The sequence below is a fragment of the Salvelinus sp. IW2-2015 genome, linkage group LG1 (assembly GCF_002910315.2).
Source record: "Salvelinus sp. IW2-2015 linkage group LG1, ASM291031v2, whole genome shotgun sequence".
In the NCBI taxonomy this organism is placed as follows: Eukaryota; Metazoa; Chordata; class Actinopteri; order Salmoniformes; family Salmonidae; genus Salvelinus; species Salvelinus sp. IW2-2015.
In genome coordinates, this window is record NC_036838.1 from 54,519,472 (window position 1) to 54,591,560 (window position 72,089).

A 72,089-nucleotide genomic window follows, 5' to 3' on the forward strand; every position below is an offset into this window, starting at 1 on the left:
GGGAGATCTATCCCTACCTCTGAATTCAGCTGGAGCTCCAACGCGGTTCCTGAAGTCCGTATCAGACTCAAATCTTTTCCTTGGATTCAATGGAGGAGCACCCCTCCTGTCAAAGTCCATCATTCCCCTGTCTCGATCTCGGTCTCGTGGAGGCATGTCCATATTAAACCCATCAATGTCATCCATGCCCATCGGGGGCCTGTCCCTATCACGCATGTCTCTGAACCCCTCATTTCTACCCATAGGCTCCATGGGAAATCCTCCTCGCCTTCCATCCATGTCTGGATTGTTGAAGCCTGGCATATCCTTGCGGAACATATCCCTGTCTCTCATGTCCATAAATCTGTCATTTGGCTCTCGTAGATCTCGTGGAGGCATGCCTCTCCCTCCCATGCCTCTCCCCCTCACATCTCTCCCTCCCATTCCTCTCCCTCCCATGCCTGGCCCAGGCCCCATGAAACTACCACCAGCAGCTGCATTAAGCAGCTTGTCCCTGATTGACATTTCATACTGCCTTCTGAGGCTGAAGTCTGGTTCTTCTCCAGGTCTCCCCAGGAAATCCCTAGGTGGTTCTCCTCTCCCTCCTATGTCATGTGGTTCCATATCACGGTCCCTCATATCAGACTGGCCCCTCATATCAGGTGGACAGTCCATTCTCCTCATGTCCATAGGAGGCCCATGATCCTGTGGTCCCCTGGGACCCATGTTCATTCCGTCTCTACCCCTGAAATCAGGCATAGGGCCATCTCGGCCCCCAAACATTTCTCCACGATTGTCCCCACTGGAACAAAAAAGTCAGAATTCATACTTTGGGCTCTAAACATTTACAAACATTTTAAAATTAAGTAGCTCTCAAATCAAGTAACCACCATAAGAATGTAAAAACATTAACTTTCTCTTGCAAAATAGTTTTTCTATTTGCATACTGCCATTCCCACCATCTGCTTACCGAAAGGGTGGGCCCCCTTGTGGTCCTCTCCTGGGTCCGTCCCACATCATTTTCATATAACCAACTTATCTGACAGAGCAAAAATATGTCATGTTAAATCCCAGACAGTAATTTACCTCCAATGCATTTTTTCCTTCACAGTATAAATACCCCTTCTATAGGGAGATTGATAAGCATCTGAGAAAATTAAAGTAAACAAAAACAGTGTAGCTACTACAAAGCGAGATGGTATTGATACCATAGTCTGCATCAACCACCATCTTTATTTAGCCTCGTATGTTGTGCCAATGAATGGAGTCGTTAGCAAACTAGATATGTGACATTGGTATTAAGTTATGGCTAATACTTGTGTTACTAACGTTAGCTAGCTAAATTGAGTAAGATAGTAGCTAGCTCCATTCAGTCAATATTTACTACACCATTTGTTGATCAGTTGAAACTAGCTAGTTTACTGTCTGGCTAGCTATCAAGTATGTTGATGAAAAACAAGCAAGGTAGACGATGGCGTGCATTGCCAGTTAATGACGACGTTTCATCTAGCTAACTAACGTTATCCGTGCTGGCAACCATGTCTAGCTAGCTACAGTAACGACAACGTTTAACTGCCTCCATCGGCTTTGTATTCCAAGCCACGAGCGAGCTAATATACTGGCAGGTACCCATCTGTTTTCAAAGAATACGCGGTATGTTTTTATTTCACGCCAGATGTTGATATGAGCGTTACATAATCATATTTCATAAATTTCTACGTATTTTTCATAGGGGAGACTCACCTTGATATTTCTTCTGAGAAACAATCGGGGAATAAATGGAGACCGGAAATTTTAAGGAACCGATATTTCCGGGGAGGGTAACTTTTAAGTGGGAATAGTAGTCCTCTGACAGTGTGGGAACTACAGTATCCACTGACGGCAGCAAGTATACTATGGAACGCTGTTTGACGCGTCAAATAACACTATTTGACACGTTAAATAAGCTTTTAATTTTACACGTCAAATAACACCGTTTAATTGTAGAATGTTGTGTTGGACCGTAACTTCTGGTATTAGCTAGGTAGCCACTTGTTGTTAGCCTATTGAAATTGAACTTCAGTTCATGGAAATAAATAGCTAGCCAGCTACTAAACCCTGTTGCCCAAAGCTAACGTTATAAACAGCCAGCTAGCTTCATGACGCTCGAACGGACCGGGTTATGTGTTATGAAGCTAGCCACAATACCGATTAGGCACAAAATTGGAATTTGCTGTTTGCCTTCAAAATAAAAGTACGTATTTGAAAGTGATGCAGAAGGTTACAATTGGTGGAATCATGRCATATTTAGACTAGATAATGTCAAACAAGGTTGGAATATGAAGCAATGAAATGGGGTATCAGTCTACTCGGTGACACCCACAGAACACAACTGTGAAGAGTTTACYCAAATATTAGCGTTGTAGCTCTTATCGCGGGACTGTGACTGTGTGAAAGCACCTCCCCAGTCAGCCTATTGTGTGTATTGACATTCATATTGCACTGTACAGCTTTACCTAAGGAMTGGGGATCAATGAAATGGGGTATCAGTCTACCCAATACCCAATATATTTTTTCCCAACGTCCTCAGAGTTATCAGACTCCAAAACATCCACGCGGTATTGTTATTCCTCTGGAATAGTGTTCAATACACATAGGTTGACAATAAATGTGGCTCAATTCACAGTTATTTCTGAGTCCCACAATAAGAGCTACGACACCAATGTTCTCCGGGTGTCACTGAGTAGACTGATACCCCATGTCATTGATCCACAATCCATAGGTAAGGCTAGTGGTTACAGCGTTGGGCCAGTAACCGAATGGTTGTTAGATAGAATCCCCGAGCTACTAAGGTAAAACAACTGTCGTTCTGCCCCTTAACAAGGCAGTTAAACCACTGTTCCTAGTCCGTCATTGTAAATAAGAATTTGTTCTTAACTGACTTGCCTGGTTAAATATATATATATATATATATATATATATATATATATATATATATATATATATATATATATATATATATATATATATATATATATATATATATATATATATATATAGCTAGCCAGCTATATATATATATATATATATTATAAATTAAAATGCTCTACAGTGAAATAAGTATGCCCCTAATGCAATTCTAAAGTCTAATACATCCAGTGTGATTTAAACCGATCTTTGTCAAATTAACAAATTATTGTCTTTTGTTGATTTTATATAACATTTCAACCTCATTTAGCATGATATATTCAATGTCATAATTCTACTATTTGTATTAATTTGCATCACTGTCAATGACACTTTTATTTGAAGGCTAACCGCAAAGTCCACAAGTGTGGCTAATCCTTATTGTGGCTATCTTCACATAGATGGGTCCGACCACCATTGATCAAATAAGAATGGTCTTATAAATTAGGGTTATTTTAGATGATGACACCAAGCTAGATAGTTAGCTAGCTAACTATAGCTACTGAAACAGATTGTCGTTTTGCTATGTTTTTGGGGAAGAACATTGTTTGCATCATGAGCTAGCTAGCTTTTTTTATGACCAGCACTGTAGGTGCGCGAGACAAGTTTACCAGCATCATAGCATACGTATCGATGAATACGTATCGATGAATTTCTCCTTTGCCAAGATAATCCATCCACCTGACTGGTGTGGCATATGAACAAGTTGATTAAACAGCATGACACAGGTGCACCTTGTGCTGGGGACAGTAAAAGGCCACTCTAAAATGTGCAGTTTTGTCACACAACACAAAGCCACAAGTTTTGAGTGTGCAATTGGCATGCTGACTGCAGGAATGTCCACCGGAGCTGTTGCCAGATAATTTAATGTTCATTTGTCTACCATAAGCTGCCGCCAATGTCGTTTTAGAGATTTTAGCAGTATGTCCAACTGGCCTCACAACCGCAGACCACGTGTACGGCGTTGTGTGTACGAGTGGTTTGCTGATGTCAACGTTGTGAACAGAATTAACCATATTGGCGGTGGGGTTATGGTGTGGGCGGGCATAAGCTATGGACAACGAACACAATTGCATTTTATCGATGGCAATTTGAATGCACAGAAATACTGTGACGAGATCCTGAGGCCCATTGTTTTGCCATTCTGTACATAATTCCTGGAAGTTGAAAATGTCCCAGTTCTTCCATGGCCTGCATACTCACTAGACATTTCACCCACTGAGCCTGTAAGGCACAGGTGTCAAACTCATTCCACGGGGGGCCGAGTGTCTGCGGGTTTTCGCTCCTCCCTTGTACTTGATTGATGAATTAACATCACTAATTAGTTAGGAACTCCCCACACCTGGTTGTCTAGGGCTTTATTGAAAGGAAAAACCAAAAACCTGCAGACACTAGGCCCTCCGTGGAATGAGTTTGACACCCCTGCTGTAAGGGATGCTCTGGATCGACGTGTACGACAGCGTGTTCCAGTTCCCACCAATATCAGGCTCCCGAGTGATGCAGCGGTCTAAGGCATTGCATCGGAGTGCAAGAGGCGTTACTACAGACCCTGGTTTGATCCTGGGCTGTATCACAACCAGCTGTGATCGGGAGTCCCATAGGGCGCCGCACAATTGGCCCAGTGTCGTTTGGCAAGGGTAGGTCATCATTGTAAATAGGGTTTGGCTGGGGTAGGCCATCATTGAAAATTAGAATTTGTTCTTAACTGACTTGCCTGGTTAAATAAAAAAATATCCAGCAACTTCATACAGTCGTTGAAGAGTAGACAACATTCCACAGGCCACAATAAACAGCCTGATCAACTCTATGTGATGGAGAGGTGTCACGCTGCATGAGGCAAATGGTGGTCACACCAGCTACTGGTTTTCTGATCCATGCCCCTACCTTTTTTCTTAATTAAGGTATCTGTGACCAACAGATGCATATCTGTATTCCCAGTCGTGAAATCCATACATTAGGGCCTAATGAATTCATTTTAATTGACTGAATTGTTTATATGAACTGTAACTCAGTAAAATCTTTGAAATTGTTGCATGTTGAGTGTATATATTTGTTCAGTATAAATAAATACATCCACACATAAAAAAAGCTAAAATACTGACTCAAATGTGTGTTTTTAATTATGTATGTTTTATCTAATTATTCAAATTTTCATTAATTTTATTCATTTATATATTTATTCCTGTATTTCTTTATCCCATATGGAAATGAGGGGGTGTCAAACGTCCATGGCTGGTATCTAACACACCATTGGTTGATCAATATCACGCCTCGACTGCATGACACCAAAGCAATTCAGAAGTCTAATACATCCACAGTGCGATTTCAGCTAATTTGTATTTATTGGTCAAGTAAATCATCATTGACTTCTGTTGATTGACTACAAATAGTCGAATCATGCCATATTTGGACTAGAAAATGCTTAACAAGTTTGGAATGTTGTTATATAAATTGAACAAAACACAATTATTTAATTTTACCAAAAAATAACAATCCGTTGAAATCGCACTGTGAATGTATTGAATGCATTGTACAGCCTTGGCTATGGTCGTAGCTCTTATTGCAGGACTTTAACTGTGTTGAAATCAAGTCATTATTCAGCCTATTGTGTATAATGACCATTCATATCGCAATGCACAGCCTTACCTATGGATCTTGGGTCCATGAAATGGGGTATCAATCCAGAATCCAACTGTGAAGAGTTTAGAGAAATATTAGCATCATAGCGCAGGACTTTCACACCACTGTGAAATGAGTAACATTTTATAACCTATATTTAACTAGGAAAGTCAGTTAAGAACAAATTCTTATTTACAATGGCACCCTACCCTGGTCAAACACTAACAACACTGGGCCAATTGTGCACTGCCCTATGTGACTCCCAATCACAGCCAGTTGTGATATAGCCTGGAATCAAACTAGGGTCTGTAGTGACACCTCTAGCACTGAGATGCGGTGCCTTAGATCGCTGCGCCACTCGGCAGCCCCATTAGCTCACCAGTCAACGTACTGTGTATTGAACGTTCATATTGCAATGTACAGCCTTACCTATGGATCTTGGGTCCATGAAATTGGGTATCAGCATACTCAGTGACACCAGAGAACACAACTGTGAAGCAGTAGTAACACATATTGTAGGACCTTGGCTGTGGGAAATCCCCTCACCAGTCAGTCTATTGAGTGTATTAGACATTCATATTGCAATGTGCAATGCCATACCCCGTTTAATGGACCCAAGATCCATAGATATCAGCCTACTCAGTGACACCCACAGAATACAACTGTGAAGAGCTTACACAAATATTAAGGTCATAACTGTTATTGCAGGACTTTGACACCACTGTGAAATGACACTACTGTGAAATGAGCAACATTAGCTCACCAGTCAATAGGCTGAATATTGAGGTGATTTCCCACAGTCAAAGTCCTACAGTAAGAGCTACGATGCTAATATGTGTGTAAACTCTTCAAAGTTGTGTTCTGTGGGTGTCACTGAATAGGCTGATATACCATTTCATTGATCCACAGTCCATAGGTAAGGCTGTACAGTGAAATATATGTATGCCCCCAATGCAGTTATAGAATCAAATACATCCACAGTGCGATTTCAACTGATTTGTCCTTTGTCAAATTAACTTATTATTGTCTTTTGTTGAATTTATATAACAACATTCCTGATCCTTTTCCTACCCTTAACCTAAGTCTCCTAACCTGCCACAATAATTAACCTAACCTGCTGCATAAATTCTCCTAACCTGCTATGAAAAAGTCAGTTCTGGTTGTAGCTGTACTCCCTCTAGTCAGAACCAAGAAGCAGTCCTCCATTTGTAGTGGGACAGTAACATTTCTAAAAATGTTTTTAGATCTTTTTTATACTTAAATTTGTATTTTTAGTTCACATAATATAATGTAAAAGTATGTATTAATGTGTCTGCAATAGAATACATGAGGAAAAAATAATTGTATACATTAATAAATTATTTTCTACAGCTTCCAAAATATTTTTTTTTACAATGGAGTACCAAGATGGAGGTGCTGTTGCTTAATAGAGAATGATAGAGGCCTCTAGTGGCCAAAGGGCCCTTCCAGCATGGACAGAGCCATTGATGGTTTCCACCATTTTAATGTAGTCAACTGGGTGGGACTTCCTACTTCATTGGCTGAACCCTCCTGGTGACCCTGCTGTCCAACTGGGGCCTCAGGAGGGATCAGCTAATCATGAAGAAGAACATTTATTCATTCAAAATGGAGATAGCATGGACAGCGCCATTGAGGCTGTTACAGACGCTATAATGGCACAGATAGAGATACGTCCTCCATCTATCTCTATGGGTGGCTTCAAAACTGCGCTCCCATCAGTCATCTAGTGTATATATAAATTATTGGTCAAAACCATAAACATAAATGCTAGAATTGATAAATATATCAGTGCGCTGGAAAACAGCTTAAATCAACTTTACTCAAAAAACGATGCGCTAGATAAACTCAAGAAATGTTAACTTTTCTTTGATAAARTCGCTCGGCAAAGGTGTTCGAACGACGCAAGCTCTCGAGCGAGAGCAGCGTAGGTAATGTTATTTGGCGCCATTTGACATTAGTTGCTGTTCCTTTCATACTAATCGGATGCTTGCAAGCAAGGATGAAATTTAAGGGTTTTGCGCACTTGCCAGGTGGGCTTTTGGAGACAGCAATTTCTACGAGGCCGGTAACATTCAGGTTGAAAATCTGTGCCATGGGATGTTTAAAAATATACAATTTCACTGGCCTGGCAGGCTAYTTTTGCACTTTTTCTAATAGCCCAGTCAGAATAGTAGCCTTAGGCTAGCTTATTTCCATCTCTGCTCGCAAGTTTCTGTAACAATCTAGATAGCTAGCCAACCAAAACTATTTTACCCTGTGGAGAATGGGGCACTTGGATGAAGTGGAGCAGGAGGCCAGAAAAATATCTAATTKTACGAGTAAATGGAAACTAAAAAACAGACTCGTCGTTGTTACCAGCAACTTGGCAATTTACAGCCAGGCTAACCCACCAGCCTTAGCATATCATGTTTTGTGACAAACCTCAACCTGTTACCTTAGATAGCTAATGTAACAACAAAACACCACAGATGAATATGATTATATTAACACATGGAAAACGGCTTAAATTGGTTAGGGGCTCGTAAGTAAGCATTTCACTGTAAGGTCTACACCAGTTGTATTCGCCGCATGTGACTAATACAATTTGATATATCATATAACTTATGTTATATATTAACTTAGTTATAAGTCTCAAAATTAAGTATATCAAACGTTAGTCAACTTTCTCAGTGCATCCAGTAAAGACAATCACATAACTCGCTTGCTAGCTAGCTAGAATTCACTTTTTGTGTGTGTAATTTCAGCATCCCCGATGCAGGATTTGATGGAATGAAATGAGGATGATATGTTGGTATACATTGTGCATCAAAAATATAACTTGTGAATCACCATTCATTTTATTATAGATTTCAGTCAAGGAATACAGAAACAAAATATGAGGGACGTTACTGAAAATACAAGAAAATGTAGTCGCTAAATAAATACATAATAATAGCATACTTATAATAGCATACATTAATCTTGTAGCATACTTTTAAATGTGTGAGGCTTGATAAAATCATTGCTTTGTTTTGTCACATACTTGTGTGGTGGCTCCCATGATATGAATAAGTGAATTAAGAATATATTTTTCAGCTTTACAGGTATTCATGGGAAAAGAGGAAAAAACAATAATGTGTCAAGTGTATAATCTGCAAATGACAAATATTTTCTACTGTCCCATACCTCCATAGGAACCAATTTTTTAAACAATGACGAATGTCATCATGAAAAGCAGTACGGTTAAATTAGCTGGTTATGGCATATGGGGGAAAAAACTCATACTGATCAGTCACAATTAAAGTAATTCAAAAAAGTCTGTTTTATACAGCATTACCAATATTTCTCAATTCATAGATTTACATAATACTTTGGCAACCCTTCAGCTCAGCTAAAAGATGCTTAAAACATAGATACCACACCGTGTAACAGGCTTGACACTACCTTAAACTAATTACATACAAAATGAGCTACTATTRGCAAAATCTTAATAAAGGCCTGTACATTATTTTATTGGGACCATGAATCAACCAGACAGACTTTCTCACAGGTTTCTTTCGTCTTTTCATAAACTGGAGTATGAAGACAATATATGCAGTTATTAGTTGCTTTGAGGATCATTTCTCACTAACATATCGACTAGGGTACAGTAGCAAACAGATTTAGAAATGGCCTCTCTAAGAGATGGAACCAAGGAGGCAGGACATTACAAACATGTACTGTAGGTGTCTAAGAACTGCACTAAAGGCGTGATTCAGATTCAGACAGATACATTTCTAGAATTGAGATTTCCATGAAATTAAAAGTAATTAATTGAAGAGAAAGTTTGAGACCGAGACATTTCCTAGACCTGCTCAAAACAATTAGTATTCCTCACACACTTTGAACCATTTTCAAAAGGATGAGTATCCTTAAAACTGGAGGGGAAAATAGTGAGAGAAAACAATGCTTAAGATAGACAGACCATCTCAAACAATCACAGATATAACAGACCGAGTGAGATGTTGCTGCACTAATGCTGCAAGGGGGAGTGTGGGGCGGAGTGTTATTAACAGGGTGTGTGTGGTGGGGTTGTACTGGTGCTGCTCTGTCTAGCCATTCTGATCGTKCTGTGTTTGTGGGGGTGTTTGGAGGGGCACTGCGGCGTCCCCGTTACACCGTTGCAGGGGATCTGCCTCTTGCTCATCAGGAGTGATGATGGCGTGTGAATTCTGTGAGTCAGGGACCTGGAGGGTGACCGTGGCCCCTGTGCTGACAGGGGTGCCCTCAGGAGCATCAGCTGAGTGTACTGGAGTGTTGCTGGAGGTGACAGGGCATGTAGAGCCCCCTGGAACCGGGCTGGAGGCCCCTGAGTCCCTCTGTTCTGGAGCTCGAAGCATCTTCATCATTGTTGTGACCCGTACAGCTTTCTGTGGAAGAACAAGACCATAGAAAGATATTTTTAGAACGCTATCATCTAAGTGAAGAATCTGTGCAGTGAATGAATAGAACTTCATATGTACAACATTCATACATTATGCAGGGCAGCCAAGTTAAACAATGATTGTAAAATGTACCAAAAAATGTTTGTTTGACAGAAAGGAAGAATACCTTCCACTTGGCTTTGGCAAAGTTCTTTTCAATTTGCCCACACACTCCATCCCTGATGTTCTTATCGGACGCTGCATTCCCAGAAATCCTGAAACAAGGGACAGGTAAACAGAAAACCAATCAAAACACATACACACACTGTACACTTAAGACAAAAATTGTTATGTATTTTAATCTTGGATCGATCCATACCATTCATGGTTGATGGCCTCCTGTGCAGTCAGTCTTTGATCCTGCTCCACTTCCATCAGACTTGCCACCAGGCTTTTTGCTGTACAACAAATAAAAACATTTAATAAAATGTTATTTGTCACATGCGCTGAATACAACAAGTGTAGAACTTACTGTGATATGCTTACTTACAAGACCTTAACTAACAATGGAGTTAAGAAAAATATTTACTAAATAAACTAAAGTAAAAAAATAAAAGAGTAACAATAACGAGGCTATATACAGAGGGTACCGGTATCGAGTCACTGTGCGGGGGTACAGGTTAGTCGAGGTATTTGTATACATCTTCTCTTTCTTCTGGTGCAACAGAAGTAGACACGCCTAAAAACCTTCCTTTTCCCATCTACTGGTTCCTAAATGTGCTACGTAGTACTGCATTTTGATTTGATCTCGAATTATAGTGTTTTATACCTGAGTCAGAGATATCATCCCAGTACGGTGAGTCAAACTCATAGTCTCCTGACAGAATCTTGCGGAAAAGATTCTTGTCGTGATTATCATAGTCGTCATCTTCCATTTCGTCATAGAAAGGGGGGTTTCCAGACAGGCTGGAGAAAGAGAAAACAAGACAGAGTTGATAGRCACCTGAGATGGACGATAACATGAGTACTGTATGGGCAAGACACTGTAAACTCTAGTGAACTGAGGTGATAGAGAACACTCACAGAATATACACAATGACCCCGATGGCCCAGCAGTCCACTGGCCTTCCATACCTCTGACGTCCCACCACCTCAGGAGCTGCAGTAAGACACACACAATCCAATATTCATGAATAGAAAATTGGAATGCTCAGGAGGTAGCAACATAGTATATAGCTCTAAAGTTGTCCAAACACCATTACTGTCATGTCAAACCCATTTGCCCCCATACGTCTATGATCTGCCCCCTTCCCTAACAACTCACCAAGGTACTCTGGCGTTCCACAGGGGTCCTTGATGAGTCCGTTCTCCAGCTTGGCCAGGTGGAAGTCACTGATCACTATTTTGGAGTGCTTCAGGCGATTGAAGTACACCAAGTTCTCCAGCTGTGTGAGACAAAACAAAGTGTACTTCTGAATAGATCTTTTTGGTATGCAGAAAGAATGACAAAAATATACATAATTGGCAGGTTGGACAATTACTCAGGGTGCCATATAATTCATGTTCTTTTAATGCAGAGGGCAAAGTAGCTACATTTCTTATTTCTAATGCTGTCACCCGAGTGAGTGGCCTATGGTGTAATAACCTCTATGAAACACCAGATGGGGGCAGTGTGCRGAGTGTGCAGTATACCTTGAGGTTCCTGTGGACGATTCTCTGGGAGTGCAGATAGGCCACGGCTTCCAACACCTGTCTGACAACGTTGCTGGTGTCCCTCTCTGAGTAGTAGCCTTGGTCTAAGATCCAGTCAAAGACCTCTCTGCCTGTAGCTCTGCAGATAACAACATCCAGAGAAAACCACTGTCATGTGTCATATTTCTAAATTGGCCTCTTGCAAAATTCAACTCTCAGATGAGTTTACTAAAATGAGATTCTCCAGGAGAATATGTAAAATAGACATTTCACACAGGGGTTGAGAAAGGGAAGTATGCATTGGCAAGTCTGCAGGACATAGGTACACTCCCTAATGGTGTAATCATTGGAACGGAACCATGATGACTTCAAGAGAACAAATAAAAAGCCCTAACCAATGTCACTCAATAACCTCCAATAACACTCACAGCTCCAGGAAGAGGAAGTACTCCTTCCTAGTTTCAAAGACATCAACCAGCTGGAGGATGTTATGATGTTTAACCCTGTGAAAGAGGGAGGGAGACACAGGTGTAAACAGAGAAAAACAAAGTCATATAATGAGCAATTTTAAACCAAGATTAACTAGGTATCATTAAGACATAACATTTGATCAAATTTATTAGTAGTTTAATGATTTAATAACCATTAGAGAATTGGACCTTTTCCCATTCAAGTTAAATTCAGATTATGAAATGCCTACTCATGCATTGAATAAAATCAGTATAGACAAAAATGGACATTACTTGTGATATTGTATGAGTGACTTGATGATATTTTGATCTGTATGGAAAGTGGACCATTTTCAATTCCTGTGAAATTTGGATGAATTAATTAAATCTAGAGATCGGTCTCCTTACAGCAGTAAACTAATGTGTGCTAATAAGACATTTTATTTGGTCTTTCAAGGAATTTTGATTGGCATATTCTATTCAAAAATGTAAGTTAATGTCTAAATTAATTTAATCACCTAAGTATTTTAATTACATTTGAATATATATTTTTTTCAATTACAGATTGGGGTCTGTGGCTCTCATTACAGATCCTACTCCATGCTTATTTCAGACTAGACTGCTAAAGAGATATTGCGTTACTGTAACTAGAAAAGGTACATTTCCTTTGCTTGCTTCAGAGTTTATGGTAGTCGAAGAACTTTCCATTGTTAAAGGCTAATGGAGAATTCAATCTGAACAGGAGTGGTGTTATGGGAACGTAATGGGGATGTTATGGGAACAGTATGTGTAACTTCAGTAATTAGTAACAGTTATTAAGTCATTTCTGTTAACTACCTCTATGGTGTTTTTTCCATTTCAATTGCATAAATGTGAAATTTTAACACAAAATGATTAATGCATTTTGTATTCCTTCCATTCTGCTAGCAAACGGGCAATCTTTGGTCCCGCTATGCGGGTTGGATGTGGCAGGGCTTGCAAACCATTACAGACTACAAAGGGAAGCACAGCCGAGAGCTGCCCAGTGACACGAGCCTACTAGACGAGCTAAACTACTTCTATGCTCGCTTCGAGGCAAATAACACTGAAACACGCATGAGAGCACCAGCTGTTCCGGATGACTGTGTGATCACGCTCTACGCAGTCGATGTGATTAAGACCTTTAAACAGGTKAACATTCACAAGGCCGCAGGGCCAGATGGATTACCAGGACGTGTACTGCGAGCATTGACTGACCAACTGGCAAGTGTCTTCACTGACATTTTCAACCTCTCCCTGTCCGAGTCTGTAATACCAACATGTTTTAAGCAGACCACAATAGTCCCTGTGCCCAAGAACACTAAGGTAACCTGCCTAAATGACTACCGACCCGTAGCACTCACGTCTATAGCAATGAAGTGCTTTGAAAGGCTGGTCATGGCTCACATCAACATCATTATCCCAGAAACCCTAGACCCACTCCAATTTGCATACCGCCCTAACAGATCAACAGATGCTGCAATCTCTATTGCACTCCACACTGCCCTTTCCCACCTGGACAAAAGGAACACCTACAGTGGGGAGAACAAGTATTTGATACACTGCCGATATTGCAGGTTTTCCTACTTACAAAGCATGTAGAGGTCTGTAATTTTTATCATAGGTACACTTCAACTGTGAGAGACGGAATCTAAAACAAAAATCCAGAAAATCTCATTGTATGATTTTTAAGTAATCAATTAGCATTTTATTGCATGACATAAGTATTTGATCACCTATCAACCAGTAAGAATTCCGGCTCTCACAGACCTGTTAGTTTTTCTTTAAGAAGCCCTTCCTGTTCTCCACTCATTACCTGTATTAACTGCACCTGTTTGAACTCGTTACCTGTATAAAAGACACCTGTCACACACTCAATCAAACAGACTCCAACCTCTCCACAATGGCCAAGACCAGAGAGCTGTGTAAGGACATCAGGGATAAAATTGTAGACCTGCACAAGGCTGGGATGGGCTACAGGACAATAGGCAAGCAGCTTGGTGAGAAGGAACAACTGTTGGCGCAATTATTAGAAAATGGAAGAAGTTCAAGAATGACGGTCAATCACCCTCGGTCGCGGGCTCCATGCTAGATCTCACCTCGTGGGGCATCAATGATCATGAGGAAGGTGAGGATCAGCCCAGAACTATACGTCAGGACCTGGTCAATGACCTGAAGAGAGCTGGGACCAGTCTCAAAGAAAAACCATTAGTAACACACTACGCCGTATGGATTAAAATCGTGCAGCGCACGCAAGGTCCCCCTGCTCAAAGCCAGCGCATGTCCAGGCCCGTCTGAAGTTTGCCAATGACCATCTGGATGATCCAGAGGAGGAATGGGAGAAGGTCATGTGGTTGATGAGAAAAAAACAGAGCTTTTTTTGTCTAAAACTCCACTCGCCGTGTTTGGAGGAAGAAGAAGGATGAGTACAACCCCAAGAACACCATCCCAACCGTGAAGCATGGAGGTGGAAACATCATTCTTTGGGGATGCTTTTTCTGGAAAGGGGACAGGACGACTGCACCGTATTGAGGGGAGGATGGGTGGGGCCATGTATCGCGAGATCTTGGCCAACAACCTCCTTCCCTCAGTAAGAGCATTGAAGATGGGTCGTGCCTGGGTCTTCTAGCATGACAACGACCCGAAAACACCGCCAGGGCAACTAAGGAGTGGCTCCGTAAGAAGCATCTCAAGGTCCTGGAGTGGCCTAGCCAGTCTCCAGACCTGAACCCAATAGAAAATCTTTGGAGGGAGCTGAAAGTCCGTATTGCCAGCGACAGCCCCGAAACCTGAAGGATCTGGAGAAGATCTGTATGGAGGAGTGGGCCAAAATCCCTGCTGCAGTGTGTGCAAATCTGGTCAAGAACTACAGGAAACGATGATCTCTGTAATTGCAAACAAAGGTTTCTGTACCAAATATTAAGTTCTGCTTTTCTGATGTATCAAATACTTATGTCATGCAATAAAATGCAAATTAATTACTTAAAAATCATACAATGTGATATTCTGGATTTTTGTTATGACTGGGTGGCTGGGGTCTGACAATTTTTAGGGCCTTCCTCTGACACCGCCTGGTGTAGAGGTCCTGGATGGAAGGCAGCTTAGCCCCAGTGATGTACTGGGCCGTACGAAACTATCCTCTGTAGTGCCTTCGGTCGGAAGACCAAGCAATTGCTGTACCAGGCAGTGATGCAATCGGTCAGGATGCTCTCGATGTTGCAGCTGTAGAACCTTTTGAGGATCTCAGACCCATGCCAAATCTTTTTAGTTTCCTGAGGGGAATAGGCTTTGTCATGCCCTCTTCACAACTGTCTTGGTGTGTTTGGACCATTCTAGTTGTTGTTGATTGGACACCAAGGAACTTGAAGCTCTCAACATGCTCCACTACAGCCCCGTCGATGAGAATGGGGGCGTGCTCGGTCCTCCTTTTCCTGTAGTCCACAATCATCTCCTTCGTCTTGGTTACGTTGAGGGATAGGTTGCTATTCTGGCACCACCCGGCCAGGTCTCTGACCTCTTCCCTATAGGCTGTCTCGTCATTGTCGATGATCAGGCCTACCACTGTTGTGTCGTCTATTGTTATTATTGTTATTTTACTGCTGCTCTTTAATTACTTGTTACTTTTATTTCTTATTCTTACTAATTATTTATTTTTTAACTGCTTTGTTGGTTAGGGGCTCGTAAGTAAGCATTTCACTGTACGGTCTACACATGTTGTATTCGGCGCATGTGACTAATACAATTTGATTTGATTCCTGTTGCATTTCAGATGCCAAGGGTAAAGCTCTGAAATAATGCATAAGCCAAACTGAATGTAACTTACATCTTCAAGATCAGGATCTCATTCTTGGCAGCTTTTCTCACTTTCCTCCCATCCTTTTTCAGAAACTTTTTACAGGTGAACATTTTGAGTGTGTTCTTGTCCTTTGCTCTGAAGATCTCACAGAACTCCTCCCTAAACAAGGACCACACACAAGAGCAAACAAAATAAACATTTCACTAAAAGCTATACTGAATGGAAGAAGCATCCTTTTACTATTTAGTTAAAGTCCCAGACTACAGAATGTAAGAGTCATTGTGAAGCATTGTGAAGGAATACTCACGATTTGACAATTTGTCCCAGGTCATATTTATCAGTCACCTCTGAGGGATTGTTGTAATCCTTCTTCTCCCCGAGTGTCAAACAGCCAAATGGCATGGCAGCTCCTCAGCTACACAGGGAGATCACACCAACACCACCTGTTACCAAGACATAGCATATTGTTGCTACAATAGTACACATTGTACAACAGTAGATACCAAGTTCCACCTCACTACTAAACAACTTAAGAGCACCATGACCTAAGCCTATTGTATATTACCTTGCTGTTCTTATACAGTATACAGCATGTACACAGCATATGCAATGCTATGACAAAGAATGTAGCATATCATTACTAACAACTGCAGATTTTTGTTGTTTTTAAATCAATGCTTTCAATCCATGCACAAAATAGGCAGAGGAACATCATGCACTTATCGTTTTCAAAATGTGTTTATCGAATATGCCCGTCATATATGCCCGTCACTTTGGACTCAACATTATTCACGATAACTCTCCTGCAAAAAGATTGAACTCTCCAGTAATCTGGAAGGCTGCTTTCTTTTCACTCAATAGTGAGTCAGACAGCCCTTTACCACCTTGGTCTGCTCTCTGTATCTCAGAGAGACTACTCTAAAAGGATGTAGCAGTGGGGAAAGCAATGGGGGAAAGATGCATGGAATAAAAGACAAGCTGGCAAATGTCTCAATGTAATAGAGATTTTTATGAATTTAGGATAGCTTCCTGTTTTCTGTTCTAAGTAACTCATTTAGCTATTAGGCAGAATGGCAATTTACAACCTTTTAAAAATTACTTTTGGAACCGAATTGGTGTTCATAAATGTCCCTGGTCCAACACGTACACACTATTCAGCTTTGGACAATTCATACCACCAGCAGCAGCAACAGATTTAGTTCTTTCTGAACAGAGCATACAGTTCCCTGAATACATAAATATGATCCTCTCTGGATGGGTGTCTGGTTGCTGAACAACACTGTTGATTTGGCAGTAGAAAGCAGAGTGAAATAAAGTGGGAGGATGAGGAGGAGAGTGCATTTGACTGAGGTGCCATCTCAGTGGAGTGTCATCAGTCATGTCCCTATTAAGAGAAGAACAATTATGGCTCATCTCTGGTGGAAAATCAATGTGAGTTTCACTCCGTGGTAGAGGAAAATAACACGTCCTAATGGAAGGATCACGAATACATGAGGAAACAATGGGAAAATTAATGATAAACAGGAAAGGCATTTGGCCTTTGTAAATGAGCCATTATACCAAAGCTGCAGTAATAGCTACTGTAAAGGCACATYATTTCAATCAGTTCTAATCTTGTTGTTGTATTAGGAGCAAAATAATTGTTAGGTACAAGCAGTGGTGTAAAGTACTGAAGTAAAAATACTTTAAAGTACTACTTAAGTCGRTTTTTGGGGTATCTGTACCTAACAATTTATATATTTGCCAACTTTTACTTCACTACATTCCTAAAGAAAATAATATACTTTTTACTCCATACATTTTCCCTGACACCCAAAAGTACATTTTGACAGGAAAATGGTCCAATTCACACACTTATCAAGAGAACATCCCTGGTCATCCCTACTGCCTCTGATCTGAAGGACTCACTAAACACAAATGCTTTGTTTGTAAATGATGTCTGGGTGTTGCAGTGTGCCCCAAACCGTTTGGTTTGCTTAATATAATATATTTTTACTTTTYATACTTAAGTACATTTTAGCAATTCCATTTACTTTTGATTCTTAAGTATATTTAAAACCCAAATACTTTTAGACTTTTACTCAAGTAGTATTTTACTGGGTGGCTTTCACTTTTACTTGAGTCATTTCCTATTAAGGTATCTTTACTTTTACTCAAGTATGACAATTGAGTACTTTTCCCACCACTGGGTACAAGTACAGTGTATGCAATAAAAACAGTCCGTTATTTCAGCAATTTCAACATTTATCATCCAAAAAGCCCCACAACATGTAGCCATTGTATAGGAAGCAACCGAAATGCAAAGATCTAGGTGAGTAATTGAATTGAGAAAAAATCTCATTGGGTAAACACGACAGTACAGTCATTTTCTTCTGACAACACTCAGACCGATCATTCATGATGTATGAGGCATCTGCTGTGCTCAGTGTGAACCTTCACTCACGGCTGGGAAGCAGGTAAATGTCTAAACTGACAAAAGACAGGCAGAGGAGTCTATTGATTACGGTTCAAATCAGAAATGTGAGGACATCTCCTGTGTTTGTGACCTATTGTTAGCAGTAAATAATGTCTTGGAACACGCTGCAGATATTTAATAGCCTGGGTGCCAGTCTGTTTCTGTTCTCTTGCCAACTCCTTATGGAATTGTCATGGCTTGACAATGACAATGGAATAGGCAAAAGCACAAAACATCTGGGACCAGGCTAGAGATTTAATGGGCATTAGGTAAATGTTAACCTGGGTCTAAAGCTCTGAACCATGGGACCCGAAGGAATAACTCTCTCTAAATGGAAGACCCCTAAGCCATTTGAGATAAACAAGCAACTTAAGAAAGTGCTTTATTAGAACACGGCTGAGCAAAAGCCTGCTTTTCCACTGACTAGACCAGGGGTCGGCAACAGGTGGCCCGCGGGCCAAAACCGGGCTGCGATTGATTCTTTTGGGCACCCCCCAAAGATTTTTGCAAAACAGACTGTAAAATCGCTATGAATTAAGCATAACATTATTTGAATTTAGGAAATCTGTTCCCAAGTATTCCCACAAATAAAAAGAGAGACATGCGATCGTATCTCAATCAGGGCTGTAGTGGAGGGTAAACACACATAAACGCCATTTACGCAACTTTTTATTTGTGAAATAGCGTTTACTCACCTTTTTATTTAGTTAGTTATCGTTTACTCAGTTATTATTGTGTTCCCAATGTTGATTAAACCTCAGAACGCTAATATTCTTGATCTGAGTTCTAATCACGCCTGCCTATCTGAACGAGTGGAATCATGATTCAGGTATGCTCCTTATGTTTGCCTGCTCTCCCCGGATTTGCCTTGTTAGCAGAGCATTCACTACTCTGTCCAATGGCAAACTTCGCCCACGGCACAGGCCGAGACGTGAAACATTCTACCTCAGTCCACATCAACGCTGGCAAGTACAGATGCCGCAAACAGTGGGTTTGTGAGATGCTTGACATAAATACATTTTTTAAACGTCCCTCGACTCCTGTTGGTAAAAATAGTAGCTGATAGTTCAGTCAGGTGGCCAGCTAACTCGTTAGTTCAAGCCAAGGGCTCTCGCTACATATAGCTAGCTAAGTGGCTAGAAGTTAGAAATTAACGTTAAACAACGCCTGACCTCAGCAGGAGCAGTTTACTGAAATTAAGCTAGCTATAATCTTAGCAAAAGATAGGCTACTATAAGTTCTCATAACAAAATAACTTTGCTTTACAGAGTACTGAGACAGACAGTGGTGAGGCAGGTTGCAATGCAGGAGGAAAAGGAGACGCAGAGAGGAAGGAAGCAGAGGGATGTTAGTAGTACAGTGGTTCCCAAACTTCAGGTCAGGGATCAATGTGGGTTCCCCTGAGAGAATCTGTAATCTTATCAAACACATGTATAACTTGTTTCTCTTCAAATGGGTCTAGAATACAACATTTTAGTGTAAACTAAGGGCCTTTTACACTGTTAGAATTTACTTTTATATAATTGTGTTGGGACAGCCTATGGTACCTAAAATGTAGTGAAATGTAAAGACAATTTAAATATAAAGACAATTTAATATTATTCTCATGTATATAAAAATCTATTTTTAAAATAGCTTTACAGAGTGTAGTGATGAGCCAGACAGTGGTGAGGCTGAGGCAGGCTGCAATGCAGGAGGAGACAGAGAGAGAGAAAGCAAGCAGACAGAGAGGCTGTTGAGTAAAGCAACACCTTCACTAAAAAAGATAATCTGTGCAATCAAACAATACAGTTCTAAAAATGTAATATGTGTTGGTTTATATCGGTGGTTGTTCGTCTTACCCCAATCGCCCACTGGAGTTGATAGTTTACCCACTTTTTTTACCACTACATCACTGGTCTCAATGTAATCAAGGTATGTTTTGGCTCAACTGTGGTCATTTGCAAATGATTATACTTACAGTATGATCCAGCCCCCCGACCATCCACTCTGACAAAAATCATCCCGCGGCTGAATCTACACTGAACAAAAAAATTTACACAACGTGTAAAGTTTTGGTCCCATGTTTCATGAGTTGAAATAAAAGATAACAGAAATGTTCCATATGCACAAAAAGCATATTTCTCTTAAATTTGTTTACATTGTTGTTTGTGAGCAAGTCTCCTTTGCCAAGATAAGCCACACCTTTCAGGTATATGGACCTTTAAGAAGCTGATTAAACAGCATGAACATTACACAGGTGCCCCTTATGCTGGAGACAATAAAAGGTCACTCGAAAATGTGCAGTTCGGTCACTCACCACAATACTAGAGATGTCAAGTTGAGGGAGCATGCAATTGGCATGCTGACTATAGGAAGGTCCATCAGAGCTTTTGCTAGAGAATTGAATGTTCATTTCTCTACCATTAGCCACCTCCAACGCCGTTTTAGAGAATTTGGCAGTATGCCCAACCGGCCTCACAACCTCAACCCACGTGTATGTCGTCGTGTGGGAGAGCGGTGTGCTGATGTCAACATTGTGAACAGAGTGCCCCTTAGTGGAGGTGGGGTTATGGTATGGGCAGGCATAAGCTAGGTATCTGTACACAATTCCTGGAAGCTGAAAATGTCCCAGTTCTTCCATGTCCTGCATACTCACCACCATGTCACCCATTGAGTATGTTTGGTAAGCTCTGGATCGACAGTGTGTTCCAGTTCCCGCCAATATCCAGCCACTTCGAAAAGCCATTGAAGAGGAGTGGGACAACACTCCACATGCCACAATCAACAGCCTGATCAACTCTATGCGAAGGACATGTGTCGCGCTGCATGAGGAAAATGGTGGGCACACCAGATACTGACTGGTTTTCTGATCCACGCCCCTACCTTTTTTTTAAGGTATCTGTAACCAACAGATGCATATCTGTATTCCCAGTCATGTGAAATCCATAGCTTAGGGCCTAATGAATTTATATAAATTTCCTTTTAAGAAGTATAAGTTGTTGCATATTGCGTTTATATTTTTGTTCAGTGTAGTTGCCTACCCCTGGACTAGACCACGTAAAGAACACACTCCATTGTCTAGAGGAGCCCATCTCCCAGAATAGCACTCTGGGCCAGGAGAGAAGACTGAAGTATCATTTCAGAGCCAGAATGATTGCATCCAGAATTATTTTTCTTTCTAATAAACTCACAAAAAGCCAGAGCCATTAGCTATCTACACAGTCTACACTCTGGCAGAGAAGTCTGTTTTTTTTGCTGTTCATTACAAGAGCTTTCAAAAGCAGTAATTAAATTCCCTGTACCCATGGTGCTTCAACTCTAGCAGCAGCCCTGCCTGCGTTGGTTRGGAGCGGAGCAGGCAATATCTCCATCTGACTGGTAGACTGATAGTAATCAGCCAGGAGGGGGAAATAACGAACCCTGTGCAGCGAGAGAGAAGAGCGCATAGTTCTGTTTCAGGTCGTGAATCAATCATCTGCACGGGAAGGAGAGAATGAGTTCCTGGAATGAAGACACAGAGGAAAGGAGAAGAGGAGGATGAGTGTAGTGTGGGCCACAGTGGGACTCATTACTATATAACTACAGGATCAGGGCTCCAGAGATACATACTGCCTGACTCGTTGACTGAAAAGCACAGTGAAGCTGATAAACTGGAAATCAGCCTCACCTCATGCAACTGGTAAAAATACATGGGCCATTTGTTCTGTGTTCTCATATCTCCTGCAACTATACTAATATAATTTCTGTTTAATACTGTATATCTATTGTCCATTCATAAAGAGAGTGGTACTAGTCCATAGTGTATGCTGATCCGGACCCACTCCACAAGAGAGACAAACCCATTCCATGACAGAAGTCATCTACACTGATTCTACAGTACCTCTAGTAAATGTAGCCTACTGTAAATGTATCCTACTGTAAAATCGATAACAAAAGAGTTTAGAATTAGAAAACAACGGGGATGATGACATATGATTGTCATGTCCATCTAGATTTTAGCTGTACATTTGATAGTCAGCTCTGTAATGGATAACACTATAGATCTTTAAGTGGGTCAAGTCTGTCAAAACCTTACTCCATAGGTTTTGGATTACCTTATATTCGACATCACTCCCCAAATGTTTGTCTTAAAGGCATTAGCTTCATGAACTTCTTATTTTGTGGCTATCCTTTGGCAGCAACACCTGCAGCGGTATGTTTGTGCCTGTAATCCTCTGTCAGCTTSCAGCACGTTGCATTTATATTCCATAGTCTAGGTGGTTGTATAACAGAGATAATATAACAGCGGTGCCAGCAGGTTTGCCAGCACATTTTCATAAGCTGCTTGTGTGTGAATACATAKATTTTTGTTTTTACCCTTTACCCCTTCCATACATACACTAAAATAAGCCTCTGAAAATGTGTTTCTGGTTGCTCTATAGTTTGCTTCGTCCCGCAAAGAGCCTAGTTAAATAAAGGTTAAATAAAAATGTTTAAAAACATTTGTTTAGATGGCTCATTGCAGAAGCCTCTGTAGCCCAGCGTCCTTGATCAACCAACCCTAAACTATTCGGTTTCACCAAAATAAAGTTTCCTGTCCACAGAGACATATTCAATATCTCTAGGAACAATCCCATTTTCCGCCTGTGGGCTACCATTGTAGTCCAGTCTAGACCACGCAGTCACTTGAGAGTAATCTCTCACATGATCTCCCACTTCTACAGGTGGAAAATGAGAGACCCTGTGTAAAAACGTATTTTAAACGCTTATTTGATAGTGAAGGACAGATTAAATCCGACAAATCGTAAGCTGTTGTTCCTAGAGATATTGTATATTAATGAGAAATGCTATTTTGGTGAAACCGAATAGTTTAGGTTTGGTTGATCAAGGATGCCAGGCTAAGGAAGCTTCCGCAACGAGCGATCTGTAAACAATGGCAGTATGATGAGGCCAGTACAACACCTGCTGTTCTTCCATAATGAGTTTTGAACTCCTAGCTAATTACCACTAAACCCCACTTTCACATCATCAGCACCTCCTCGTCACAGGGAATAATGCATGGTCAGGAAACAGGTAAACCAGGCGGGCAGGGCTGTTTGTGGGGAGGGCCTAGATAACTGGGAACATTAGGGAGTTGGAGTTAATAGAGCAGGCCACAGGTATCCTTTACACTTGTCCCTTTCTCCTAAACTGGATTTTCATTGTTTTAAAATCGCTCCCCTCCCAGTGAGCGAGTATCTGTGTATTATCTAATGAATATGTCAGTACTGCGTCCTCAGTACTATATCGGACACAATAGGAAAAATGTTAGATAGGGGAAGGGAGATATTTCATGTTCACAATACATTATCTGGAGCCCCTCCTGCAGTCTTCTTTAAATCCAGGTAAAAGAAGGCAGGTGTAAGAGTATAGCCAAATACATACATGCTCAAGTAATGTGTAATAATTTACAATACTTGTGTTATTGATAATGTTTAGTCTGTGCATGTGTGTGTGTGTATATATACACTAACTACAGTATGCACCTCCTTTATCTTGCACCTGAAAGCTGCAAAGCTCAGCATCACTAACTGGTGATTTGTGAGTGGTTTGAAGTCCAAAGTACAGTGTGCCACTCTTCTCCTGCTGAGCCCCCTTCCCTAGCATGGATCCTGGGGGAATGGTCCCTACAACTGCTGCCTGCCTGGCWCTCTGTATTACAGCATCTACTATTTTCTCACACACGCACACCAAATGAGCTTATATAACTGCTTCATAATGACATGCCGCCTTGTGACACTTAGTTCTAAAATCCCATTATGGTTTCGCAATGCGGCTCTTGTTCTAATAGTGAAGTGTCGGCTCAGGGGTCACTTTTGAAATTGGTTTTATGTCTGGTAAACCCCTTGTTCGCTTTTTATTATATTATTTTGTTTTCCTAGCAAAGCAACAATTAGATTCCGTTTCAGCAAACAAAATGATTGCGAGACACAGCATCAATCAATAGGTATGATATAGCTAACAGAGATAATGCTTAGCATAATGCAAAAACATTCATAATACTTTGCTGTATTGCCTGAGCCTCTGTGCTAAGTCAATCATGAATATGCAAAAAGTATTGTCACAACACCACTGAGACAAACAAGTTAGACATTGTTCTTTGTCAAAGACTCTGCCTTACAGCAATATCAACAGTCTGGAACAAAGTCTATTTAGGACTATAATTCAGGATGCAACAATCACAAAACTACAGCATAAACAAATGATAAATATACACTGAGTATACAAAAAGTATTAAAAACMTTAAGCTTTTTCCATGACAAACTGATCAGGTGAATCCAGGTGAAAACTATGATCCCTTATTGATGTCACTTGTTAACAGGTTTAAAGAAGGATTTTTGAGAAAATTGAGACATGGATTGTGTATGTGTGCCATTAAGAGGGTGAATGGGTAAGACAAAAGATTTAAGTGCCTTTGAATGGGGTATGGTAGTAGGTGCCAGGCGCAACAGTTTGGGTCAAGAACTGCAGCGCTGCTGGGTTTTTCATGCTCAACAGTTTCCAGTGTGTATCAAGAATAGTCCACCACCCAAAGGACATCCCCAGCCAAGTTGACACAAGTGTGGGAAGCATTGGAGTCAACGGYTGTGAAATAGGACAAATAAGCACCCAGCACATTATTATTATTATCATTGTTAAAAGATCGATGGATGACCAGAAAGAGGAAACAAATCATTAGCACTGGAATAAATGCTCACCTAAAATTAAACAAGGTCAATTTCTATGTTTCTTCTTGTTTGTATTTTAATCATTGGAAGAGAATGAAACGTCATTCATTACATACTGAAGCATAATGCCACAAGGCCAATGCTCCCAACATCCAAAACCATTTCCTATCTCTCCCCATTTAGTGTATTACCATCCTGTTTGTATGGTCATTGTCGGGAATTAATTCACTTTAGAAATTGTAGTCCATTCAGGTCTTTCATTGCTTGAATGGGTCACGRAAACAATTTTTTWAAACTATATGTTAGGAGGCAAAGCATTCAAAGGAATTGAAAATGGATGGACATTGGCAGAATAGTAAAGATTAGGTCTAGGATGACAAGATTGTCAATCTGTTGACTGTGACACCAAAGTGACAAGGAAAACTGTCAGTGCATATTCTGTTTAAAGGAGACACACACTGTCCCTTTTATGAAAGTTATGGAAGCAAAAGTAGACTGTGTCCTCACCTAACTTGCTGAAGATAATAAAAAGCCAKTTATTACCCCTCAGTAGAAAACATCCAGCTTTTTCAATAGAATCAATCATTTCAATATGATAAAAGATTCCTCTCCTTTTCAGGACGGGGAAGCCCTTCACTGTTGCTGATTTAGAAGGRTGGTCTTCTTTTGCTATTGAAAGAATTTCAAATTGAGCGAAGGCAGATTTTTTTCTTCCACTAATGGAAGTAAACTGCWTTTTTTTTTAAAGACAGTATCTGAAAGTAATGGCTTGGGAGCTACAYAGACTTCAACTATTACACTGTAGATATCTAATGATGGAGTAATATGGCTTCATGAATGGTACAATTGGGTGATGTACTGTCAGTGTTCATCTTTGACTGGTTGTTTCTAGGGAGGCACCGATATTACATTTTTGGCCGATACCGATATTTTCCTTGCCCCAAAAACGATACCGATATAAAAACAAATTGGCGGCCTTTTAAGCATTCTAGTACAGTTAAACAGTTCTCACTCACACACGCACAGGTCTAAGGCACTGTCTCTCAGTGCAAGAGGRGTCACTACAGTCCCTGGTTCGAATCCAGGCTGTATCACATCCGGCCGTGATTGGGAGTCCCATAGGGCGGCGCACAATTGTCCCAACGTCATCTGGGTTTGGCCGTCATTGTAYATATATATTTTTMTACCCCTCCACCACCCCCCCTCTTTCAAGGACAAATATCTTCGTTTTTTTACAGCTTTTTTGCTACATATACATACATTTMACATAAAGCAGTCACATAACAATAATACATTACCGAACATAAGCTCTTTAAACCCACACCTCAGCCACTCTCAGCCCATCCCACCTATCACCATAGACCACCCTCGTTTGGTTTCCATGTGCCATATATTTTTCAATTGTGCTGTGATGTTTTACAAAATGTATTAACCTTTCTAATCGTATATTATCCACAGATTGTGAACTAAAGATGAAAACCTTTCCTACGAGTATTATTATATTATTTATTGACTGACTATGGCTTTCCAAATCGCCCAAAACTGCCATTTGTAAGGTWAATTTTAAGTGCATGTTGTGATTTTTTTAACCATTCCTGAACCTGTGACCAGAAACAAGCTACATAGATCATTMATTCTGGTATTGCACCTATTGATTCTGTCTCTTTGCAACAAAATCTACAGAGCTGATATTGTTTTATGCCCCATATATATAGCATTCTTTTGGTGACAATAATTTATATAATAATTTAAATTGAAAAACTAAGTGTTGAATCACYTGTAGTTTTTTGTACCAGTTCATAAACCATGTACCATGGAATTGGTACATCAACAATATCCTCCCATTTATTTTGCAACCTGTATGGTGCAGCTGTCCACATTTTTGTCCTCAGATGAAACTGGTATATTTTTCTATTTATGTCAGTTCCTTTCAGCCAATTTGTATCTTTAATATATGGCAGGCAAACAAGTTCCCTACGTTCTCCCTTTTCCACTTGGATTTTTGTGGTAGAGCTGCAATCAGTTGGTTGTAAATTTGGATTGAGCAGATATTCCCATATATTTTCCATAACTGCATATGTGACTTAACTCCTCCATTTCTATTCATAATTTCATTAATGAATATATATATTTTTTAATTTCCATAAAGAACGTTTTTTTAAATTAAATCAGTATATTTGAGTTTAACCATAACATTGTTCTATCTTTCCTGGGGGATAAAACTGAAATTGTAACCAGCTTTGTATGGCTTATTTAAGACTTTAAACAAAATTTCATTTTCAATTAGTCAGAAATGAGAAGTTGTAATCTGWATGAAGTCAAAAAGGTAATTTTTGAACAAAGGATGAGGCTTAATAATATACTGGAGAAAATGTTGGGGTTTAAGTATAAATTATGTATGAGTGAAGTTTTTAGTGAGAGGTTTAAAGCTTTAATATTTAATAATTTTAGCCCCCCAAACTCATATTCATTATATAAATAGGCATGTTTAATTGTGTCTGGCTTAGCATTCCAAAATGAAATATTTTTTGCTCATGAGATAAAAAAAAAAGAAAGAGTAATCTGGAGTAGGCAGTGCCATTAGTAAGTAAGTAAACTGTGATAGGACCAAAGAGTTAATCAATGTGATTTCCCATAAATAGACAAGCGTTTACCTCTCCATGGTTGCAGAATCTCATCTATTTTTGCAAACTTTCTATTGAAATTGATTGTGGTAAGTTCATTTCTATTTTTTCAGATGTGACTACCAAGTGTGTCTACTTCACCATCCGCCCATTTTATTGGTAAACCACAAGGCAATGTAAACACAATTTTTTAACAATCCAATACGTAATATGGTACACTTGTCATAATTAGGTTTTAATGAGACTGTGCAGGGATCCAGAATGCGGACTTAAGAAATAACTAGAGTCATCMGCATACATTGACACTTTTGTTTTTATTCCCTGGATTTRTAACCCCTTGATGTTCTTGTTGGATCTAAATTTTAATAGCTAGCATTTCAATGGCCATAATAAATAGATATGGAGACAACGGACAGCCTTGATTTACTCCTCTTAAAAGTTCAAAACTTTCTGAGAAGTAACCATTATTTCCATCTGGGGTTGCTGTACATAACTTTAACCCATTGTATAAGAGATTCACCAACATTAAAGTAATCCAGGCATTTATATATAAATTCTAGTCATACTTTATCAAACGCCTTTTCAAAATCTGCTTTGAAGACCAGACCCGGTATCTCCGATGTTTCATAATGTTCAATTATTTCAAGTAATTGACTTATCTCCAAWATATCATCCATGTAAAAAACCTGTCTGATCAGGATGAACAATATCTGGAAAAAAACTTTTTTATTCTATGTGCTATGCATTTCYCCAGGATTTTCACATCACAACATTGAAGTATTAGAGGCCTCCAGTTTTTTAAATGGACTGGATCTCTATACTTACCACATGGGTCCTGTTTTAGTAGTAATGAAATCAAACCTTCTTGTTGAGTACCTGAAAAGTACAGTGGACATGGAGAAGACTGAAATGAAAACATGATAAAAATATTTTGTTTCCTCTTTCAAAATATAATTTGGTGAATCATGGAGAACTCCATTTGTAACACGTTTCTGTAAAAAGAAATTGGCCAAAATTCTATGTTGAAGATTCAAGAAAAATMTGGTGCATTTTTCACAATTTTCCATCCAATTTGCTTTATTTTTGTCTAACATTACACTTGATCGTTCTTGAATAAGTACCTCAATTTCTTTTTGTTTTTCCTCTAACCTATTTTGTGCCTCTGTAGTACAGTTTCCATTACCATCTACCTGCGCTGTTACTTCCTCCATTTCCTTTATTAGTCTAATCTCTTATTAAGACCTAAACTGCTTTTGTTTTAATGAGTATTGTTTTGAATGGCCTCTAAAAGTACATCTGAAAGTGTCCCATACAATAAGGAGATTTGCTGTACCTATGTTGTACAAAAAAAAGTAATTTATGAATTATTTTGTCTTCGTTAAGAATAAATTGTCACCCAATAGGCTTTGATAAAATTTCCAATATCCCCGTCCACTTGGAAAATATGTAAGAGTTATATGGAGGCCAATTAGATGGTGGTCCAATCGCATCTGGTCTCCTATTAATACTTTTTWAAACTTTTGATGCCAGCAAGAACGAGACAAGGAAGTAATCAAGACGGCTAGRTTGATTAAGCCTCCTCCATGTATATCTCACTAGGTCAGGGTTTTTCAACCTCCATATATCAACTAGTTCTAATGTATCCATGATCTTTGTGATCTTCTTAAGTGCTTGAGGGTGATAGTTTGTAGAATGATTTCCTTTACGATCCATTGAGGTACTTAAAACCCTATTATAATCTCCCACCATAATAATAGATTATTTCGTTGCTTGTGAGCTCAATAGATTATTATATATACTTTTGYAAAAAAGTGTGGATCAACATTATTTGGCCCGTAGAGATTAATTAGCTAGATCCGTTTTTGGTCCAATAGCATATTTAAAATAATCCATCTTCCTTGTYGATCTGTTTGCACAATCGGATCAAAATTTMTATTAATTAGTATAATCACCCCTTTTGAGTTTCTTTGCCCATGACAAAAATATATTTCTCCCTCCCAGTCCTTTTTCCACCCAACCTCTTTTAGCCATGATTTTTTTWAAWWTTTTATGATCTGCTAAGCCATTACAATTATAACTTGCTATACTTATTTTCCCACTTACAATAACAATCAATCAGCCWGTTACCAACGCTTAGTAAACTTCTGGAAAAAATTGTGTTTGACCAGATACAATGCTGTTTTCATAGTAAACTAATTGACAACAGAATTTCAGCAACCTTATAGGGAAGGACACTCAACAAGCACAGCACTTACACAAATGACTGGCTGAGAGAAATTCATGATAAAATGATTGTGGGGGKTGTCTTGTTAGACTTCAGTGCAGCTTTTGACATTATCGATCAGTCTGCTGCTGGAAAAACTTGTGTTATGGCTTTACACCCCCTGCTATAATGTGGATAAATAGTTACTTGTCTAACAGAACACAGAGGGTGTTCTTTAATGGAAGCCTCTAAAATATAATCCAGTTAGAATCAGGAATTCCCCAGGGTAGCCGTTTAGGCCCCTTGCGTTTTAATTTTTTTACTAACAACATGCCACTGACTGAGTAAAGCCAGAGTGTCTATGTATGCGGATTACTCAACAGTATACACGTCAGCTACTACAGTGACTGAAATGACTGCAACACTCAACAATGAGCTGCAATTAGTTTCAGAGTGGGTGGCAAGGAATAAATTATCCCTAACTATTTCTAAAACTAAAAGCAATGTATTTGGAACAAAAGACTCACTAAACCCTAAACCTCAACTAAATCTTCTAATAAATAATGTGGAAATTGAGCAATTTGAGATGACTAAACTGCTTGGAGTAACCCTAGATTGTAAACTGTCATTGTCAAAACATAAATGATGCAGTAGTAGCTAAGATGGGGAGAAGTCTGTCCATAATAAAGCGTTGCTCTGCCTTCTTAACAACACTATCAACAAGGCAGGTCCTACAGGCCCTAGTTGTGTCACATCTTGACAACTGTTCAGTCGTGTGGTCAGGTGCCGTGCTGCCCTGGCTCAGAACAGGGCAGTACAGCTGGCCCTTAGATGTATACAGAGAGCTAATATTAATAATATGCATGTCAAGCTCTCCTGGCGGAAAGTGGAGGAGAGATTGACTTCATCACTACTTTTATTTATGAGAGGTTTTGACATGCTGAATGCACCGAGCTGTCTGTCTAAACTACTGGCACACAGCTCGGACACCCATGCATACCCCACAAGACATGCCAGAAGAGTTCTCTTCACAGTCCCCATGTCCAGAACAGACTATGGGACGCACACAGTACTACATAGAGCCATGACTACATGGAACTCTATTCCACATCAAGTAACTGACGCAAGCAGTAAAACTAGATTTAAAAAACAGATAAAAAAACACCTTATGGAACAGCGGGAACTGTGAAGCAACAAACAGTGGCACGGACACATGCGTACACACACGATAACATACGCACTATACATACACATGGATTTAGTACTGTAGATACAGTGGGGCAAAAAAGTATTTAGTCAGCCACCAATTGTGCAAGTTCTCCCACTTAAAAAGATGAGAGAGGCCTGTAATTTTCATCATAGGTACACTTCAAATATGACAGACAAAATGAGAAAACAAATCCAGAAAATCACATTGTAGGATTTTTTATGAATTTATATGCAAATTATGGTGGAAAATATGTATTTGGTCAATAACAAAAGTTTATCTCAATACTTTGTTATATACCCTTTGTTGGCAATGACAGAGGTCCAACGTTTTCTGTAAGTCTTCACAAGGTTTTCACACACTGTTGCTGGTATTTTGGCCCATTCCTCCATGCAGATCTCCTCTAGAGCAGTGTGTTTTGGGGCTGTTGCTGGGCAACACGGACTTTCAACTCCCTCCAAAGATTTTCTATGGGGTTGAGATCTGGAGACTGGCTAGGCCACTCCAGGACCTTGAAATGCTTCTTACGAAGCCACTCCTTCGTTGCCCGGCGGTGTGTTTGGGATCATTGTCATGCTGAAAGACCCAGCCACGTTTCATCTTCAATGCCCTTGCTGATGGAAGGAGGTTTCACTCAAAATCTCACAATACATGTCCCCATTCATTCTTTCCTTTACACGGATCAGTCGTCCTGGTCCCTTTGCAGAAAAACAGCCCCAAAGCATGATGTTTCCACCCCCATGCTTCACAGTAGGTATGGTGTTCTTTGGATGCAACTCAGCATTCTTTGTCCTCCAAACACGACGAGTTGAGTTTTTACCAAAAAGTTATATTTTGGTTTCATCTGACCATATGACATTCTCCCAATCTTCTTCTGGATCATCCAAATGCTCTCTAGCAAACTTCAGACGGGCCTGGACATGTACTGGCTTAAGCAGGGGACACGTCTGGCACTGCAGGATTTGAGTCCCTGGCGGCGTAGTGTTTACTGATGGTAGGCTTTGTTACTTTGGTCCCAGCTCTCTGCAGGTCATTCACTAGGTCCCCCCGTGTGGTTCTGGGATTTTTGCTCACCGTTCTTGTGATCATTTTGACCCCACGGGGTGAGATCTTGCGTGGAGCCCCAGATCGAGGGAGATTATCAGTGGTCTTGTATGTCTTCCATTTCCTAATAATTGCCCCCTCAGTTGATTTCTTCAAACCAAGCTGCTTACCTATTGCAGATGCAGTCTTCCCAGCCTGGTGCAGGTCTACAATTTTGTTTCTGGTGTCCTTTGACAGCTCTTTGGTCTTGGCCATAGTGGAGTTTGAGTGTGACTTTTTGAGGTTGTGGACAGGTGTCTTTTATACTGATAACAAGTTCAACAGGTGCCATTAATACAGGTAACGAGTGGAGGACAGAGGAGCCTCTTAAAGAAGAAGTTACAGGTCTGTGAGACCAGAAATCTTGCTTGTTTGTAGGTGACCAAATACTTATTTTCCACCATAATTTGCAAATAAATTCATTAAAAATCCTACAATGTGATTTTCTGGATTTTTTTTCTCATTTTGTCTGTCATAGTTGAAGTGTACCTATAATGAAAATTACAGGCCTCTCTCATCTTTTTAAGTGGGAGAACTTGCACAATTGGTGGCTGACTAAATACTTTTTTTGCCCCACTGTATGTGSTAGTGGTGGAGTAGGGGCCTGAAGGAACACAGTGTGTTGTGAAATCTGTGAATGTATTGTAATGTTTTTAAAATGGTATAAACTGCCTTAATTTTGCTGGACCCCAGGAAGAGAAGCTGCTGCTTTGGGATCCATAATAAATACAAAAACCCAAGTTTAAATTACACTTACCACAACCAATGTTTGTAAACTTACCATTAAAAAGCACCATGATGATTAAGTGTCCATATAGCTGTCATGACGTTGCCCTCTTTGGGTACAGCGAGCACCTTTTCTATGCACTATCCCCCTACCTCCCTGTCTCCTACACCCAGGCTTCTGTGGTCAGAGAGGTCGTAAATTCCTGGAGGAGATTATCTCCTCATGCCACAGTATAGAGAGAGAGTGAGTTTTCATAGAGAGAACAAAGGAATTTCTTCAACCTCACAGAACTTGAGGTCCGAACAATATTTATTTTCTGGAGACTGTATAAAAGATCGGTGAAGAATCCAGGTACGAATTGGTCCGTTTGGTACAATTTTGTGAAACTCATGAGAGACAATACAGCTACATTACCATAACGCTGTTTATACAATAGCCTCAGCTATGAGGCTTACATCTAATTGTTGTATAAGATGAATGAGTGAGGATGATACTGTTTGTGAAATTGTGTAATGTGATTTTGGACTGTTTAATGAAGGAAACTCCAATTCCCTTTGGAGTTTAACTAAATCATAGCACCACCCATGAGCACAGTTATGGTCTGGCACCATGGGACAGGCCCTTTTCTGCTCTTCCGAATGAAACCCCCACCCGGGTTTTCTATCACCAGACCAGCTTACCTCGATAACGAAAGGGCCAAGGTTTGAGAGGAGACCGAGCTTACCTCAATTACGAGATGGCTAAAGGTTGCAGACCAGCTTACCATGAGAGGGCCAAGGTTTGAGTAGAGACCATAAACCTAAGGTTTGAGTAGATGGCTGAATTTTTTAACCATACCACGTGGTTAAACTCTTAGACTATCGATACCGACAGAATAAGAACAAGTCTTTGATATTAATTACTAGTCTGCAGCTAGGAATTCAGTATCATTGAACGCGAAGACCGACAACCGCCGAAACATCTACATGAATGAATGTCACTCTGAACTTATCCATTCTAACCACGACAGAGAGAGGGCGGACAGACTCTCCAACAGAAACTAACTTTAACAGAGATCCCGACGACACACTGAGCGTAAATATATATATTGATTGCAATTGTTCCCGAATGAGTGAGCGTTCATGTGCAAAGGATTAGCATTTCAATTGTTATAATTATCAACCTTGTAGTGTCTCATCTCAGTCGACCCCCTCTTCCCTTTTGTCCACCAAGCCGGTTTAGCCCACTAGGGCACATTCCCCTATCWTTTCCTTGTAACCATATCTACTGTTTGTTATGCATTTCTGCGAGTTATTAGTTAGTAAATAAATGATTTTAAGACAATTGATGTATTGATGACTCATAGTGAAGACTGGGTTCGTGCAGATAACCAACAATTTACGACGTTTGGAATGAGACTAACGTGAGGTAAAGAAGAATTCATTAATCAGAAGACTAAGTGATCAGATATTAAAATATCTGAAAGTTATATTAGGAAAATTAGAACTTAGTAATCTAAATATTTTCCTTGGTGCCCCGACATCCTAGTTAATTACAGTTACACGATTTGGTAGTTTAATCACGTAATAATAATAATTACAGAGAATTTTTGATAAAGATTAATTCTTCAGTTTTAATGATGCCAAAGACACAACATAGCTGTACCATAATAATTTGCACTGTTAAGCATACTGTAGCTGCAACTTTGTAAACCTCCAATTGTCCTAATATTCCACCCACTAAAACCTCCCCCCATATCTAGGTCTGTTGTCACTAAGACCATCAGACCATCTCCCTGACTCATGACGCACCTTTGCGTCCGAAGGCAAACCCTTGGCCGCCAATTGGCATTGGCCAGAGGGAAATATGGGCAGTCCCATGATAACATAAATACCTATGAGGATGCTTACGAGAACTAACCAAGTAACATGGAAAACAGTCAGAAAAAAATAAATAGTAACAATAATAGATCATATTAATAGAAATAATAAAACGGTACAATCTTATAAATGCATGCTCATATTTGAAKGTCCTAGCAAGGCTATAAGCATGTCAGCCGAGCCTGCTCAGTTCATTGGATTCAATTGTTCGAAAAAAATGGGGAAAAAATAGAGAAAACAACCTAAATATTACGCAAGACAAGTCCTTTTTTTAATGTCCATTAAATACAAGACATATTTCATGTAGTCCTCATTATGTACTGTTGTCATCCAACAAAGAAAGGAAGAATAAAGGAACATAGATTCTAATGCCCGCTAATGATTGAAAGTAAAAATTTGTCTTCGGCATCACATTCTATCCTGCTGTATTCCTGTTGTATCGTGACATGGAATTTGTTCTTAGCTGACTTGCCTAGTTAAATAAAGGTTACACACAAACACACACTGACCAAAAAGTTATTTTGTTGGCATTTACGTATGTCCCCGTTACCAGTAAAACATAATCAAAACCTATTTCTTTCACTTACTTGCTGTTTCGTTGTTCATTAGCTCAGTCTCAACCAGGATTTCATCATACATGTCAAGCAGTGAAGTTTCAGCTGTCTGTTTGTGGCCTCTCTTCCTCGGTGCGCACTGTCACTGTGTCCATTTCCATCGCTTGTTCACAGCCTCAAGTWCTTTAATAAGTTTTAACCCCACCGTCTGTGTCGGCAGTTTTGTTGAGCAGGAGTTTCAATGCCATGACAGAGGGTATTACGTTTGCTGCAGATGCAGTTGATTAGCTTATTTCTCAAGTCAGTTGTTCAAATGGCACTAGGAGTGTGTTCATGTTTTCAAGTTTCAAACAGGTTGTCAAATGCCATTGAAAAGGCAGCAGCGGAATGAGAACCAGCACATTCTTGACCATGCAATATGGCTTTCGTCAGTACAAAATCCTCGTCGACCCACTGTGCTGTCAGACTCAGCATGCTCATGGGGCTGACATCGCTGGTCCAAATATCAGTCGTGACGCTAATAGCAGTGACGCCCATAGCAACTAGCTCATAGATGTGCATTTCAACAATACTGTGTACAACATCTGAAAAATAGCGCCTACTTGGTAGTGTGTACCTGGGCTTGAGGTGCTCGATCAGTCGGTGAAAGCCAACTTCATCCACGACAGAGAACGGTTGATTGTCAAGGGCAATGAATTCCATTATCTTGCCGTTAATGGATTTCGCCTTTGAGTTGTCCAGCTGAAAATGTCTTACTCTTTCAAATGAGTGCTCGACTTGAACTTGTTTAGTTGTTGGAAGAGTGAGCTTAGTATTTTTCTGGTTTTGTTCTGTTGTAGTGTGTATTTTTCGTGGCGTCATTACGTCATCTACTTACGTTATATAGGTATGCACGTCAGCTTTGACATCGGTTTTGCACATCGTCGTTAAACTAGACAATCGGGCCGATGCCAATGTTGCCATTTTTAGCTAATATCATCCGATTCTGATATGCTCACCGAAATATTGTGCATCCCTAGTGGTTTCCATAGCTCATTTCATACACTGAACAAAAATATAAAACACAACATGTAAAGTGTTGGTCCTATGTTTCATGAGCTGAAATAAAAGATATCAGAAATCTTCCATATGCACAAAAAAATGTATTTAAAAAATAAAATGTTGCACACATTTGTTTACATCCCTGTTATTGTCACGAATCCCGCTTCCTGAGTCTGTTTTTGCCTGTGTTCTGTCCTGGAGTGTTTTTCCGGTGTCCTGGAACGCACCCTGTCTGGATGCCGGGCGACGTAGCTAGTTGGGAGATCTCTGATTACCCGCACCTGTATCCCATCAGCTATCTGCACACCTGGTCCTGATCATCACCCCTCCACTTCATAAGCTCTGACCTGACATCCATTCCCTGCCGGATCGTTAGCCATGAACAGTATGTTGTGCCAGCGTATCAGCCTCCAGTTTGATAGAGTTTGTTTTGTACGTCTTGCTTGCCTTGAACTTACCTCDGTTTTTTCTGTCTACAGTCATTCACCCGGAACACTCATCCCATCCCTACCTSGTCGTCGGTGACTTCAGTTACTTCCTTGGATCTGCTTACTCAATTCCATCAACTCACCTCCGCTGCCCGCTCCGCTACTTGGATTTTTCTATCACTACATTTACACTTGTAAATAAATACTCACCTTCGTCTTACTCTCCTTGTCCTGGTCTGCTTCTGGGTTCTACTTTAGATAATCGTGACAGTTATAGTGAGCATTTATTTATCTTTTGCCAAGTTAATCCATCGACCTGACAGGTGTGGCATATCAAGAAGCTGATTAAACAGCATGATCATTACACAGGTTCACCTTGTGCTGGGAACTATAAAAGGCCACTCTAAAATGTGCAGTTGTGTTGCACAACACAATTCCACAGATGTCTCAGGTTGAAGGAGCCTGCAACTGGCACACTGAATACAGGAATGTCCACCAGAGCTCTTGCCAGATAATGGAATGTTACTCTACCATAAGCCACCTCCAACATATTTTTTGATAATTTGGCAGTACATCCAACTGCCCTCCCGTGTAACCACGCCAGGACCTCCACATCCGGGTTCTTCACCTGCGGGATCGTTTGAGACCAGCCAACCGGACAGCTGATGAACCTGTGGGTTTGCACAATCGAAGAATTTCTGCACAAACTGTCAGTGTCTCAAGGAAGCTCATCTGCTTGTTCTTTGTCCTCACCAGGGTCTAGACCTGACTGCATTTTGCAATCATAACAGACTTCAGCGGGCAAATACTCACCTTCAATGGCCACTGGCATGCTGGAAAKGTGCGCTCTTCATGAATTAATCCTGGTTTCAACTGTCCCGGGCAGATGACAGACAGAGTGTATGGCGTCGTGTGGGTGAGCGGTTTGCGGACGTCAACGTTGTGAAGAGAGTGCCCCATGGTGGTGGTGGGGTTATGGTATGGGCAGTGATACCGGGCCGTCAATGCACAGAGATACCGTGACGAGATCCTGAGGCCGATTGTCGTGCTATTCATCCACAGCCATCACCTCATGTTTCAGCATGATAATGCACGGCCCCATGTCACAAGGATCTGTACACAATTCCTGGAAGCTGAAAATGTCCCAGTTCTTCCATGGCCTGCATAGTCAACAAACATGTCACCTATTGAGTATGTTTGGGATCAATGTATATGACAGCGTGTCCCAGTTCCCGCCAATATCCAGCAACTTTGCACAGCCATTGAAGAGGAGTGGGACAACATTCCACATGCCACAATCAACAGCCTGATCAACTCGATGCGAAGGAGATGTGTTGCACTGTATGAGGAAAATGGTGGTGACACCGGATACTGACTGTTTTTCTGATCCACGCCCCTACCTTTTTTTTAAGGTCTCTGTGACCAACAGATGAATATCTGTATTCCCAGTCATGTGAAATCCATAGATTAGGGCCTAATGAATTTATTGAAATTGACTGATTTCCTTATACATTTTTGAAATTGTTGCATTTATATTTTCTTTCAGTGTAATATTCAGCCTCATAATACTACTATAAGTATCATACAATAACCAGGTAGCTTAGCGGTTAAGAGCACTGGGCCAGTAACTGAAAGGTCACTGGTTTGAATCCCCGAGCKAACTAGGTGAAAAATGTGTCGATGTGCCTCTGAGCAAGGCACTTAACSCGAATTGCTCATATAAGTTGCTCCTCATAAAAGTATCTGCTAAATGACTAAAATGTCAATTCTTCTCCCAGGTGTGACGCAGGTCGGTGCCTGGCCACCAGCCACAGACATGCCCCTGATTCCTGTCATGAGCTTGGAACTTTCAAAGGTTAATTCTTGTGAAGCACTGGTGACAGGGAACAGATGGTCATGCACAACACCAAGCTAGGAAACAGACGTTGCCTTTCAGAACGCTATGACCATCGCCGTGTATTTCACCCCCCACTTGGTGGACTTTGATTAAATCAACCTCAATGCACACTAGATTTAGTATAAAACAAAAACATAGATTGGTACCATCAGCACCTAGGACAACAGAAAACCAAACACGTTTGATCATTACACAACAGCAAGGAAATCCTAAAACGGCATGAAATCACTGGTGAGAAGAGAACAGTGAGAGATCTCTGCATCAAGCAGGTGTGTGAAGCTCCTCTTTACCTGTTTGATCTGRTGTTGACAGTATAGAAGCTTCTGACTTATTGTTTTAAGTCAGAGATCTTTATTCCCTCTTCGTCACGCTTTACCGCCTGATCTGACCATTCTGTTCTGATGTCGTTTGTTGCCATGGTTACCAAGTCCTACATAAGCGTCAGGGGTACAGTGAGGAGGGGGGGATAGACGCATTGCCCGTCCACACTGTGTTGTACAGGAACAGAGCTAAATTTAGTGGTTGGCTAGTCTCGTCATGCACGCCTCACTGGGTTTTTGGATGCAATACAAAAACATTTTTGGTCTCGCATCAAAAGATCAAAATAGGAGATCCTTCATGGAATGATTTTAGTACCTTCAAATAGATTGAATAGTGAGTACTCATCAGCTACAACCCAATTTAAAATGCATTTTTATCTACAAGCACATGAAGCATGACGTGAACAATTTTTTCTTGTTCACTGTTATTTCTATGAATGTAAACACTTAACTGTAAAACCAGGCCATAATTAGCTATTGTTGTTTAACCTTATTTATTAACAGACCAGGTTCCAAGGTTCATGGAAGGTAAACTGATAGTTGTCTGTAGTCTTTCACAGCTCTCTGTAGTTATCCAATGGCAATCAATGACTAGTTGAAGATTTACATACAGTGCATTCGGAAAGTATTTTCCAATTTTTTTAAAGTTACAGCTTAATTCAAAAATGTACAAAATTATTTTTCCCCCCTCATCAACCTAGTGAAAACAGGTTGTCAGAATTCTTTGCAAATGTATAAAAAAAAGTTTTTACATAAGTATTCAGACACTTTGCTATGAGACTTGAGACTCGAAATGGAGCTCAGGTGCAACCTGCTTCCATTGATCGTCCTTCAGATGTTTCTACAACTTGATTGAAGTCCACCTGTGGTAAATTCAACCTGTCTATATAAAGGTTCAACAGTTGACAGTGCATGTCAGAGCAAAAACCAAGCCATATTAAAGGAATTATCCGTAAACCTCCGAGACAGGACTGTGTCGAGGCACAGATCTGTAGCAAAAAATGTCTGTAGCATTGAAGGTACCTAAGAAGACAGTGGCCTCCATCATTCTTAAATGGAAGAAGTTTGGAACCACAAAGATTTCTTAGAGCTAGCCGCCCGGCCAAACTGAGCAATCAGGGGAGAAGGGCCTTGGTCATGGAGGTGACCAAGAACCTGATGGTCACGCTGACAGAGCTCCAGAATTCCTCTGTGCAGATGGGAGAATCTTCCAGTGGGAGAATGATCTCTGCAGCTCTCCACCAATCAGGCCTTTATGGTAGTGGCCATATGGAAGCCACTCCTCAGTAAAAGGGACATGACAGCCCGCTTGGAGTTTTCCTTAAGGCACCTAAAGGACTCTCAGACCATGAGAAACAAGATTCTCTGGTCTGATGAAACCAAGATTGAACTCTTTTCCTGAATGCCAAACGTCACGTCTGGAGGAAACCTGGCACCATTCCTAAGGTGAAGCATGGTGGTGGCACCATCACACTGTGGGGATGTTTTTCAGTGGCAGGGACTGGTAGACTCGTCAAGATCGAGGGAAATATGAACAGAGCAAAGTACAAAGAGATCCTTGATGAAAACCTCCAGAGCGCTCAGGACATCAGACTGGGGCGAAAGTTTACCTTCCAACAGGACAACAACCCTAAGCACACAGCCAAGACAACGAAGCAGTCTCTTCGGGACAAGTCTCAATGTCCTTGAGTGGCCCAGCCAGTGCCCAGACTTGAACCCAATCTAACTTCTCTCGAGAGACCTGAAAATAGCTGTGCAGAGAGGATCTGCAGAAAAGAATGTGAGAAACTCCCTAAATACAGGTGCCAAGCTTGTAGCATCATACACAAGAAGCTGTAATCGCTGCCAAAGGCACTTCAACAAAGTACTGAGTGAAGGGTCTGAATACTTATGCAAAATGTGATATTTCAATTTAATATTTTTAATAAATGTGCTTTGTCATTATGGAGTATTGTGTGTAGATTGAGGGAAAAAACTATTTAATCCATTTTAGAATAAGGCTGTAACGTAACAAAATGTGGAAAAAGTCAAGGGCTCTGAATACTTTCCGAATGCACTGTAAGCAAAATACAGCATGTTTAAGCTGGAATGAAATATAAATTGCCATCATTTGAAGTTCCCCTTAAACTTGGAACTTTTTGTACAGTGAACAAAAATAAACACCACATGCAATTTCAAAGATTTTACTGAGTTACAGTTCATATAAGGAAATCAGTCAATTGAAATGAATTAATTAGGCCCTAATCTATCGATTTCACATGACTGGTAATACCGATATGCATCTGTTGGTCACAGAGACCTTAAAAAAAGTAGGGGCATGGATCAGAAAAGCAGTCAGTATCTGGTGTGACAATCATTTGCCTCATGCAGTGCGACATCTCCTTCGCATAGAATTGTGGCTTGTGGAATGTTGTCCCACTCCTCTTCAATGGCTGTGCGAAGTTGCTGGATATTGGCGGGAACTGGAACACGCTGTCGTACAGGTCAACCCAGAGCCTCCCAAACATCCTCAATGGCTGACATGTCTGGTGAGTATGCAGGCCATGGAAGAACTGGGCCATTTTTAGCTTCCAGGAATTGTGTACAGATCCTTGCGACATGGGGCCGTGCATTATCATGCTGAAACATGAAGTGATGGCTGCGCATGAATGGCACGACAATGGGCCTCAGGATCTCATCACGGTCTCTGTGCATTCAAATTGCCATCCATAAAATGCAATTGTGTTCGTTGTTCGTGGCTTATGCCTGCCCATACCATAACCTCACTGCCACCARGGGGCACTCTGTTCACAACGCTCGCTCTCACAACGCCATACAGTTCCCGGTACAGTTGAAACCAGGACTCATCCGTGAAGAGCACACTTCTACAGCGTGCCAGGGGCCATTTAAGGTGAGCATTTGCCCACTGAAGTCGGTTACGATGCCGAACTGCAGTCAGGTCAAGTCCCTGGTGAGGACAACGAACACACAGATGAGCTTCCCTGAGACCGTTTATGACAGCTTGGGCAGAAATTCTTCGATTGTGCAAACCCACGGTTTCATCAGCTGTCCGGGTGGCTGGTCTCAGACGATCCTGCAAGTGAAGAAGCTGGATTACACATGGTCTGCCGTTGTGAGGCCGGTTGGACGTACTGCCAAATTCTCTAAAATGACATGGAGATGGCTTATGGTAGTGAAATTAACATAAAATTCTCTGGCAAAAGCTCTGGTGGACATTCCTTCAGTCAGCATGCCAATTGCATGCTCCCTCAAAACTTGAGACATCTGTGGCATTGTGTTGTGTGACAAAACTGCACATTTTGGAGTGGCCTTTTATTGTACCTGGTACAATGTGCACCTGTGTAATGATCATACGGTTTATCAGCTTCTTGATATGCCACACCTATCAGGCGGAGGGGTTATGTTGGCAAAGGAGAAATGGTCACTAACAGGGATGTAAGCAAATTTGTGCACCAAATTTGAGAAAAATACACTTTTTGTGAGTATGTAAAATCTCTGGGATCTTTTATTTCAGGTCATGAAACATGGGACCAACACTATATACAGTGGGGCAAAAAAGTATTTAGTCAGCCACCAATTGTGCAAGTTCTCCCACTTAAAAAGATGAGAGAGGCCTGTAATTTTCATCATAGGTACACTTCAACTATGACAGACAAAATGAGAAAACAAATCCAGAAAATCACATTGTAGGATTTTTAATGAATTCATTTGCAAATTATGGTAGAAAATAAGTATTGGTCACCTACAAACAAGCAAGATTTCTGGCTCTCACAGACCTGTAACTTCTTCTTTAAGAGGCTCCTCTGTCCTCCACTCGTTACCTGTATTAATGGCACCTGTTTGAACTTGTTATCAGTATAAAAGACCCTGTCCACAACCTCAAACAGTCACACTCCAAACTCCACTATGGCCAAGACCAAAGAGCTGTCAAAGGACACCAGAAACAAAATTGTAGACCTGCACCAGGCTGGGAAGACTGAATCTGCAATAGGAAGCAGCTTGGTTTGAAGAAATCAACTGTGGGAGCAATTATTAGGAAATGGAAGACATACAAGACCACTGATAATCTCCCTCGATCTGGGGCTCCACGCAAGATCTCACCCCGTGGGGTCAAAATGATCACAAGAACGGTGAGCAAAAATCCCAGAACCACACGGGGGACCTAGTGAATGACCTGCAGAGAGCTGGGACCAAAGTAGCAAAGCCTACCATCAGTAACACACTACGCCGCCAGGGACTCAAATCCTGCAGTGCCAGACATGTCCCCCTGCTTAAGCCAGTACATGTCCAGGCCCGTCTGAAGTTTGCTAGAGAGCATTTGGATAATCCAGAAGAAGATTGGAGAATGTCATATGGTCAGATGAAACCAAAATAGAACTTTTTGGTAAAAACTCAACTCATCGTGTTTGGAGGACCAAAGAATGCTGAGTTGCATCCAAAGAACACCATACCTACTGTGAAGCATGGGGTGGAAACATCATGCTTTGGGGCTGTTTTTCTGCAAAGGGACCAGGACGACTGATCCGTGTAAAGGAAAGAATGAATGGGGCCATGTACGTGAAATTTTGAGTGAAAACCTCCATCAGCAATGGCATTGAAGATGAAACGTGGCTGGTCTTTCAGCATGACAATGATCCCAAACACACCGCCCGGGCAACGAAGGAGTGGCTTCGTAAGAAGCATTTCAAGGTCCTGGAGTGGCCTAGCCAGTCTCCAGATCTCAACCCCATAGAAAATCTTTGGAGGGAGGTGAAAGTCCGTGTTGCCAGCAACAGCCCCAAAACATCACTGCTCTAGAGGAGATCTGCATGGAGAATGGGCCAAAATACCAGCAACAGTGTGTGAAAACCTTGTGAAGACTTACAGAAAAACGTTTGACCTTCTGTCATTGCCAACAAAGGGTATATAACAAAGTATTGAGATAAACTTTTGTTATTGACCAAATACTTATTTTCCACCATAATTTGCAAATAAATTCATTAAAAATACTACAATGTGATTTTCTGGATTTGTTTTCTCATTTTGTCTGTCATATTTGAAGTGTACCTATGATGCAAATTACAGGCCTCTCTCATCTTTTTAAGTGGGAGAACTTGTGTTTATATTTTTGTTCAGTATAGATTCAGTCGTCTAGACTCAGATCTCTGCAACACTTTCAGTAGGGTGTGAGGATTTGCTTTGACATCAGTATTTTCTCTCATTTTATTGCCGGTAAAAAGGGCTTTACGTTTGTGTTCTTTGATTGGCTAAGGACCTCTTTCCTCAAAATTGTATTGCAGTGCTCTCCGGTCTCTCCCCTGTGTGAATAGAACTTCTATAAGTTATTATTTCCACTCCAATTACCTTAAACTGATCCCTTGTTTTCTGGATTTTCCCTCAAGTAAAGTACAGACATTTGAATATGTTACCCTAATTATATTTTATAAGTAAATATCACACACACACACACACACACCACTAATTACCCAGAATACGGTTCCCAGAAGAAGCTGTTATTACAGACATTACAGTATGGTGACAGTAAGTGACTTCAGGCAAATGTGCACTTATGTTGATGGGACATGACTTAATCCAATGTAACAAATCTCATTTAACTCGCGAATAGCTGTTGCCATGTTGCGCAGCCAAGGGCCTTCAATCCTCATACATAACCATGCTGGTGTTTGGCTACACATGCTTTAATAATAGGCTACATTATGATTTCCACGCCATTAATTGTCACCCATGGGAATATTGATCAAACTGACCTTGGAAGTGGTGTCATTGGGGAGATGTGATTTTCCCTTACAGCCATTTAGCAAAGGAAATAAGTGATTGCTTCTCTCCATATTCTCTGATTGAGTCTGTACAGAGGCACTGCCAGTAATACCGTATACCCTGGTTCGGTAAAGGAACGGTATGAAGGTATGAAAATCTGAATACCGCCCAACGTTAGTTGAAAATATAGCCGACATATGTAAAGAGAGCGAGAACAGCTGATGCGGGAGTCGATCCGTGGACCGTGCGAAGTCTAGTCCCTAACGACCTGTGCCAAAAAAAAGAAGCTAAATACATATACACTGCTTTTAATAGGATAGTTGTGGGGGTGGGGTTTCAAAATCATTACATAGAATGGTAATTCACACCTAGGTTTGCTAGAGACTACTACTTGAGATTTTGGTAGTTCCGAAATATAGCCTTTACATTCGATGTTAATTAMGAAAAAACAACAGCCTCTCTCCCCTCTCGTGTCTGATACATTAAGCTTGAATGTTACATAATGTCGGCTGGACACATTAAAACACAACCACTACGCAGGCGTCATGGAAACCAACACAAAGCATGCTACATGTACAGAGGGGACAGAACAGAAGGCAGAACAGTCCGCCTCTTTATTGAAGTGTTTTTCAAACATTATCTTCATCACAAAACACTTACAGATGCGCTATCTTAATTGGACCAGTTTCTCACAGCAGGGAAATAATCCTGCAGCAACAGGAAATGTGGATTATAATTAATGGTACATTTTTCGTTATGACAAATCAAGTCTGAAGATAAGTGGAAATTACAAAAACTTTAGATGCCTTTTTATACCTCAAATACACCACAGTGGTGCGTCCTTTAAAAGTTGCAGCGTACTGCAGTACAGCTTGCATGGTACCATTAATGCTAGTTAGTGCTAGTTTGACCACCAGAGGGCATCTTTGAGAAGCATTTGACAGCCTTCAATAGTAGCTGTACTAGAGAATTTAAAACCTTTTTTGTAAGAACATAGTATATGGGACTGATTTGAAAAATGTTTGCTTAATTAAATGTGATTAATATTATTGTGTTTATATTCCAAGAAAGCGCAAAACGGTGCTAAAATAGTTGTAGGCTATTGCTTCAAATCCTACTGCTTGTAACTTCAATATGCTCTTTAAATAAATAGATATACACCACTAACAGGACATTACTCAACAATAGTGAGACTCATGTCATCTACGGTAGGCTTACAGTATATCGAAAAATATGACATGACTCTCCGTCCAATAATTACATATAGAGGATTTGAGGATTCTAAATTAAAACCAAAAGCTGCCTCATGGGTCTTCCGGTGGCGGCCACAATGGGTATCTGTTGCGACACATTTTGCATTGTGATGCAGTGACTTAGACAGCTGCGCCACTGGGGAGCCCCCATCCACAAAGTATCAAAATACAGAGAGGTGTTGGTAAAGGTTTATTGTCCTGCTAATAGCTCATAATGGGCTATTATAATACTGTACATGGTGTCCAGGTCATTTCTTTATTAAAGACTATCAGAAAGAATMTTGGTACTTATTTATTTTGATACAAAGCCATGAACGAGTGAGACTCAGCTTTATGTAGGTGCCGCTATATGACAGTGCCATCAACTTGACAATATATAGCAATATTTGAGGTTATTTCTTCTTTTTTTAATAAAGTGAGCGATTGTAATCTGAATAAAGGCCAAAATAATATTTGTAAAGGCCAAAACATTTATTTATGTTCTTAGAGGGAGAGAAATGCTGGACCAATTGTGCGCTGCCCTATGGGACTCCCACTCACGGTTGGATGTGATACATAATAATAATACTTTTTGTTGTATTATTTGTTTTGTCTTTTCTGGTGGATTAAACTGAAATTGCAACCAATCATGGCCGGTTGTGAAACAGCCAACCTAACTAAGAAATACATTTCACGATAGAATTCTCCCCCTACCCTCCTTCTAGGCAAGTTTATAGTCCAGCTACCTGCTAATAGCCATAATGGCGCTGTACAACTTGACCATGTGTGTTTGAAAGAGTATTTTCCAGTAAGCATCTATTTGTTTACCTTCATTAGACAACTTTGTTTCAATATTTCTGTAATTCAGTGATATTTATTCCCATAGTAATTATAACTAAATAAACATTTTGAAAGAGTATTTTTATCATTARTTTATCAGTGAAAGCATAAAAATGCCATTATTAGTAACATTGTTTAAGTTTGAACGTGCAGACTGGCACTAAGAACAGAGGGAACGTTTCCTTAGTCAGAGCCATTATTAGTGCAATGCCCCTTAAAGTGTTTTTCTGTGCTACCCAGTGCGGCGGGGTGGCAGTCCACCCCCCCACTTCCTCCTCCTCACTTCCCCATGGGCTAGTAGGTCCGTCTTCTGTGCGGCCCATCCCGTGCCCCCTGCCCTCATGAACCTTGCGCGCTTTCAGTGGATACAGCTGGAGAACTGCAAGGCAACCCCATTGTGCGCCACTCTGGAGCCAAGACCAATATATATTGTCCTGATAATAACAGCGTTAATAATATATCTGTGAGAATATCCAAGGGGCTTTTATACAATTCTAAATGAATAATAATAATAATAATAATTGCTTTGTTTAAAAAAATAACATTTTGGAGATGATTTTGTTTACAAATAACGTAAAATGAGCGAGAAAAAGGCCATTCTTGAACATGGGGTGAGACATTGTTACTAATTTGTAAATAAAACCAGTTTGTTATTTAGAATGATTTATTTCTGTTTTTAGAGGGAGAAAAACCAAAAACCTACAGTCATCTCATGTGTCTCCCAGTCAAGGCTGGCACAGGTATTGAACAAGCATCTGTAGCAACACAGTCTTAGACCATTGTACTGTACAAGCGCACAGGCGCTGTACAACGTGAATGGTCGGGAGTGGGCTACAGTACTACAGTGAGAGCAAAATAATCCTAAGAAAAGAAAAGAAACTTAGTGTAACAACAGTTTTAGTAATACTGAAGTCGTGCACAATTATCAGTTTCTATTTAGGTTTATGTCGCCCATTCATTGTCAGACACACAGTAGGACCCAAAAGCATAATCAGTGCTCTAACTCCCTCTTGTGCTGGTCTGGAGTAATGAGGTGGTGACGCAGGGTACCGTACTAAACCACAAATTACCTCTAAATCCTGCATCATAATGGCAAAACTTTTAGTGGAGCAACCACTGTACAAGTGCGCATTTCCTAAAGCTGAGGAAAATAATCTGCGTCATTAAGGACTAAAGATCAAGACTCTGAGGAGAGGCAGATGATGCAAATCAAATGTACTATTCTTCTGACAGGCCAGAAAAATTCTGATCTGAAAACCTGGATAAAAAATACCATTCTCCTACATTGCCAGGTGCATCTTTCCATACAGCTGTAACAATAGAAACTAGTATTAACAGGGTTATTATTAAAAACTATATTAACAATAGAAACTCTATTAAACAGGGTTAGTGATAAGCAATGGCTCCATCCAAGCCACTGACCCACCACAGTCATAAAGTTCCTGCTCTGTGACGGCATATACAGTGCATTTGGAAAGTATTCAGACCCCTTGACTTTTTCCACATTTTATTACGTTACAAATTTATAAAAATTCAAAAATATCTTATTTACATAAGTATTCAGACCCTTTGCTAGGAGACTCGAAATTGACTCACGTGCATCCTGTTTACATTGATCATCCTTGAGATGTTTCTACAAACTTGATTGGAGACCACCTGTGGTAAATTCAATTGATTGGACATGATTTGGAAAGGCACACACCTGTCTATATAAGGTCCAACAGTTGACAGTGCATGTCATGAGAAACAAGATTCTCTGGTCTGATGAAACCAAGATTGAACTCTTTGACCTGAATGCTAAGCGTCACTTCTGCAGGAAACCTGGAACCATCCCTACGGTGAAGCATGGTGGTGGCAGCACCATGCTGTAGGGATGTTTTCCAGCAGCAGGGACTGGGAGACTAGTCAGGATCGAGGGAAAGATGAACGGAATAAAGCACAGAGAGATCCTTGATGAAAACCTGATCCAGAGCGCTCAGGACCTCAGACTGGGGCGAAGTCTAAGGACAATGGGACAACAACCCTAAGCAAAGACAAGGCAGGAGTGGCTTTGGGACAAGTCTCTGAATGTCTTTGAGTGGCCCAGCCAGAGCCCGGGCTTGAACCCGATCGAACATCTCTGGAGAGACCTGAAAATAGCTGTGCAGCAACGCTCCCCATCCATCCTGACAGAGCTTGAGAGGATCTGCAGAGAAGAATGGAGAAACTCCCCAACTACAGGTGTGCCAAGCTTGTAGCGTCATACCCAAGAAGACTTGAGGCTGTAATTGCTGCCAAAAGGTGCTTCAACAAAGTACTGAGTAACAGGCTACACAAGAAAGCTATTGTGGCACAGTCGATGGCACACTGGGCTATGGGACAGAAGGCTGTGGGTTCAAATACCCCTGCGGTAAGCTCACTCTCCTTGCCGGTTTCATTACACTGGTGTTGGAAGTGGTCAGTTCAAAGTCTAGTTTTGATTTGGATGAGTTGTTAAATAACGTGAATTTAACAAAAATGTAAACAATATCATTGGATTTAGATTCAAAGTTGGGTTACAAAAATATGAAATGCACTTATGTTGATGACTTTTTGCAAATCCAATTAGCTTTCCAAGTTGATTTAACGTCATCACATAGATTTTTTGTTGAAATGACGTGGAAACAATGTTTATTCAACCAGTTTTTGCACAGTGGGTTACATCCACAAGCGTGCGTATGCTTGGTATCCACGAGCATGCGAGGACACGCTCTTTGGGTCGGAGGGTGCTGTCTGATACCCAACAGTGAGGTATCGCTGTATCAGAAGTAATCTGACTCCTTTTAGACAGTAAATTCACTTGAGAGGGTAACAATGACATTATATGAACAACAAGTGGAGGGGTGCAACCTGATTAGCAGCAAGTCTACATGTGGAATAAAGAATGAGGAGGAATCACTCTGACGATAAGTGAGAAGGGTGTTATATGATAAATTAATCTGCTGGATAAAGTGACAGGGATACAGTGAGACTGTTATAACCTGCAGAGCTGAGGGAGATGCTGCAGCATTAGATGCTGTGCCTTAAACTTTGACTGGGGGAAAGGAAAAGTGCACATGGTCATAATATGATGTGACCAGTGTCATTTCCAATAGTCATYCATTATTAATGGATTTTGGCTTGAATGTCGTTATTAATTAGTTATTTGATACGCAATCAAATCTAACGATATTCTAATGAAAATACATCTATTTTCATCCGATTCCTGTATATATTTTTTCAAATTCTATAATCCTTTCAAACGTCTCAGACAATTATAAAAACAGTTCACTTTCATGTGTTCCCATTAAATGGAATTGTTACATTGCTTTTTGAAATTCACCATTCTTGTATTGTAACTCAAATTAACCTTCGAGTGGGAATACAGCGGGCACAAAGTTTTCGAAACCTGCAACATGCAGTGAAGAATATCCATCAAGAAAGCCATTCAAATTGTAGTGAAACCCAACAAAATGACACCAAACACATMTCTAGGTTTTTCATTCAGAAAATGCTTGAGATATCGTAGTTAACATTTTACATTTTAATATGTCCAAAGTGCGCGCTGCTCACTCACCTGAAATTACTCTGTCAAAAATGTGTCCACTTTTTCAGTTATTTTCTTTCTTTACGCGTGCTTTGTGGTAGAAAGAACTTGATGAGCGTTAGGTTTTCGTGCGTTAGTTAGCAGTGTATACTTTTATTCCCTGTTCAATAAAAAAGGTAGATCCTGGCTCATCTGCTCCATCAACTGCTTCTTTACGAGAGCAACACGACGAGAACATGAACAGCGATGGTAGGCAGCCTACTCTACTAACCAACGTTCAGGCAAGGAAGGCGTGGTGTGCGTGTGCATACACGTGCGAGTGGGGGACGGGCAAAATTAAATCAACCACTCTTTCCATTGATGTAAACCACATTTATAACAAAAATATTTGTATGAGCATATTGAGAAKATCGGCGAGTCATTCATCATATTTTCTCCCATCAACAGCAAAATCCATCTATTTGTTGGTGCAAATAGATGAGTTTAGCAATACAGATTTATATGTAAAAACGTAACATGAAATAGAAGACTGCTGCTTTCCACATGCAGTGTTTGAACTGTTCAACATGACTGGTAATATGGTGACCACATGTCCTGGATTGTGCTAGACAGTCCTGCATTTTGGCCCTTTGACCTGCAACCAAACAATCATGTCCGGCATTTTATCAACAAATTGAAACACCACTAATTTCTATATAAAAAAGGTAGATTTGTCAACATCTTGTATTTCAGTCAGACATTCCAACCTATCTCTTGCAGTCACTTCGCGTTTATGAAACTATAGGCCTGCATATATCATAAGGATTAAGGATGTGGTAGCCTAAGCATACTGTTGATGTTAAAGATCTGAGTTCTGATATTATGCACAGTGCAAAACAAGACCTGGGCAATGTCATAGACATAGGCCTATCTTCACCCAATCATATTTAGCCAATCCTTTCGGGGGAAATTCCAGCTAAATTTGTGAAAGACAGTTAGGCCTAACTACTTACAAAAATCATGCTTCTGATGAAGAGCTACAAAGGTAAGTAAATAGCCATATTAGACTGAAAAATATAAGGTAATCTCTCATGCTCATTAGTTGCTCATTCAACATATTTGCTGCTACTTCACTCAATCCCATTTTAAATCTCGCTTCCTAAATGTTTTACATTCCCTGAGACCAACCAGAAATGTTTCCTTGGCCAAATATTCCCAGATTTAAATTATACAGCCACACATGTGGTCTCGTTTCTGCATCCCCAAATTTTGCACGAGGCAAAAGAGTAGACTTCAATTGCTCATTCTGTGCAGCAGACTGCAGGGGTGTAGTGCTGCTAGAGCTCACTGGCGTGTCCCTCTGCCACTTCTCACAATGGTGCTCCTTGAGTAAAGTCAGTTCAATGCTGAATCAATCTCTTGGAAGATCACATAATGATTAGTTAGTATTTTCTACATAACAGAAACCAGGGGTGAAACTTTCACTGGGAACGGGGGACATGTCCCCCCCACATTCTGAAATGGCATTTTTGTCCCCCATAGTTTTAACCATTGGAATGTGATTCAAAACAAGGCAAAGTTGTGCTTTAGGACCATGCAGACGCCTCCGAGCGGTCGTGTAGGCTGTTTGGAATATTTATCACTTCTAAAACCAAAGTTGCGCCCCTGACAGAAACAAATATAGTAGCATGGTATAAATAACATTACTGTTACACCAAAAACTAATTTCTTATGAGATTTTAGGATTATTAGCTGAATAGTAAAAAAAAATCCCATGTGGCCAAAACTCAAGTGTGCACCACTAGACAGAATGTGCTTTGAATTTTTCCCCACAAAAGGGCTTTATGACAGGCAGAAATACTCTTCAGTTTCATCAGCAGTCCGGTTGGCTGGTKTCAGATGAGCCCTCCTGTGAAGAAGTAGGATGTGGAGGTCTTGGGCTGGCGTGGTTATGCGTGGTCTGGTCAAATTCTCTAAAACCACGTTGGAGTTGGCTGAAATGAACATTAAATTCTCTGGAAAAAGCTCTGGTGGACATTCCTTCAGTCAGCATGCCAATTGCATGCTCCCTCAAAACTTGAGACATCTGTGGCATTGTGTTGTGTGACAAAACTGCACATTTTAGAGTGGCCTTTTATTGTCCCCAGCACAAGGTGCACCTGTGTAATGATCATGCTGTTTAATCAGCTTCTTGATATGCCACACCTGTCAGGTGGATGGATTATCTTGGCAAAGCAGAAATGCTCACTAACAGGGATGTAAACAAATTCGTTCACAACATTTCAGAGAAATACGCTTTTTTTGTGTATGGACATTTTTATTTCAGCTCATGTTGCATTTGTATTTTTGTTCAGTATATTTTGTTAACACCATCTGCTCTAATTTGCTCAAAAAAAACAGTAATTCTCTGGGTTCGCGCCCAGGCTCTGTCACAGCCGGCCGCGACCGGGAGGTCCGTGGGGCGACGCACAATTGGCATAGCYTTGTCCGGGTTAGGGAGGGTTTGGCCGGTAGGGATATCCTTGTCTCATCGCGCTCCAGCGACTCCTGTGGCGGGCCGGGCGCAGTGCGCGCTAACCAAYGGGGCCAGGTACAAGGTGTTTCCTCCGACACATTGGTGCGGCTGGCTTCCGGGTTGGAGGCGAGCTGTGTTAAGAAGCAGTGCGGCTTGGTTGGGTTGTGCTTCGGAGGACGCATGGCTTTCGYCCTTCGTCTCTCCCGAGCCCGTACGGGAGTTGTAGCGATGAGACAAGATAGTAATTACTAGCGATTGGATACCACGAAAARTGGGGAGAAAATGGGATAAAAAAATAAAAAACAGTAATTCAAGAAGATCTAAATGCATATTTACATGAAACTGATTGAGATCAAACGATTGGCATGCGGACAAAGTTTGGACATTTCACTGGTAAAATGTGAAGATTTATCATCATTTATCATGACAGTGATGATGCCATGGCCTATTTTGAAATGAGGTATGCCTAATTTGGTGTTTGAGGATATTAAAAATAGAACATTTTCTTGAGACAATATATGTGGGCATAGGCAGACTGTAATTGGAGGATGCATTTTAAGCAAATTCTATAATGATATTCAATAGGCTACATCTGTCGGTACAAACTCTGAGGAATTATGTCATTAACATAATTTACATTTTTTTTATTGCTCTCTGGCTCCTAAGAAATTAGCACAACACCATAAGGGGGAATTGTGTGTGTGTGGGAGGCGACTGTCCCACAAAATCAACCTGCTGATTATTTTAAATGTGGTCACCCGAACTGGTAATGATCATCCCGTGTGGTTTATGTGATCTTCGAACCCAATGCGGATTCATGTTCAGTGTTGTGCAGCATCGGGATGATCCAGTCTGCTGTGTCAGAGGACCCTTGGGCTAATGTGTCTGTCTGAATCAGATGCTTGCCTGTCCCTACCAGGGCGCTCTTATGTTGCAGAGGAGGCGTGGGTGCTCCATTATGTAGGCAACAACAAAGAGATGCCATAAGAACAAGAACAAGCCGTGATGCATTGTACTGTATGTAACATCTATCATATCTACATGCAGGTTTAATTGTCAATTTGATGTAAGTAGGCCAGGTAATGTTATAATATGCATTGAATCTGTCACTCTACCTTTTTTACTATCTTGTTATTTTCTCCTCTAACCCTCTTGGTACTTCCATACCTGGCATGTGCACAGATAGAGGTCTAGGGGTGCCTGAGCACCTGGCCTTCTGCCCTCCTATGAGAAAGGTGCCCTTTTAGATCAGTGGCGTTTTTTAATTATTACATTTTTATTCAACTTTAGTCTATTTTCTGCTGCCTTATTTAAATGAATTGGCCATCAAATAAATATCAATATTTTGTATCTTGGAAAATTACCGCTCCTCTGCCTCCACCTGAGCACGCACTGCAATCCTCCTGCAGGCAGAAGCCACCGGCACCGAATGGTAGTGTAGAACTGGCTCCCATTTGAGTTGCATGTGTCATCTCATGGTCAGGCACAGGGAAGGCTTCAATTAAACTGTTTGTTAGTAGGAATAAGAGGCAGCAGAACAAACTCTAATCACAGGTAAAGACTAGTTAGATTGTTTCAACAGCATAGCTAGCTAGCTGACAAGGTGATTTGCATAATCTACAGTTGAAGTCGGAAGTTTACATACACCTTAGCCAAATACATTTAAACTCAGTTTTTCACTATTCCTGATGTTAAATCTTAGTAAATATTCCCTGTCTTAGGTCAGTTAGGATCACCACTTTATTTTAAGAATGTGAAATGTCAGAATAATAGTAGAGAGAATGATTTATTTCAGCTTTTATTTTTTTCATCACATTCCCAGAGGGTCAGAAGTTTACATACACTCAATTAGTATTTGTTAGCATTGTCTTTAAATTGTTTAACTTGGGTCAAACGTTTCGGGTAGCCTGCCACAAGCTTCCCACAATAAGTTGGGTGAATTTTGGCCCATTCCTCCTGACAGAGCTGGTGTAACTGAGTCATGTTTGTAGGCCTTGCTCGCACATGCTTTTTCAGTTCTGCCTACACATTTTCTATGGGATTGAGGTCAGGGCTTTGTGATGGCCACTCCAATACCTTGACTTTGTTGTCCTTAAGCCATTTTGCCACAACTTTGGAAGTATGCTTGGAGTCATTGTCTATTTGGAAGACCCATTTGCGACCAAGCTTTAACTTCCTGACTGTTGTCTTGAGATGTTGCTTCAATATATCCACATAATTTTCCATCTCCATGATGCCATCTATTTTGTGAAGTGCACTAGACCCTCCTGCAGCAAAGCACCCCCACAACATGATGCTGCCACCCTGTGCTTCACGGTTAAAACGGTGTTCTTCGGCTTGCAAGCCTCCCCTTTTTCCTCCAAACATAACGATGGTCATTATGGCCAAACAGTTCTATTTTTGTTTCATCAGACCAGAGGACATTTCTCCAAAAGTAGATCTTTGTTCCCATGTGCAGTTGCAAACCGTAGTCTGGCTTTTATATGGTGGTTTTTGGAGCAGTGGTCTTCTTGCTTAGCGACCTTTCAGGTTATGTCGCTATTGGACTCGTTTTACTGTGGATATAGATACTTTTGTATATGTTTCCTCCAGCATGTTCACAAGGTCCTTTGCTGTTGTTCTGGGATTGATTTACACTTTTCCGCACCAAGTACATTAATCTCTAGGAGACAGAATGCGTCTCTTCTCGAGCGGTATGACAGCTGCATGGTCCCATGGTGTTTATACTTGCGCGTACTATTGTTTGTACAGATGAACGTGGTACCTTCAGGCGTTTGGAAATTGCTTCCAAGGATGAACCAGACTTGTGGAGGTCTACAATTTTTTGGCTGTCTTGGCTGATGTCTTTTGATTTTCCCATGATGTCAAGCAAAGAGGCACTGAGTTTCAAGGTAGGCCTTGAAATACATCCACAGGTACACCTCCAATTGACTCAAATTATGTCAATTAGCCTATCAGAAGCTTCTAAAGCCATGCCTGTTTGGCTCTGTCCGGGGGTATCGTCGAATGGGGCCACAGTGTCTCCCGACCCCTCCTGTCTCAGCCTCCAGTATTTATGCTGCAGTAGTTTATGTTTCGGGGGGCTAGGGTCAGTCTGTTATATCTGGAGTATTTCTCCTGTCGTATCCGGTGACCTGTGTGAATTTTKAGTATGCTCTCTAATTCTTTCTATCTTTCTTTCTTTCTCTCTCTTGGAGGACCTGAGCCCTAGGACACTGCCTCAGGACTACCTGGCCTGATGACTCCTTGCTGTCCCCAGTCCACCTGGCCGTGCTGCTGCTCCAGTTTCAACTGTTCTGCCTGCAGCTATGGAACCCTGACCTGTTCACCGGACGTGCTACCTGTCCCAGACCTGCTGTTTTCAACTCTCTAGAGACAGCAGGAGCGGTAGAGATACTCTGAATGATCGGCTATGAAAAGCCAACTGACATTTACTCCTGAGGTGCTGGCCTGTTGCACCCTCGACATCCACTGTGATTATTATTATTTGACCCTGCTGATCATCTATGAACATTTGAACATCTTGGCCATGTTCTGTTATAATCTCCACCTGGCACAGCCAGAAGAGGACTGGCCACCCCTGATAGCCTGGTTCCTCTCTAGGTTTCTTCATATGTTCTGGCCTTTCTAGGGAGTTTTTCCTAGCCACCATGCTTCTACACCTGCATTGCTTGCTGTTTGGGGTTTTAGGCTGGGTTTCTGTACAGCACTTTGAGATATCAGCTGATGTAAGGGCTTTATAAATAAATTTGATTTGATGACATAATTTTCTGTAATTTTCCAAGCTGTTTAAAGGCACAGTCAACTTAGTGTATGAAAACTTCTGATCCACTGGAATTGTGATACAGTGAAATAATCTGTCTGTAAACAATTGTTGGAAAAATGACTTGTGTCATGCACAATGTAAATGCCCTAACCGACTTGCCAAAACTGTAGTTTGTTAACAAGAAATTTGTGGAGTGGTTGAAAAACAAGTTTTAATGACTCCAACCTAAGTGTATGTAAACCTCCGACTTCACCTGTATATGCAGTGCATTTGTAAAGTATTCAGACCCTTTTACTCTTTCCACATTTTGTTACGTTACGACCTTATTCTAAAATGGTTTAAATAAATATTTTTCCTCCTTAATCTACACGCAATACCCCATAATAACAAAGTGAAAACAAGTTTTATAAATTTTTGCAAAAAAACAAAATACAAAACAGAAATACCTTATTTACGTAAGTATTCAYACCCTTTGCTATGAGACTCGAAATTGAGTTCAGGTAAATCCTGTTTCCATTGATCATCCTTTCTACAACTTGATTGGAGTCCACCTGTGGTCAATTCAATTGATTGGACATGATTTGGAAAGTCACACACCTGTCTATATAAGGTCCCACAGTTGACAGTACATGTCAGAGCAAAAACCAAGCCATGATGTCGAAGGAATTGTCCGGAGGCCTCCGAGACAGGATTGCGTTCGAGGCACATATCTGGGGAAGAACACCAAAACATTTCTATAGCATTGAAGGTCCCCAGGAACACAGTGACCTCCTCCATTCTTAAATGGAATGACTTTGGAACCACCATGACTTCCTAGAGCTGGCCGCCCGACCAAACTAAGCAATCGGGGGAGAAGGGCCTTGGTCAGGGAGGTGACCAAGAACCCGATGGTCACTCTGAAGGAGCTCCAGAGTTCCTTTATGGAGATGGGAGAATCTTCCAGAAGGACAACCATCTCTGCAGCACTCCACCAATCAGGCTTTTATGGTAGAGTGGCCAGACAGAAGCCACTCCTCAGTAAAGGCACATGACAGCCTGCTCGGAGTTTGCCAAAATGCATTTAAAGACTCTCAGATGATGAGAAACAACATTCTCTGGTCGGATGAAACCAAGATTGAAAGCTTTGGCCTGAATGCCAAGCGTCACGCCTGGAGGAAACCTTGCACCATCCCTACGGTGAAGCATGGTGGTGGCAGCATCATGCTTTGGGGATGTTTTTCAGCTGCAGCGACTGGGAGACTAGTCAGGATCGACGGAAAGATGAAGTACAGAGAGATCCTTGATGAAAACCTGCTCTAGAGCGCTCAGGACCTCAGACTGGGGCGAAGGTACACCTTCCAACAGGATTAACAAGYACACACAGCCAAGACATCGCAGGAATGGCTTTGGGACAAGTCTGAATGTCCTTGAGGGGCCCAGCCATAGCCCGGACTTTAATTCGATCTATCATCTCTGGAGAGACCTGAAAATAGCTGTGCAGCGACACTCCCCATCCAACCTGACATATCTTGAGAATATCTGCAGAGAAGAATGGGAGAACCTCCTCAAATACAGGTTTGCCAAGCTTGTAGCGTCATCAACTCAAATTGTATTTGTCACATACACGTGTATAAGAAGACTCAAGGCTGTAATCGCTGCCGGAGGTGCTTCAACAAAGTACTGAGTAAAGGATCTGAATACTTATGTAAATGTGATATTTCATCTTTATATTTTGAATAAAATGTTTTTGCTTTGTCATTTTGGGGTATTGTTTATAGATTGATGAGGGGATTTTTTTTTTTTTTATAAGCCTGTAATGTAACAAAATGTGGAAAAGTCAAGGGGTATGAATACTTTCCGAATGCACTGTATATGACACCAGATAAATGATGTGGGGAATATGAGCTTCCATCAACGTACCCTTTTCCTCAAGGATTCTATTTTAAACTTCTTTCTGACTTCCCTGAGTTCATCTGTCAAAACTCACACTCATCAATTCTCTTTGCATAGTAAATACATGAATAATGCTGAATGATGTAGTGCAAATTGTACTTTATCGGAGGCCAGTTAGACTGAGACCAATAGGGAACTTTCATTATTCCTTTGAAGGGGGTACAGAGAGTACATTTCAGATAAATGACAGCTACAGTATACACTACCGTTCAAAAGTGTGGGGTCACTTAGAAATGTCCTTGTTTTGGAAAGAAAAGCACTTTTTTTTGTCTATTTTTAAAATAACATTAAATTGATCAGAAATACAGTGTAGACATTTTTWATGTTGAAAATGACTATTGTAGCTGGAAACGGCTGATTTTTTAAAATGGAATATCTACATAGGCGTACAGAGGCCCATTATCAGCAACCATCACTACTGTGTTCCAATGGCACGTTGTTATAGCTAATCCAAGTTTATCATTTTAAAAGGCTAATTGATCATTAGAAAACCCTTTTGGAATTATGTTAACACAGCTGAAAACTGTTGTTCTTATTTAAAGAAGCAATAAAACTGTCCTTCTTTAGACTAGTTGAGTATCTGGAGCATCAGCATTCGTAGGTTTGATTACAGGCTCAAAATGGCCAGAAACGAATAACTTTCTCCTGAGATATAGAACAGTTCCTTATTATAAGGTGAAGGTCTCACCAGTCTCAACGTCAACAGTGAAGAGGCGACTTCGGGATGCTGAGAGTCGCCTCTCAGTGAAGAGCATCCCAGAGTCGCCTCTTCACTATTGACATTGAGACTGGTGTTTTGTGGGTACCATTTAATGAAGCTGCCAATTGAGGACTTGTGAGCCATCTGTTTCTCAAACTAGATACTCTAATGTACTTGTCCTCTTGCTCAGTTGTGCACCGTGGCCTCCCACTCCTCTTTCTATTCTGGTTAGAGCCAGTTAGCACTGTTCTGTGAAGGGAGTAGTACACAGCGTTGTATGAGATCTTCAGTTTCTTGGCAATTTCTCGCATGGAATAGCCTTCATTTCTAAGAACAACAATAGACTGACGTGTTCCAGGTGAAAGTTCTTTGTTTCTGGCCATTTTGAGCCTGTAATCGAACCCACAAATGCTGACGCTCCAGATACTCAACTTGCCTAAAGAAGGCTAGTTTTATTGCTTCTTTTATCAGAACAACAGTTTTCAGCTGTGCTAACATAATTGCAAAGGGGTTTTCTAATGATCAATTAGCCTTTTAAAATGATAAACTTGGATTAGCTAACACAACGTGCCGTTGTAACACAGGAGTGATGGTTGCTGATAATGGACCTCTGTACGCCTATGTAGATATTCCATGAGAAATCAGCCGTTTCCAGCTACAATAGTAATTTACAACATTAACAACTGTATTTCTGATACATTTTATGTTATTATAATGGACCAAAAATTTGCTTTTCTTTGAAAAACAAGGACATTTCTAAGTGACCCCAAACTGTTGAATGGTAGTGTATGTGTGTACAGTCATTCACTCCTTACTTCCAAAAACTGAACAGAAGTTAGAAGTCCTTTGCCATGGAAAACATTGGGCAGTAATAATACTACTGATACTACTCTACACTTTGCAACACAACACAAGCTGACATACTGTTTTACGAAATTACTGAGCCACAGTATCAAAATATCAAAATAACTAAGTTGATTAAATATATGGTCTAACAAAAAGATGTTGCTTAATTTCATTCTGGAATCCGGTGGACCTATTTCGAGGACCATTTTCACTGAGACCCCTCTGTATGTAAGTGGTTGATTCGTCAGTGGGGGTCAAAGCAGGCCCAAAGTGTGACAGGATGATGGATGCGACCATTCACAGCACCCTGCAATTATGTGGAGGTAGATAGAGAGAGAGGGCCAGGGGGGCTTTCAGGCTGATGTCAGACAGACAGGCAGGCAGGCAGGCAGGCAGACAGACAGACAGAAAGGCAGACTCTATCTGGAGCATTAGCTTATATAACAATGAGTGTCTCTCCCAAAATGAGTCATCCTGCTGAAGCACTGTTGAGATGACAGGAGAGAGTGGCGGAGCACCCTCGACCTGCTCCCCGCCCATCACCAGGTGCCTGCTACTCTCTCCGTCCTCTGACTCCCAGCATCACCTAACCCCCTCTGACTGTTGTGGTTACCACAGAAACGACCGGGAGTGGCATTGTTTTGTTGCACAGGTGATTTCCCCCCCCCCCCCCATTCTTTCACCATCCTCGTTTACGCCCCCCTCCTTGTCCCACCACAACAGTGCCCACTCAATAAGTTCTGGGACAAGATGAGTGGACTTGCTACAAGTGTCCCTATTTGTGGTAGTTACTGTAAATGATGAAGCATAGCAATATTTAGAATTCGCTGAATGTTCCTCTGCAGATACAACAACAACAACCCACCCCTCCTTTCTAAAGTCCAACACCTACAAGAGACTGTTTCATTTTACTTCAATGTATGACAGTACTAACACCAATTCCCTTATGTCACCTATGGCCCGTAGATAGGCACAGGTTTGTAGACTTTCTCTTCTCCAAACCTATTGTGGAGTCTGTTTTAATTTGTCTGTCCTAAATCTCTTCAATTTCACCCCCAAAAAGCAGTGGCCCTCAAAATGCAATCCCGAAGATAGTTATCAATGACAGTTCCTACTCAACATGCAATTATAGAGATCACCATCCCCTTAGCTATTCAAACAGATGTACCACTATAATTACAACATTATCRTCTGAAGGAGAAGCATTCAATGCATGACAGGTGAATTTATCACAGTTTCAATGAACCCAGCACCCTTTGATAAAGTACATGCTGTGTCATCTTTTGTTCAGAGTTGACACAGGCAGGCAGGATATCATTAGTATACTCGATATCTTCTCAATAGAGTTAATTCTAGTTGTTCTATCATGTATAGCATAACTATGGCAACCCTGACCATCTGGGTCAAATTGAATGTAAGAATAAGACCTCAAGTCAAAGCAGAGGACTCTCTTGATGGTTTCTCTTAGGAAAAAAGGTACTATCTAGAACCTGAAAGGGTTATTCGGCTGTCCCCGTAAGAGAACCCTTTGAAGAACCCTTTTTGGTTCCAAGTAGAACCATTTTGAGTTCCATGTAGAATATTTTACATGAGAGGGTTCTACATGGAACCCAAAAGAGTCATACCTGGAACCAAAAAGGGTTATCCTATGGGGGAAAACGAAGAACCCTTTTGGAACCCTTTTTTCTAAGAGTGTAGGTGGRCCACCTCCCACTCCCCACTCTAACAAGCATGGTCAGAAAACCCTGCATACCATAACAACTACATCAATAGTAAACATGTCATTGTTCAAAGACCTTTACATTTTGTATCAAGGCACTTAAAGTGRATTCGGAAAGTATTCAGACGCCTTGACTTTTTCCACATTTTGTTATGTTACAGCATTATTCTAAAATGGATTCAATTGTCTTTTTTTCCTCATCAATCTGCACACAATACTCCATAATGACAAAGCAAAAAAATGTTTTTAGMAATAATAAATAAATGAAACAGAAATATCACAATTACGTAAGTACTCAGACTCTTTGTTGAACTCAGTACTTTGTTGAAGCACCTTTGACAGCGATTACAGCCTTGAATCTTCTTGGGTATGACACTACAAGCTTGGCACACCTGTATTTGGGGCATTTCTCCCATTCTTCTCTGCAGATACTCTCAATCTCTGTCAGGTTAGATGGGGAGTGTCGCTGCACAGCTATTTTCAGGTCTCTCCAGAGATGTTCGATCAGGTTCAAGTCCGGGCTCTGGCTGGGTCACTCAAGGACATTCAGAGGCTTGTCCCGAAGCCACTCCTGCATTGTCTTAGCTGTGTGCTTAGGGTCGTTGTCCTGTTGGAAGATGAAACCTCACCCCAGTCTGAGGTCCTGAGCGCTCTGGAGCAGGTTTTCATCAAGGATCTCTCTATACTTTGCTCCGTTCATCTTTCCCTCGATCCTGACTAGTCTCCGAGTCCCTGCCGCTGAAAAACATTCCCACAACATGATTCTGCCACCACCATGCTTCACAGTTGGGATGGTGCCAGGTTTCCTCCAGAAGTGACGCTTGGCATTCAAGCCAAAGAGTTCAATCTTGATTTCATCAGACCAGAGAATCTTGTTTCTCGTGGTCTGAGAGTCTTTAGGTGCATTTTGTCAAACTCCAAGCGGGCTGTCATGTCCCTTTTACTGAGCAGTGGCTTCCGTCTGGCCACTCTACAGTAAAGGCCTGACTTGGTGGAGTGCTGCAGAGATGGTTGTCCTTCTGGAATGTTCTCCCATCTCCACACAGGAACTCTGGAGCTCTCTAAGTGTGACCATCAGGTTCTTGGTCACCTCCCTGACCAAGGCCATTCTCCCCCTGATTGCTTAGTTTGGCCAGGCGGCCAGCTCTAGGAAGAGTCTTGGTTCCAAACTTCTTCCATTTAAGAATGATGGAGGCCACTGTGGGGACCTTCAAAGCTGCAGAAATGTTTGGTACCATTCCCCAGATCTGTGCCTCGATACAATCCTGTCTCGGAGCTCTACGGACAATTCCTTCTACCTCATGGCTTAATTTTTGCTCTGACATGCACTGTCAAATGTGGGACCTTATAAACAGGTGTGTGCCTTTCCAAATAATGTCCAATCAATTGAATTTACCACAGATGACTCCAATCAAGTTGTAGAAACATCTTAAGGATGATCAATGTAAACAGGATGCATCTGAGCTCAATTTCAAGTCTCATTGCAAAGGGTCTGATTACTTGTGTAAATAAGGTATTTCTTCTTTTTTTTATATGAATTCGTTTTCACTTTGTCATTATGGGGTATTGTGTGAAGATTGATGAAGAAAATATTTTATTTAATCAATTTTAGAATAAGGCTGTAACTTAACAAAATGTGGAAAAAGTCATGGGATCTGAAACTGTAAATCCTTTGTGCTGGATATCAAACAATTGTTGTAGTAGCTGAGAGTTTGTGTTACTGAGCATGTGAGCAAATTACATATTTACACAATTTCCTGATGACTTTGAGGCTCCACTGCTCATGGTAACATCTTGGGACTTTTTGGAACTGGAATAATGCTGACTTTTCAATAAGGTGATCCAGCAGAGCTCCAACCAACCACAAACTTTTGGCTTACCTACAATACGATCCCTTGATCCTTCCTTTGGTGGACAAATCCACCGTGACATACTGTACTGTAGGGTACATTTAAAGATGGCTGACATCTGTAACATTTATAACATTGCTTGTTTGTATAATTCATGACAACTTGCTGAGAGCCACGGTAAATTAGTCAGCTGGTTCGCAAAGCCTGCTGGGAGTGAGATGGAGGGTTGGATGGTCTTGCTAGTGAAGGCCACCTGTGCAGTGTGTAAACACCGTGGGCGAACCAAAGCTGAGGCACATTTAACTCTGCTCTCAAGTGACGCAATCCTCACACACAGTACGCTTGATGATTTGCAGTGGACTTTCATTTCAGTCCATCCTCATTTTTAAACAGTATAACCTACATTTGTTGGCCAAAGAAAATAAATAACAGTTTTAATTTGTTTCAAAGTGATCAATCATAGAAGGTAGTATTAAATGTTTTATTTAATCTCAACCGTAACTATAATGCTGTTGACAATATTCGTGTTCCATTTGCAACATTGCCATTTAAGTTTCAATCTGGAGGGTCACAACATTGTTGGAGTCCTCTTTAATGTCATAGAAATGTTGTCCTAACCTCTGCCCTCTTATGTATCTGCGTCTCTCTCTAACTCTATCTTTCTCTCTCTCTCGCTCTTTTTCGCTTTCTCMCTTTCTTTCTGTCTTTCAGTCTATTCAAATAAATTAAGGGGGCTTTATTGGCATGGGAAAAATATGTTTACATTGCCAAAACAAATTAAATGGATAAACAAAAGTGAAATAAAAACTATTACACTTACACAAGTTCCAAAAGAATAAGGACATTTCAAATGTCATATTATGTCTAAATACAGTGTGGTAGCGATGTGCAAATAGTTAAAGTACAAAAGGGAAAATAAATAAATACGGGGTGTATTTACAATGGTGTTTGTTCTTCACTGGTTGCCCTCTTCTTGTGGAAACAAGTCACAAATCTTGCTGCTGTGATATTTCACACAATAGTTATGGGAGTTTATCAAAATTGGATTTGTTTAATCCGTTGCGGCTCGATCTCACAACCTCTGCTGATTACTGTTGTATAAGTACCACATGCTAACCGATTGTGCCACAGGAGAAAGTGAAAGCTCTCTTGCTGATCACCATATTTTGCACTAGGAGAGTTGTACGATATTCGATCCAAAGCAAGATCATGATTTAACAGCCTGGCTAGCTCAGTCGGTAGAGCATGAGTTTCTTAATCTCAGGGTAGAAGGTTTGAGCCCCAAGTTGTGCGCTGCTGTTCTCCTCCAAAGCACAAACTCACTTTGCAATCAGCTGTCCACTTGGTCTATAAAGCAGGCTTGCCACCCTGCATTGCTGATGTGTCTGGCTTATCTGGAAAACAAGAGACTCTGGATTTGAGTGCCTGCACTCTGACCTGTTAATTCAATGACATACCTATTACTTGTGAAACGTCCTCCTAAATGGATTGAATAAATGCTCCTTTTCTGGACAAGAAATAGACAGGCAGAGGTTTAAAGAAAAATACCTGTTCCTTGTGAGGCTCAAACTCAATACCTCGTCATCGCTTTGCTGCATACAGCTTTATAAGTACAGAGCGTGAACCGATTTCCCCACATGAGCCATTGAAAGCTCTCTAGCTTATTACCATATTTTGCTCAAACAGAGCTGTAGGATACTTGGTCCCAATAAAGATTTTGACTGAGCTGCCTGGCTACCTCAGTCGGTAGAGCATGAGACTCTTAGTCTCAGGGTTGTGGGTTTCGAGCCCCACGTTAGGGGATGCATTTCTCTGCCCAAGCACCAACTCACTTTGCAAACAGCCATCCGCCATTGCGGACGTGTCAGGCTTAGCTGGTGAAACAGGAGACTCTAGGTTTGAGTCCTAGCAGTGCCTGTGCTCTGACCTGTTAACTCAGAGGCATACCTATTACTTGTGAAACGTCCTCCTAAATGGAGTGAAAAATGGTCCTTTTCTGGACAAGAAATAGACAGGCACAGGGTTCACGAAAATTACCCCCTCCTGGGGAGGCTTGAACTCACAGCCTCGGCATCGCTCTGCTGCATAAGCACCACCTGCCTACCGATTGCACCACAGGAGCCATTCAAGGCAATCTCGCTATCACCATATTTTGCACGAAGAGAGTTGTACGATATTCAGTCCAAATCAAGATCTTGTGTGAAATTCCTGGGTAGCTCAGTTGGTAAAGCATGAGACTTTTAATCTAAGGGTATTTGAGCCCCACGTTGGGGAATTATTTTCTCCCCCCAAGCACCAACTCACTTTGCAAACAGCCATCCGCTTGGTCTACAAAGCAGGCTTGATGAAAATAATCATGGCCTCTAAACCTTCAAGCTGCATACTGGGCCCTATTTCAACTAAACTACTGAAAGAGCTGCTTCCTGTGCTTGGCCCTCCTATGTTGAACATAATAAACATCTATCCACCGGATGTATACCAAACTCACTAAAAGTGGCAGTAATAAAGCCTCTCTTGAAAAAGCCAAACCTTGACCCTGAAAATATWAAAAAAACTATCGGCCMATATCGAATCTCCCATTCCTCTCAAACATTTTAGAAAAGGCTGTTGGGCAGCAACTCACTGCATTTCTGAAGACAAACAATGTATATGAAACTCTTCAGTCTGGTTTTAGACCCCATCATAGCACTGAGACTGTACTTGTGAAGGTGGTAAATTACCTTTTAATGGTGTCAGACCGAGGCTCTGCATCTGTCCTCGTGCTCCTAGACCTTAGTGCTTCTTTTGATACCATCGATCACCACGTTCTTTTGGAGAGATTGGAAACCCAAATTGGTCTACACGGACAAGTTCTGGCCTGGGTTATATCTTATCTGTCGGAAAGATATCAGTTTGTCTCTGTAGATGGTTTGTCCTCTGACAAATCAACTGTAAATTTCGGTGTTCCTCAAGGCTCCGTTTAAGACCTATATATTTTACCTCTTGGTGATGTCATTCGGAAACATAATGTTAACTTTCACTGCTCTGCGGACGACACACAGCTGTACATTTCGATGAAACATGGTGAAGCACCAAAATCCCCTCCCTGGTAGCCTGTGTTTCAGACATAAGGAAGTGGATGTCGGCAAATGTTCTACTTTTAAACTCGGACAAAACAGAGATGCTTGTTCTAGGTCCCAAGAAACAAAGAGATCTTCTGTTGAATCTGACAATTAATCTTGATGGTTCTACAGTCGTCTCAAAGAAAACTGTGAAGGACCTCGACATTACTCTGGACCCTGATCTCTCTTTTGACGAACATATAAAGACTGTTTCAAGGACAGCTTATTCCCCTCTATGTAACATTGCAAAAATCTGAAACCTTCTGTCCAAAAATGATGCAGAAAAATGTGTCCATGCTTTTGTCACTTCTAGGTTAGACTACTCAAATGCTCTACTTTCCGGCTACCCGGATAAAGCACTAAATAAACATCAGTTAATGCTATACACGGCTGCTAGAATCTTGACTAGAACCAAATAATTTGGTCATTACTCCAGTGCTAGCCTCTATATACTGGCTTCCTGTTATGGCTAGGGCTGATTTCAAGGTTTTACTGCTGACCTACAAAGCTTGCTCCTACCTAACTTTCCCGATTTCGTCCTGCCGTACATACCTACACGTATGCAACGGTCACAAGATGTAGGCCTCTTTACTGTCCCTAGAATTTCTAAGCAAACAGCTGGAGGCAGGGCTTTCTCCTATAGAGCTCCATTTTTATGGAATGGTCTGCCTATCCATGTGAGAGACGCAGACTCAGTCTCATCCTTTAAGTCTTTATTGAAGACTCATCTCTTCAGTAGGTCCTATGATTGAGTGTAGTCTGGCCCAGGAGTGTGAAGGTGAATGGAAAGGCACTGGAGCAACGGACCGCCCTTGCTGTCTCTGCCTGGCCGGTTCCCCTCTCTCCACTGGGATTCTCTGCCTCAAACCCTATTACAGGGGCTGAGTCACTGGCTTACTGGTGCTCTTCCATGCCGTCCCTAGGAGGAGTGCGCCACTTGAGTGGGTTGAGTCACTGACGTGATCTTCCTGTCTGGGTTGGCTCGCCCCTTGGGTTGGTGCCATGGGGGAGATCTTCGTGGGCTATACTCGGCCTTGTCTCAGGATAGTAAGTTGGTGGTTGAAGATATCCCTCTAGTGGTGTGGGGGCTGCGCCCATTTCTCCATCACCCAAATCCAGATAGCTGATGTTCTGAAAGAGCTGAAAAATCTGGACCCCTACAAATCAGCCGGGCTAGACAATCTGGACCCTCTCTTTCTAAAATTATCCGCCACAATTGTTGCAACCCCTATTACTAGCCTGTTCAACCTCTCTTTCGTATCGTCTGAGATCCCCAAAGAATGGAAAGCTGCTGCGGTCATCCCCCTCTTCAAAGGGGGAGACACTCTAAACCCAAACTGCTACAGACCTATATCTATCCTACCCTGCTTTTCTAAGGTCTTCAAAAGCCAAGTTAACAAACAGATCACCGACAATTTTGAATCCCACCGTACCTTCTCCGCTATGCAATCTGGTTTCCGAGCTGGTCATGGGCTCACCTCAGCCACGCTCAAGGTCCTAAACGATATCATAACCACCCATCAATAAGAGACAATACAGTACACTCATCGACCTGGCCAAGGCTTTCGACTCTGTCAATCACCACATTCTTATCGGCAGACTCAACAGCCTTGGTTTCTCAAATGACTGCCTCGCCTGGTTCACCAACTACTTCTCAGACAGAGTTCAGTGTGTCAAATTGGAGGGCCTGTTGTCTGGCTCTGGCACTCTATGGGGTGCCACAGGATTCAATTCTCGGGACGATTATTTTCTCTGTATACATCAATGATATTGTCTTGCTGCTGGTGATTCTCTGATCCACCTCTACGCAGACGACACCATTCTGTATACTTCTGGACCTTCTTTGGACCCTTCTTTGTGTTAACTAACCTCCAGAATGCCATACAACTCTCCTTCCATGGCCTCCAACTGCTCTTAAATGCAAGTAAAACGAAATGCATGCTCTTCATCCGATAGCAGCCCGCACCTGCCCGCCCGTCCAGCATCACTACTCTGGACGGCTCTGACTTAGAATATGTGGACAACTACAAATACCTAGGTGTCTGGTTAGACTGTAAACTCTCCTTCCAGACTCACATTAAGCATCTCTAATCCAAAATTAAATCTAGAATCGGCTTCCTATTTCGCAACAAAGCATACTTTACTCATGCTGCCAAACATACCCTCGTAAAATTGACTATCCTACCGATCCTTGACTTCAGCGATGTCAATTACAAAATAGCCTCCAACACTCTACTCAGAAAATTGGATGCAGTCTATCACGGTGCCATCCGTTTTGTCACCAAAGCCCCATACACTAACCACCACTGCGACCTGTATGCTCTCGTTGGCTGGCCCTCGCTTCATATTCATTGCCAAACCCACTGGCTCCAGGTCATCTATAAGTCTTTGCTTGGTAAAGCCCCACCTTATCTCAACTCACTGTTCACCATAGCAGCACCCACCCGTAGCACGCGCTCGAGCAGGTATATTMCACTGGTCACCCCCAAAGCCAATTCCTCTTTTGACTGCCTTTCCTTACAGTTCTCCGCTGCCAATGACTGGATCGAATTGCAAAAATCACAGAAGTTGGAGACTCATATCTCCCTCTCTAACTTTAAGCACCAGCTGTCAGAGCAGCTCACAGATCACTGCACCTGTACATAGCCCATCTGTAAATAGCCCATCCAACTACCTCATCCCCATACCGTTTTWAAAAATGTTGCTCCTTTGCACCCCAGTATCTCTACTTGCACATTCATCTTCTGCACATCTATCACTCCAGTGGTTAATTGCTAAATTGTAATTATTTCACCACTATGGACTATTTATTGCCTTACCTCCCTTATCTTACCTCATTTGCACACACTGTTTGCATTTGCACACGCACTAACCGATTTCGCCACATGAGCCATTGAAAGATCTCTAGCTAATCACCATATTTTGTTCAAACAGAGCTGTACGATATTCAGTCCAAATCAATGTCAGGAGTGATCTGCCAGGCTAGCTATGTAGGTAGAGAATGAGACTCTTAATCGCGGGTCGTGGGTAAGAGCCCCACATTGGGCGATGCTTTTCTCCGCCGAAGCACCAATTCTCATTGCTAACAGCAATCCGCTTGGTCTATCTTGCAGGCTTGCCACCCTGCATTGCTGATGTGTCAGGCTTAGCTGGTGATACAGGAGACTCTGGGTTTGAATCCTAGCAGTGCCTGCCCTCTGATCTGCTATCTCAATGACAAAGCAATTACTTGTGAAATGTCCTCCAAAATGGAGTGAAAAATGCTCCTTTTCTGGACAAGAAATAGACAGGCAGAGGGTTCAAGAAAAGCACTTACTCGAGGTGAGAACTCACAACCTCAGCATCGCTTTGATGCATACTGCTGTATAAGTACCAAGCACTTCCCGATTTCCCCACATGAGCCATTGAACGCTCTCTAGCTAACTGCCTTATTTTGCTCAACAGAGCTGCACGATATTTGGCCCAAATCAACATCAGGAATGATCTAGCTCAAATCAAATCAAATCAAATTTTATTTGTCACATACACATGGTTAGCAGATGTTAATGCGAGTGTAGCGAAATGCTTGTGCTTCTAGTTCCGACAATGCAGTAATAACCAACAAGTAATCGAACCTAACAATTCCACAACTACTACCTTATACACACAAGTGTAAAGGGATAAAGAATATGTACATAAAGATATATGAATGAGTGATGGTACAGAACGGCATAGGCAAGATGCAGTAGATGGTATAGTGTACAGTCTATACATATGAGATGAGTAATGTAGGCATAGTCATTGCTGACGTGTCAGGCTTAGCTGGTTATACAGGAGACTATGGGTTTGAATGCAAGCGGTTCCTGCACTCTGACCTGTTGTCTCAATTACTTGTGAAACGTCCTCCTAAATGGAGTGAAAAATGCTTGTTTTCTGGACAAGAAATAGACAGGGAGAGGGTTCAAGAAAAATGTTGCTCCTGGTGAGGCTCAAAATCACAACCTCGGTTTGCTGCATAATGCTGTATAATCACAGAGTGCTAACCGATTGCACCATAGGAGCCATTGAAAGCACTCTCGCTGATCACCATATTTTGCACAAACAGAGCTGTACGATATTCAGTCCAAGTCAAGGTCACGATTGAGCTTCCTGGCAATCTCGGTCGGTCGAATGTGTGCTGCCTGGCTAGCTCCGTCGTTAGAACATGAGATTTCTAATCTCTGTGTTGTGGGTTTGAGCCCCACATCGGGTGGTGCTGTTCTCTGCTGAAGCACCAACTCACTTTGCAAACAGCCATACACTTGTTCTAAAGAGCAGGTTTATTTAACTGGTGATACAGGAGACTCTTGCAGAGCTGTATGATATTCAGTGCAAGTCATGGTTGATTGGCCTGGCTTGATCTGCCTGGCGAGCTCAGTCAGTAGAAAAGAGATAACTGAGACTGAGATAACCAGGCAGCTCAATGGTGACCCTGACTTGGACAAAATATTGTACAGCTCTGTTTGTGAAAAATATGGTGAACAGCGAGAGTGCTTTCAATGGCTCCTGTGTCGCATTCGGTTAGCGTGCGGTACTTATACAGAAGCATGCAGCAAAGCTATGCCGTGCATGTGGGGTCGAGTCCAAGCGGATGGCTGTTTACAAAGTGAGTTGGTGCTTCGGCAGAGAAAAAAATCTCCCAACGTGGGACTCGAACCCACGTACCTGATAATACCAGGTTCATGTGCTACCAACTGAGCTAGCCAGACACGTCAATGGAAATATTGACTTGGTCCAAATACCCTACAGCTCTGTTTGWGCAAWATATGGTGATCAGTAAGAGTTGTTGTTAATGGATCCTGTMGTGCAATCGGTTAGCGTGTTGTACTTATACAGCAGTATGCAGCAAATCGATGTCAAGATTCTGAGTTTGAGCCTCACCAGGAGAAAGTATCTTTCTTGAACCCTCTGCCTGTCTATTTCTTGTCCAGAAAAGGAGCATTTATTCAAACCATTTAGGAGAACATTTCATAACTAATAGGTATGTCATTGAGATAACAGGTGAGACAGCAGGTACAGTCTTCTGTATCACCAGCTATGCCTGACACGTCATCAATGCAGGGTGYCAAMCCTGCTCGAAAGTCAAAGCGGATGGCTGTTTGCAAAGTGAGTTCGTGCTTCGGAAGAGAATACAACCGCCCAACGTGAGGCTCGAACCCACGACCCTGCGATTAAGAGTCTCATGCTCTACCGACTGAGCTAGCCAGGCACCTCAATAGTAATAATTACTTGGTCTGAATATCGTACAGCTCTGTTTGAGCAAAATATGGTGATCAGTGAGAGTGTTGTTAATGGATCCTGTGGTGCATTCAGTTAGCGTG

At 41.3% G+C, this 72,089-nt stretch overlaps 1 protein-coding gene, 1 non-coding gene and 1 pseudogene across 2 annotated transcripts; all 3 read right to left on the reverse strand.

Annotated features, from left to right (window-relative positions):
• The window catches only part of LOC111970242 (RNA-binding protein 5-like), a 13,068-nt pseudogene extending 11,283 nt beyond the window's left edge, over positions 1–1,785 (reverse strand).
• Positions 1,786–8,397: 6,612 nt separating this feature from the next.
• On the reverse strand, positions 8,398–50,605 carry LOC111970266 (caM kinase-like vesicle-associated protein). Its single transcript, XM_023996919.1, has 11 exons — positions 50,372–50,605; positions 16,210–16,345; positions 15,930–16,061; positions 12,068–12,142; positions 11,640–11,778; positions 11,272–11,392; positions 11,031–11,106; positions 10,777–10,913; positions 10,327–10,405; positions 10,135–10,222; positions 8,398–9,953 (listed from the first exon to the last, which is right to left on the reverse strand). Exons 2-11 carry the CDS (start codon positions 16,302–16,304, stop codon positions 9,636–9,638), a joined length of 1,260 nt encoding a protein of 419 aa, XP_023852687.1. The 5' UTR covers positions 16,305–16,345; positions 50,372–50,605; the 3' UTR covers positions 8,398–9,635.
• Positions 50,606–71,904: 21,299 nt separating this feature from the next.
• Positions 71,905–71,977, reverse strand: trnak-cuu (transfer RNA lysine (anticodon CUU)). Its single transcript has one exon. It is a non-coding gene; the product is annotated as a tRNA-Lys (tRNA).
• Positions 71,978–72,089: the final 112 nt, after the last annotated feature.